We start from the raw sequence: 53,333 nt of genomic DNA, 5'->3' as shown, positions 1-53,333 counted from the left end.
TTAGGACCACCTCGAGACAAGCTAATAGGCTTCCACTCTTTCCCCGCAATCGCCTGATCAATCAAGTGACAAAGACGTTCCATACACAGCACAAACAAATAAGGCGACAATGGATCTCCTTGACGGAGCCCTCTCTCTGGTCTAAAAGCATCTGTCTTCTCCCCATTCCACAATATTTGCATAGAGGTTCCTCCAACACACTGCAAAATCCAGTTGACCCATCTATCATTCAATCCTGCGGACTTCAATGTATCCTCTAGAAAATCCCAACGTATGCGATCATAAGCCATTTCCAGATCAAGCTTTAAAAGCATCCATCCCTTTTTACCTTTCTTTCGCCGCATGGAATGGACAGCTTCTTGAACAACAACAATGTTGTCAGAACTGAGCCGCCTAGGTATGAAGCTTGACTGAGCTGGACCAACTAACTTCGACAGTACAGGTTTCAACCTTCCCACCATTGTCTTTGTAATTGTCTTAAACAAGACATTACACAGGCTTATCGGTCTAAATTGTGTTATCTTCTCAGGTCTCCCCACCTTCGGGATAAGTACAACCAAAACATCATTAAGCTCCGGGGGCAGCTGACCGGTCTGGAAAAACTCCAGGACAAAGCGTAACACTGACTCCCCTACTACCTCCCAGCACTGCTGATAAAAGGTAGGTTGAAACCCATCAGGCCCGGGTGCTTTATAACCGCGCATACCTTTCAGGGCAAGTTCCACCTCTACCTCTGAGATAGGCATCCCAAGAGTATCTTGTTCTGCTTGTGTAAGCGGCATAAACCCCTCACATGGTAACTTGTCTCCCGTCAGATCCACATCCTCCAAGGAATACAGCTTTCGAAAGTACTCAACAGCAAGTACCTCTAATTCAGCTCCATCAGTCACCCATCTCCCCAAATTGTTTTTCAACATTTCTACCTGATTCCTCCTCCTGCGGATGATAGTGGATGTGTGAAAAAATTTTGTGTTCCTATCCCCATGGAGAACCCATTTCTCCCTTGACTTCTGATACCACAACATCTCCTCCTGCTCTAGAACCAGTTCAAACTCCTGTAACAACCTTTCCTCCTTGGACAACAACTCGTCAGTTTGGACTCGGTCGATCTCACCCTGCACTACCTGAATCTCCCTCATCAACTGTTCCTTACGGTTCTGCACATTACCAAACACCTCCTTATTCCACACTCTCAAGTCCCCCTGCAACTTCTTAAGTGCTGCACTAGTACTGATACTCTGGTCCCATGAGGAAAGAAGCAACTCTTTAAAACCCGAGTGACTAAGCCATGCAGCCTCAAACCTGAACGGACGTCTCCCAGCATTCCCAACAATACCCGGAGAAGTATTCCTATATTGTTATGTACTGATACTATGGTTTGTTTATAATAACTTCATTATTTTTACAGTGTAGAATTATATTAAATGTTCCTTCCCAGATTTCTCCATGGTCCTGAAATGGAAAAAGTATTCCTATATTGTTATGTAAAAGGAAACAAATCTTAGATATGCAAAATAAAAATAATAGGAATCATAACTGATGTGAGCACGAGATCGGACACACGTCCAGGAACGCTCGAGCCGGACCCGGACACCTCTCGTCATATCACCCGCGAGACAACTTGGAGTAAGCATGGCTATAATCATTCCCGGTGCAACCACTCGGACCAAGAGCTCATCCAGAACTTCAAGACACAAGATCAACCACTTCGTCCAAGCATTCGTCCAAGAAGACCAAGATATCGACTCGGCCAAGGCAACCATCGGCGAGATCTTCCGTACGGCCTTCGTCCTTACCCAAGGATGAGGGCGCCAAAGACGTCAGGATCATGACTCGTACTCTTTTTCCTTATTTCAGATTTTTCCCATGAGGTTTACCGGAGAAGGTTTTAACGAGGCGACGAGTCCTGACGCATAACACCACGTTTTGAAGCCAATGACGTGGTTCCCGCGTTCAGCCTAAGGACGTGGCCTATTTTGTCTTTTTATTTAAGCTTTGCATTTTGAACCTTTTCTAACTCCTTCCCTTGTGAACGTTGGAATAGTGTGACGTGTGTGGCCTTGTTTAAACCACATTGAAGGCGACGTGTTCACCGTCTGTGGAAACGCGTCAAGGGAAAACGTGTGCGGACCATAGCGAGTCCGCGTGTCCCTAGTTCCCTCTAAACCCTTACACTATTTAAGCTTCCAACGCCACTTGCTTAGACTCTTTTAATAGAAAAAGTATATGAAATCGATAATACTATTTGGCTCTATATCAGAAAGTTGTCAATATAGAGAAATATCAGTGAATGCATTTATATGAGTTGAATGTTGTAGTATGCCACGCTGGAGTCGTTTAGACACAGTCAAGATCAATAGCTCCAAATGTTACATAAAGTAGCTGACGAACAAAAACAACATAAGCCACGTTGAGCCCACAATCCTATATTCCCTCTGTCCCTAATAGTCTGATGTTTAGGATCTTTCATATATATTAAGACAAACACTATATAATTAATTTATTATTTACTTCTTTTGATAATTTTTTTATGGTCATCTCATGTATATGTGATGATTATTTTTTTCTGACATTTTCTCTACTTTTCCACTTTCCCATTTTTCTAATATTAAAAATATTTACAAAATCAATCTTTCAGAGACAAATAAAATTCTCCAAAACATCTATCTATTAGAGACAATGGAGTATATGATAAAATATGTCATAAAAATAATTCTTTTCTACATAAAGGATGTTCTATAAGTTTTAACTATTTTAATCTCATAAAAGAGTTTTTTTTTCAGTCGCAGTCGCTAGGAGTGGGCATTTTAACAGAACCAAACTGAATAAAACCAGCCCAACCAAACTCAATACGACCCAAACCAAACATAATCCTACATTCAAACCATTTGGTTAAGTTTCTTCTTAACCCAAACAGTTCGGTTTAAACCCAAACCGAATCGGTAACTCAATGTGCTTTTATTAATTAAATAATTAATAATATTCATAATTATTGTATGATACGTAATCAAAATCTTATATTCTTTATGAATTCATTTATGTTAGATTTTATTTAATTATCTCTAAAACTTTAACCATAGGTTTTAAAGAGTATAATTGTAAAGACCTCAAAAGTTCTTTACAAGAAATTATACTTTTCTATCTTCTTACATTGTTTAGTTTGTTTCATTTTTCTTTCTTCTAATTATTAAACATTTAATATTAATATTATTTTTTAGTTTTAGGTATTTTTTCATGAATTCTTTGAATTATTTAACTTACAAGTTGTAGTTTACTTTATATATATAATTATCAATGGACAAAGAATTTTGATTTGTTACATTAATTGAATTTAAAACCGAATAAAATTAAACCAAATTAAAACTAAACCAAACCAAACCAAACTGAATTAACCACACCAAACCTAACCTAAACCAAACCCAAACGTAAACCGAAATACCCACGACTACCAGTTACTGGTTGAGTGCTTGTTAATAGAACAAAGTCAATATCTTTTTTTTTGTACAAAATGTACTCTGATATCTTTGTGATCAATACTGTTCAGTACAAAGTCAGCTGTGAACAAATTTTAAATTAATGTTCTTACAATTAATTTATATGACACCTTTCTCCAATTTCTGTTTCTTATTTTTGATAGTTTTTTTTCCTGTTATATATATATATATATATATATATATATATATTATATGGAACTTTTTTGCTAAAAGTTCAAAAAGGAATAGAAAGATAACCAATATTTTATTTCTTCTTCAGAAGCAATATATATTCTCAGCTAAATGCCTCTCAACTTGACTTGCTATGAGAAATATGTTATGAATTTTGTGATGTGGTATCTTCTTACAAAAATAAAAAATACTTCAATGACTCAAAAAAAAAATGGTCAAGAAACAAAGAAATAAAAAAGGTAGTGTAAAACTTTTTTATTGGGATTGTAGTGAATAGTGTAAAAATAAGAGATTTAAGTTTGCTCTGCTTTTGTTATATTAATTTATGTATGGGAATCCAAATGATAAAAAAAAAAAGAGAATTGGGTGGTCCCAATAAACTTATTAATTCTCATTGTACTTTGTTCAGCCAGTTTTGGTGTTTCTGCAGTCTCTATATGTTTTATATGTACTCATTGTACTTTGTTACTTGTTTGGTGCGTCTCACTCCCTTTTGGGAGTTATCCTATCGAAACTCCACACAAAAAGAATTTAATTATCATTACAAGTATTGTATGTTCGACTAGTACTAGCAGGTAAAGTAAAATAATTATTTTGTAGACTGAAATTTTATAAGAATACAAATAGTACTAGCAGTGCAATGTCAATTAACTTTTAAAAAAATACAAATATGTATGGTAAATTGTGTAAAATAATATGAGAAACCAACATTTTATCTATCTTTACACGATTAACTTCTCCTGAAATGCATGAATCATGTATCTATGGCAATTCTTGCAGAGCAAACGCAGGGAGATACGCTATAGTGATCGTAGTAACATAATTTAGTATTGTCTGAGATACACCATTGAGTGACTTGTGGTGTAATTATGATAACATCAAGTTTGTTATTTCAACAACTATAGCATATCTCAACAACGTTTTAATCAGCATTTAAGAAAGTGGCAGCTTTGGCTCTAGGAAAATCTGAGATAACATATATTTCTTGCCAACAGCTTGTATCTATTTATAATATTTTTCTATGGTTCTTTCCATATATTCATAGTTACCTAGAAATAAATAAATTAGTAAACTAGTCACTTTTTTTTTTCTTTCTCAAAAAGCAAGTTTTTTTGTATTACAAACAGAAATTCATTAAATTGTTGACCAAAGAAACTCATTCATTTTCACCCAAATAAGACTATAAATATTATATTTAAAGGCAATATATTTCAATTAATTTCTAAGTTTTACATCATTATTGATTGGTCATAACAGATATGTAGGCTCACTTTATTTAGATTATCTATCTACTTTATTATTTAACAATTACTAAATTGACATTTTAGGAATTTGTTTTAAACTTAATAATTGATTTTGACCAAATAATTATAATATAATAAATGTATATTTTATAATTATTAATTCATATTTCTCTTTATTAACTATCTATTATTGCAATAAATATATAATCATTTATGTCAAACATATAATATTTAGTAAAAAGAACCCCAATTTCAATCAAACCATTTAACAAAAAAGTAATTTATAGATTAATATAAAAATAAATTTGGTAAAAAGAAAGTTACTTAAGTGTTCAAGAAATTAAGTATCAAGTGCCATTGATGAGGACTGAGGTTAACTTAGATTGTCTAAGTCTCTATTGATTACATAACGATTTATGTTGGACATAATTTGTTTCCGCTCCAATCATGTTTTAAAATACCTAATTATAACCATATAACATAACCAAGAAAGATATATGCAGATTGCAAAACAATGAAACGAACTGGGGATTACTAGAAGGAAAAATAGATAATTAATATTATTTTACAAAGGAAAATACAAAAGATTCGAGAAGCAATTTATTTCTGAAATGCAAACTTTAAAATAAAATACAAAAACCAATAGAAAATATAAAAGAGAAACATTTGACTTTTATTTTATTATAAATAGAAAACAATTAATATGGTTAAGAGTCTTAAGGACCATGCTTCTCTAGATGACAAGGATGCTTAATCACACTGTTGTATCTGATATTGTTTTTGTTGTCGTTGTACATCATGGTCATGTCAGATCCTCTGCTTCCACTTGTGCTGGCGTCATGATTCATGGTCAGAGTGTTGTTGAAGCTCTGGTTCCACTTGTACTGCTCCATGCCATAACCGTTGTAATTATCAACATAACCACCACCAATTGATTGGTTTATGAAAGGATTAGTACTGGATCCAACATTGTAACAATCATGTTCAAATGATCCATCTTGGAAATCCAAGCGATGATTTGGTTGGAAACTTTGAGATGGAGGAGGCACATTTGGTACCATGTTACCACGAATATCAGACAAAGAACCAAAATGGTTTCCAACAGTAGCAACAGCAACAGAAGAAGAAGAAGCACCAAAAGATCCAACAAACTCATTGCTTTCTTGAACATACGAGAAAGGTTGATGATTAACCTGTTGGATGTCAGGGATAACCTGTTGGATATCCGGAGAAACCATACGAGAAACATGAGACTTATCTTTTCTAGCCTGCTTGGCTTTACGACAGCCTCCACCAATTGGTATGTTCCTTAAAGCCCCACCATGAGTCCAGTATCTACGACAGTTCCTGCAAAAGTTGCGTGGCTGGGACATACGATAGTTGTTGAAGTAGCAGAACTTGGTGTTGTTGGAGCTACACCTTGCACAAGCTCGTGGTGGGGGCTTCACTCCATTCAGTTGTTGGTTGTTGTCTTCATCTGCAAAAACACTCAAGTTATCCATTTCTCTCAAGAAGCACTTGATTTTTTGGGTTTAGACTATAAGACTTTGTTCTTGCTATGATTTTTGGTGTTGGAATGGTGTCCCTTCTTATATAAGAAGAGATAAAGGTTGAGAGTTTAAGAAAGTGAGATTGAGAGTGCAACGTGTCAAAGATTTTGTATTAATAAAATCTAAAGGTCTATCTATACACCATAAACCTTAGGCTAAGCTTAGTCAAAAATTAAGGATTTATTAATGTCTAACTCTTGTTTGTGTATGAAAAATGGAGAATCAAGATATCTATAATTAAATGATTCAGTCATATAAACATATACAAAATCTATTGAGAGTGTAATGACAATTTAAGGCAAATCAAACATAGATTGCATACATTTACTATAAGAGATAGAGTAATTGTAATCGCCGCCGCGTGTACTCTGGCTCTATCTAGATAATTTTTTTACAGAGAAATATGTAAAATAGTTTACACATGGTAGAAAGAGTTCTTAATTGCCTAATTTTCTAAATGACAAAGCATCTAAGTAATTACCTTTAGTAGAGATTTAATAGTGATTTGTTTATAGAGAAAATATAACACGTGTGAGCGAGTGCGCGATTCACGCATGATCTTATTGGTGCATCAAAAAAAATTATTGTAAAAGTTTGTTCTAAAGATTGACAAATTTATTATAAAAGTTATTAATAGAAACTTATATATGTTGAGTTAAATACAATTGGTGAAAATAGAAAGAGTTAAAGTTGTATATTGTGTATTAAATTGAAGAGATGGAACTAACAACAAAGTTTTGTCTTAACGTCACTAGTTGTATAAAGTTACTTGTTTTAATTGCTTGCTCTAAAAGTAATTCAACGGTCCTACAGTGGCCCAACTGACTACAGTGGCCCAATTGAGGTTAAATGGTCAACATGATCAAAGCGCTTTCGAATTTCTGATCACGTGTATTGATCTGTTCATCTGTACCTTTAGCTTTGTCAAAAATCTAAATCAAACTCAAGAAACAATAAGACAATGCTGCAATTGAAATCTCACCGTCTGAAATACATTTGTATAACTCCCTAAGGGTAATTTTATGTAATGAGTTTTTTTACGGATAGTAAACCAGTTTAGTATCCGTAAACCAGTTTGGAACAAACCCATCAACAACAAAATTTCTGGTAGCTGAAGGAATGGCTAAGCGTACTCCATCAATGACTTGACATCCCAATCGCGACCTATAAAACATTTTCAATGGAACATTTGTCAATATTTGTCAATATAAGAGAGAGAGTTCACGTTTCTGTTAACCCAAAAGCAAGATCTAGCATATCATTCTCTTCATCTGTTGGTTCTTCGAGTTTGTTGTAGTATTCGGTTTCCTATCACAATTACAGTTTCAACTAATTGGTAAAACACAATTCATAATCATCTATATAGATGAGTGATTGTACGGGAGAGATGGTTTTACCATAACAATGACATGGCACGTCGAACATGCTAGAGAACCTTCACACGCCCCTGAAAATTTAGAAAAAAGCAACCCGTAAATTTCCAATGAAAGGACCAATCTGAGACATTAGTTACTATCTATCTTGGTTTAAGCAAAAAAGCATCATCGAACAAATTTAAAAAAAAAAAAAAAAAAAAAAGAAATAGAAGAAATGGAAGAAGATTGTGCCTTCGAGTTCAATATCATTTTCATGAGCAGCTTCAAGGATGTTCATTCCAATGGGGACCTTAACATGAATTTCCTCTCCATCTTTATCAACAAAGATAACGTTTATCCTGAAAAGAACATGAATATGCATGTATATCATTACATTCAGGCAAACAATACTTGTGCATAAATGACGGTGTCTACATTTGTTGTTGTACAAGAGTTGAATGTGGTTCTGAGATATATACGAACTTACTTTTCTGTTTCTTCGCCACCTTTTTCAGAGGCTGTGCTATATGATGCAGAAAACATATGATTAATCGAGAAAAATGCTTCATGGAAACTTCTAGTTTGCCTTTGTGGCATTGCCTGTCGAAAAGAAAAAGAGCATCACATACTAAATCAAGTTAAGAGAACATGCCACTCTCCCAAAAACCCAAGCTTCATAGCTAATTCACTTACACAAGTCACCACATTAGTTTGAGCTAAAGCCAAATCGTTATTTCTCTCTCTCTCTATTGATTATTGAACTTATATAATCATTAAGCATCACATATCCTATAACCATTTCATGATACTGCTGACAAGGATGGTGTTCAGTTCAGATTCCTAACAAAAATCCACAAGCTTATTACCTAATCCAAAATCCACTCATCGCAAAATGGGAGTGCTATGTCCAATAAATGAACAGAATAAGATTCATATGAAAAATGCTCAACCTAGACCAATGCAACAAACAATTTTCACAATAGAGAAGAAAGCTCTCAGACTAACCGAAGATTGCAGATATTCGCCATATGACCTTTGTAGAATCCTCATTCCACGCATTGAGAAATGCCTCTCTGCCCAAAAGCATGATACATGAGCTCTGCTTTCACCAGACCACCAAAAGCAAAACAGCAAATTCAATTTTAAAAAATTTGCAAAATTTACCTCTTGGAAGCTCTTTAACAATGCGAGAACCTAATCTTGATAGCCTAATCTTGGAAGCTCTACGCAATTCAAAATTTCACCTAATTCGATGCCAAAAACAAAAAAAAACGCCAAGAGAATCTAAACATCTGGAAACTGATTCAAGGAACGATAAGACCAATCCACAGTAGAAAGAAGAAAAAGGTGATTACTTTGAGAAAGATTCGATGAAAGCTGAGATTTTTGGGAGAGCTTGAAGATGGTGTGCAGCAGAGCTAAAAGAGGATTTAGGGTTCGTACTACGTCGCACAAAGACAAACCTCCTCCGTCGCAAAATCTCAGCTCATTTCTTCCACCAGAATTCTAAACTAAACCCTTTTGGTTTATTCTTTGACGTCCCGACAATTTTTCAAACCCTTTCGATTGAAACCATCTAAAACGTAAGAGAGAGAGAGAGAGAACTCAGGTGGAGTACGTCGATCTTGGGTTCACGAGCAAACCACAGAGAAGGATCATGATCTCGTACCACCACCACTCCAAGCACACGGAGACGCAACTCGGACCCACGAGACGAAGCAACGGAGCCCACCCGCGGAAACAATCACGGGTCGGGTCAGTCCATGTTGGCGCGTGGAGACCACTCGCCCAGACGTAGCAAACGAGGAAAGCTACGACGAAGAGGTTTGTGAGGGAGGAGGCGACGGCTACGCCGGTAAGACCAAGACGGAGGTAACAGACTAAGAAAAGATTAGCCGGGATGTGAAAAAGAGCGCCGGAGAGAGAAGCTAGGGTTACGGGGTGAATGATGCCTTGAGCACGAAGGTAGATTCTGATTGGATGAAGAAGAGTGGTTGTGAGGAGATCAGGGAGGGAGAAGATGAGATACGTCTGAGCTAATTTAGCCATGTCGGAGTCTTGGTGAAGGAGGTAAACCGAGATTTTGCCGACGTTGAACCAGAGAACCGAGATCGGAACGCAACAAAGCAAGAGGAAAGCGACGGTTCGATGAAGGGTTAGGGGAAGGAGTCTGAAGCGGTGAGCACCGAAGGCTTGAGAACAGAGTGGTTCCATACCAAGGGCTAAACCGGATAAAACAGAGTAACCGGTTATGTCAGCGAAGGCGATGGCGAGTGAACCGGCGGCTAATTCGAGGTCACCAAGTCGACCCAAGAAAAACGTTGATACGGCTGAGCGTACGTAGAGCACTAGAGCCGTCACGGCGATCGGAAAAGCTAGCGTGAAGAGAGATTTAGCTTCTGTTACAGTTTCTGCCATTAGCGACCCAACAATGCCGGGGATTTCTCATTGTGGGTTCGAAGCTATTGATCGACAAGAGATCGAGGAAGATTCCGGTTCGAGATTCTTGGTTCTCTCAATCGGTGGTGGTTGTTGTTGATGGGTGGTTACTCATGACTGTGAATGAAGAAGATCTTTAATGGGAAAAGAGAAAGAGTTCTCTCGTGAAGAGCTCTCTGATGATGATGAGGTTACATAACGATCGATCTAAAGGGCACCCCAAACAAATAGGCCCACCTAACTGATCTACCCTGAAGATATACCATATGAACAGGGACTTTACAAAAAGAATTACTCCTTTAAAGAGCGGATATCACTTGCAGAATCAAAAACTTCAAAAAGAGGAAAAACTTTCTCATCAGAAAAGAGATCTTCTAGCCAAACCAAAAACCCCGTCGCCACATAGGATTGTACCAGACCTTGACTTAAAGCACTTTGAGCAATGAGATTAGCTCTACTATTTGCTGCAACCCCTTCAAACACCAACATCCAGTCGACCATAAGTGCCAAAACCCCCAGAACTTCTGATGATTGAAATCTGAAAGAAGGCCAAGCTTGCGGCCTGTTGATAATTCCAACCATAAAGATATCATCCACTGCAAACACAACTTTGTTCAAATTGTGACTTCTCATACTCTCAACCGCCCACACAATAGAAACCGCCTGAGCTTCCAAACTGCTTTTGATATTAGAGAAGGATCTCCTACTATGGAACAGGACCAACCCTTTCTCATCTCTTAACACCCAAGCTGCTCCAACCAGAGGCTTCTTTTTTGAACAAGAAAAGCCAATATTACATTTAACCCAGTCTTTTTGCGGAGGTTTCCACGTAGCAGTTGCAGAGACCATCGGGGAACGAGAGTTTGATCCCCCTACTGCAGGTGTAGGTATCATTTCTCCTTCAACCACCTGAGCTGACACAAATCCTCCACATCTTTCTTTACTTTCTGCATAGTTTCCAAAGGAGAGAACCTCTTAGTAATTCAAAAAAAAAGAATAGGTTCCTGTTCTTCCAGATTCTCCAAATAATCCAAGGAAAGCTTCTTCTAACTTCAAACGGCCAACGTCTATTGTCTCTATTAATCAAGAGGTAATAGATATTAGAGAAAATCAAACCTTGATCCATACCAAACTCAGGCGCAGGAAAGTCCGACAAGGCCCAAATTTGTCTCGAAAGAGAACAACCAAATAGAACATGGTGAATGGACTCCCCTTCAAAACCACACGTTTGGCAACGAATATCCACCTTCATTCCTCTACAAGATAGTAGCTCCATAACCGGAATCGCCCCACTCAGGATTTTCCACAAAAAAAACTTTGATTTTGGGTTCAGTTTTAAGTTTCCAAACCTGAATCTTAAGCTCATTTGACGACGGTTGGATTGAAGCTTCTACTAATAGTGGTCTCATATTAATCTGAGTTGCTAGCCAATACCCTGACTTCACTGAGTAAGCCCCACTCTGGTTATGCTTCCAAACCCAGAACTCCTCCATGGCCACCACCGGTTTATGTTCTTTTATCAGCACCACATCCTCCGGATAAAACTGATCCTCTAATTTATCGATATCCCAATCCTTTCTAGTTGGAACAATGAGATCACTAACCAACAAATCAATGTTTATTATGGGGTTTTTAGCACTCGCATACCATTATCATCCAACCAAGGATCCATCCACACTCTAATGCTTTTGCCATTACCCACTCTCTTCACTAACCCCTGTTTCAACAGATCTCTGCCATGAGGAATGCTCCTCCAACCGAAGGATGGTCTTGAACCCAGCACCGCATTAAGAAAGTCAGTTTCAGGATAATATCTACTCTTGATAACTCTGGAGAAAAAACAGTTTGGGAATTGAATCAACCTCCTAGCCTGTTTTGCTAAAAGAGCTTGATTAAAAATTCCTATATCCCTGAAACCAAGACCACCATGATCCTTTGGTAAGCACATCTTCTCCCAACTCACCCAATGAATCTTTCTTATGTGTTCAGTAGAATTCCACCAAAAATCAGCCATTGCACTTGCCAAATTACTACAAGTAGTTTTAGGAAGTTTGAAACATGACATGGCAAAAACCGGCATTGCCAAAACCACCGCTTTGAGCATGATTTCTTTTCCTCCTTGCGAGAGCGATCTTGAGAACCACGATGATGTTTTGCTCTTGAGGCTGCTTTTGATATAATCCAACATCTCTACCTTAGATCCACTGAAACATTCAGGTAAACCTAAATAGACCCCTGCCCCTCCTTCATTCACAATTTCAAGTGTTGCTTTAACCTCCAGCTTATCAGACTCTCTCACTTTAGAACCAAAGGAGATTGAAGACTTGTTTAGGTTTATTGTCTGACCCGTGGCCTTCCCATAGACTTTAAGGATATTATACAGAACCAGAGCTTGCTCCTTATTAGCCTTACAAATGAATAAGCTATCATCTGCGAATAGGAGGTGGTGAATGTTTGGTCCCCGATCTGAAAACTGCATTCCATCAAGAAAATCCAAGGATTGTGCTTTATTCAGTAAGTGCGTCAAACCTTCAGTACACATGACAAAGAGAAAAAGAGACAAAGGATCTCCTTGATGCAAACCTCTTTGTGGAATGATCATGCCAAAAGGATTATCGTTGATGAGAACCGCATAAGTAACAGAGGAGACACACATCATCATCCATTCAATCCATTTATGATGAAAACCTAAAGCCAAAAGAAGAGTTTGAAGATAACTCCATTCTACACGATCATACGCTTTGGACATATCCGTTTTCACCGCCATGAATTCCTTTGCGAACTTGTCTTTAGTATGAAGGCTATGAAAAACTTCATGCGCAACCAGTATTTGTTAGAAATTAGCCTACCAGGAACAAAGGCTGTTTGATTTTCTGAAACAATCTGATCCAAAAAAGGCTTCAATCTCTTAACCAGCACCTTTGACACTATCTTATATAAGACCGAACAAAGGCTGATCGGTCGTAAGTCAGACATCACAACCGGATGGATAACCTTTGGCAGAAGACACAAGTGTGTGTAATTCCACTCCACCGGCATAACACCTGAATCAAAAACCTTTTTCACCTCTAGAATCACCTGATCACCCACAATTTCCCAGTAATGTTGGAAATATAAACCCGACATTCCACCTGGTCCTGGAGCACTGCCCGGTTTAATAGAGAACACATCTTCTCTAATTTCTTCAGATGAAACCTCTCTTATCAAGCAATCATTCATATGCGCAGATTTTTTGATGGAAAGTCCTCAAACCATTGGTCGAAACTGGTTGGATTGGAAGATTTGAAAAGCTCATTAAAATAAGCCAAAGCCACTTCTCCTTTAGCTCCTTCAGAGAACTGTTCATTACCATTGATATCCAGAAGCTTTTTTCAATGCGTTTTTTTGCTCTATTGTTTTTTTACAAAATTCTGAAAAAACTTGGAGTTTCTATCTCCACAATGCATCCACTTCTCCCTACTTCTCTGACTCCAATAGACTTCCTCTTCCCAATACGTCTTAGCCAATTCCTTTTTAAGGAAAAATATTTCATGGAATCTCGGAGATAGCGTTGATTGTTCCACTTCTAGAGCTCTTTCAGTCTTATGAATGTTATCTTTTGCATTCATATTATTCTCCTGTTTCCAACTGCTGAGAGCTCTTCTACACACTCTAAGCCGTTTTGAGACATTCAGATTTCCTTCCACTGCCCCTGAGCTCCATGATTGTAAAATCGTCTCTTCAACTCTTGGCTTATGTAAAAATCCTTTATCAAACCGGAATTGACCTCTATAAGAATCTTGAGACGCCATCAGATTCACCAAAACAAGTCGATGGTCAGACCCTCTCATTTCCATGAAATGTTGATTGGAAGCCGGAAACTTTTAAAACCACTCTTTGTTGCCAAACGCTCTATCCAATCTACTCTGTATCCATAGATCATATTTCCTACCAGCCCAAGTGAAAGTATTTCCGGAACTGGACATTTCAACCATGCATCCCACACACCTCAAGCATTTCCTTGAAAGGTTTAAACAAGGACTCACTTCTTTTAGGCCCTCCAAGCATTTCCGGAACAAGGACTCAAGAAAAAGAATCTAAGTTACTTTTTCATGTATACATTTCTGTATATTTAATATACTAATTTCTGGAATTTTTTGGTTAATACATTAATAGGAAACTAACAAATGTATCCATTTTCTTTTGGATACAATTGATTTGTGACATAAAATGGAAAAAAAAAACCAAAAATCAATTACTTACCCTATGTAGTTACTGGTGGACCATGTATGAAGAAGATGTTGTATCAATCTAGGTTTTTCTATTGTTTCATATTGTTGTTTTAAGGTCTTTTGAATCTTTGAGAAATTTTTATATGATAAACAAAAAAAACAAAAAATCAAGATATGATAGACAATATTGATGGCTGTTTGACTATACACTTTTATAACGACCATTTGGAACAAATTTTGTTTCATTTATATTTACCAACTAGATTAGGACCTGCGGTACACCACGGGACAAAATTATTCATAACTAAAATATTTAAATTATAAGTTGTATTTGTTGGTTAAATATGTTATAATTATATAATAATTTTTAATTTTATGGTTTAAACCATATAATACCTCAATATAATTTATTTTTTACATAATATTTATTTAATCAATTTAATTAGATATGTCTATTCTCTGATACCGACATTGTTAACAAAATAATGTAATGATGTTTTACCCGTATAACACCGAATTAATGATATTTTTTAATTTATATAAATATCAATAAAACTCGTTCTGCTATATAAGCCCGTCCCGAGATATTTTAACTCACACTATATCATCTTAATTTTTAATATTTATTATGTATCTACAGTATAATATTTATCATATTTAACTTTTTAAAAGTTTTAAATATTTATCATATTTAACTTTTAAAAAATTTTAAAATAAATAACCGGAATAAACCAAATAAAAGTTTTTAAAGTTTGAATGCCTGATAAATCAAGTTTTCTACTCATTTGTATTCAGAATCATTTTGGTCTCTTTTATAGTATGACTCTGAACCATTGCCTAATTTTTTTAGACGATGTGGGATATTGTTCCCGTATTTTTTTATTCATCTATTGAGTAATAAATATCCGTTTTTAAATTTTTGTATTACATCATATGTAGGAAAAAATCACAATTTTTATTAACTAAACTAGGTTTTCACCCGCGGTACATCGCAGGGCTAAATTATAAATTATTGTACTTTAAATAATAAATTTAATTTATTTAGATTTTAAATCCCAAATTAATGAAATTTTATCTAATTAATTTATAAGTTTGTTTAGAATGTTTTTTCTTCTTCTTACATTTTATACATTTTAGAACCTAATTACATTAAATTTGTTATTAGATAGAATATAAAATTTTAAAATACTTAGTTTTGTTTTCTATAATTAAACAGAGGTATATGCATATATTGTATGTTAGTGTATATTTTTATGTGTATACAATTTTTTTTTTTTTTTGAAATATTTAGAATGTGTTGTAGTATGTGTAATATTTTGTAATTCATATACTAAATAATCTATAAGTTAATTTTTCAAACTATGACTACAAATCTATAGTATATGAAATAAACTAATAGTTTTAGTGTTGGTTCTATAGTCCAAACCCGTCATGCTAGGCGGATCACGCAACATGTTCAAAGATTTTTTTAATCTACAAAAACTCATCATATGAAACCCATTAAAGTAAAATATAGTATGTAAGGCTAAAAGTCACTTTTTATCAAATCATTCACCTTCTTAAAAAATAAAGAAATAAAATCTGTATACATTTGCAATTATGTTTGTTACCTTTTAAACACTTAGTTTCTATAAAAAAAATCAAATATAGATAAAATTAATTTGTTTATTAAATTAATTATTTAATGACAATGACATGCTTGTAAATAGGTTCTAACTTCAGGATTTATTTGCTAAATATCTCCAAAAATGTATGTATAGATGTATTATAGAATAATTCAAGATAATTTAAATATAAATTCAAATAAAAATGAAAGAGAATCATATATTTATGTTTGAATGAGGTAGAAAGATTTCCTTATTTTTAAAAATCTTACCTATAATTAATTTTGTAATATTTGGTAACTAATATTAAAGTTAATGCATTGAATGCTAATTGTTTCCAAAATGAAATTTTTGTCAAAAGTTGCTGCAAAAATACTAGTATAAATACAATCCTTTATTTTTGAATTTCTTTTCAAATATGTTTTCTGTTATTTTCACAATTAAAAAAGTCAAAATAATTTGATTTCCGTTAAACACAAGTTCTCTATATTCAGTAGATATATAAATATATTAAAACGAATATTTTATTAGAAATATATATTTTTGTTTATAATACATATATATTTATACAGAATTAAAATCCAAACAAAAACTTCGGGACAGGAGGTTAATTTGGATAAGTCATCCATTATGTTTGGCAAAAAAGTACTCCCAGAGCTTAGGGCTCAATTACAATCTGTTATGGGCATTTCCAAGGAAGGTGGTATGGGTTCGTATTAGGGTATTCCTGAAAATCTACAGGGATCGAGAAACAAGGTTTTTAATTACGTTAATGAGCGATTGGATGATCGTGTGAATAGTTGGTCTGCAAAGCATTTATCGAAAGGTGGAAAGGAAGTTATGATTAAATCGGTGGCGTTGGCACTCCCCACCCATGTTATGTCTTGTTACAAATTGCCAACAGACCTAACGTCTAAATTAACTGGTGCCATCTCAAAGTTTTGGTGGAAATCTAATGATAAGGAGAGAAGTTTACATTGGGTCACTTGGGACAAGTTATGTAAGGATAAAGGTGAAGGCGGTTTGGGTTTCCGGGCTCTGGAACAATTCAATGACACAATGTTGGCTAAACAATATTGGCGGTTAATTCATTATCCATCATCCCTGATGGCGCGGGTCATGCGAGGTAGATATTTTCGAAATAAACATCCCCTTCAGGCTAAGAAGCCGTATTCCCCCTCGTTTTCTTGGAGGAGTATTTTCTCAACTAAGGGGTTAGTGGAACAGGGAGCACGATGGGCGATAGGGTCGGGTTGTAACGTATCGGTGTGGCGAGATCCGTGGATACTGGATATCCAGCCGAGACCGGCTAATGGTCGAGGACGCTTTTTACATCCAAACCTTATGGTCAACCATCTGATTAATCCTTTCACGAAGGAGTGGCATCTGCCAATTCTAGAAGAATACATGGATCCCGGGGATATTCAGATCATACTTTCGATGGAAATAAGTAAATCTGGTAAACCAGATAAATTAATTTGGCATTATTCTCGATCAGGACGGTATTCGGTCAAATCTGGCTACCGATTACACGTGAATTAATTAAGGAGGAGGAGTACGGACCGACGTGCACGGCTCTTAAGGCTCAGGCTTGGGAACTTAAGGTTCCCCCGAAGATCCAGCATTTTTTTTGGCAACTGGCCTCCGGCTATGTTCCTGTGATGGAATGTTTGGCCCACCGGGGGTCCGGTGTGCTACTCTCTGTATTAGATGTGGTTTGGAGGCGGAGACTATTAATCATGCACTCTTTGAGTGTTTCCGATCACGTCACATTTGGGACTTGTTCCCCCTAGCCCCGGACAGCGAGGGTTTCCCCTATGGCTCTATTTATTTGAATTTAGATTTCCTGTTTTGGCAGGCGCCGATTGATTCGGATTTAAGATTGAAATTTACATGGGTAGTTTGGTCAATTTAGAAGGATAGAAATAAAAAAGTTTTTCAGGATTGTGAGGCTGAGCCGGTTGAGGTTATTAATCAGGCCCAGGTTGATATGTTGTTATGGGAGGAGGCCAGATCTTTCAATGCGGCCCCTCAGGATTCTTTACCTTTAGAGATCCCGGTTTCGGTACCTCGGTGTCAGGTTGATGGATCTTGGAAGGCATCAGACCCTTTAGAGGGTTTAGGTTGGTGGTTTTGCAATAGTGAGGATAGAACGCTTTTATTAGGAGCACAAAGTCAGCGGCGCGGTCCTTCACCCTTACATTCGGAGTTGCAGGCGTTGTTATGGGCGATGGCCTCCCTTTCGGAGTCAGGTATTGATTGTCAGTCCTTCGAGTCAGATTGTGCCGAATTAGTGTCAATGGTGCAATGCCCGGATGATTGGCCAGCTTTCTCCAATTTATTGGATGAGTTCAACCTGCTTCGCTCTTCCTATCCTTCCTTCCAGCTAACGAAGATCCCGCGCACGACCAATGTTCGGGCAGACTGCCTTGCTCGATCATCAAGATCTTTACATTCCGCAATTACTTTTGTAAACTCGTTTCCTCCAGTTTGGGCAACCAATCTTAGAGTTTTGTTTTAAATTAATGTTTGGTTGACAAAAAAAAAAAAATCCAAATGTACCACATCATGAACCAAACCAAACTTAGCGTCGCTTCAACTAATTTACTTACTGAATAAAAAAAAACTAAATTCATATACTGAAGGAAAGCACAAATTGGCATGGATATCATATGATTCATATCAAAAACGTGAATGCAAACGTGACTACTATAATAATAATACTATTGACTACTATAATTAAAGACCCAACACTAGTATTATGTTTCGTTTGACTCTCTTTAGCAAAAGCATGAAAACCATGGTTTACAATTAGTTTAACCGTTTTTCATGGTTGTCTCCATCCGGTGAACAAAATAAGGTTTAAACAGCAACTTAAGTCCTGGATTTGTATACTTCGTAATCCTACTATATTAATTGAGAAGTACAAATATGAAACTAACTTTAAAATGTGTAAAAAATTACATTCAATTACTATTAGAAAAAATTAATTAAGCTTAATTAACTAATTTAAATAAATATAATTAAATTAAAAATAAAAAAACACTCACATATCAAATATTAAAAAATCTAAAAAATCTAAAAAAATATTTTCTCTCTCTAATAAATTATAGACGAAATTACTAATTATTTAAAAATATATATATATATATATATATATATATAAACCAATCAGAATTTAAAAAACTAAGATTTTATATCCAAGTATACAATACAATTATTTTAAATAACTTAATTCATTCAGATTTTGTTAAGATTTCAAATTATGATTCTCCTATCATCTTTATTTTTATTTTATTTACAAACTGTTTAGAACTTTCATATAATACTTATAATTAATAAAAGGGTGAGTTACTAGAATATTAAATAAAAGCTTCCTTATTACAAAAGTAACATACAATTGTTTGTTATTACTAGACTAACCTATTGTACCTATACTACCCCTGAAACTAGTGTTGGGAAAAAACGTAATTAGGGTTAATGCCATTAGAAAAAAAAAAAAAAATTGGAAGTTGGGATTAAGTCTACCGATCCTTTGATGGTAGATTTATACACGTGGACTGATTAAAGGTGTACGTCAGATATTTTTGGTACACTTAGTTGTAGTGCTGGTACACTTTGCCGTCGACGTAGATGGTACACTTAGTTGTAGTGTTGGTACACTTATCGGTGGACGTATATGTGTATCAAAAACTAAGTGTACCAAAAATATCTGATGTACACCTTCAACAGTCAATATGACCCAAAAGATATTTATGGTAGACTAATGGCCTGTTGCGACAGATTTATTCGACAGCCTTCTCTCGTTTCAGATATTTTTGGTATACTTGTTTGTTTTTTTGAAATAGTTTTCGGAGTGTGATGGTAGGTTTCTTGTCCGTGGTAGATTTAGTAAGCATTTTTGACAGCTGTAAAGTCTTACCAGAATAACACGAATTTGTTTGAGCTGTCAAAGACAGTCTAGCGTTGCGATAGACTTATTGGAGGTAGATCTAAACACGTTTGCTGTTCTTCCGATCTATGGTGTTCATGTAATAACGTTTGTAGCAGATTCATCAATCGTATTCTGTTTGTCGGCCGGAGCAAACGTCTTTTTCCTACTCTGTTTCGTTAATCTTTCCTCTGGGTTCATCCATGGAAGAGCTAGATATCTGTTCGAAAATCTATATAACTCACTTTTTATAGGTTTTTAATTTAGAAATCAGATGTTGAGATGAAAATCTATAATAGTTGAGTAAAAAACCCACAAGTGAAACCAAAAAAATAGACATAAGTCGTGAAAAAATAAAGTGAGGCAGGGAAAATTAGGGTTTTCAGTCGTATGTTAGAGGTAGAAGACGAGGATATTCTGGTAATTTCGGGTTCATTAAACCTAAAATCGAACGTGTACGTACATATAAACGTGTACGTACATATGAACGCATACGTACATAATGTTCTTGAGATTAGAGTACGTACATAACGTTCTTTTGCTTAGTGTAGGTCCATAAATCCGTTTTAATGAACAATATTATTGTAATTTTGTAGTCATCTTCAACATATCTTATTCTATAACCCTAGCTAATATTGTCGTTGTTGTTCACCGGAAATGGAACAAGTAAGAGATGTTACTAGAAAAAGTAAGAGATGTTACTAGAACAACCTATGTAATTCGTAATTGTTTATTTATCATATTTTCGAGAGGTAATGATCAATAACCATACAAAATTACATTTTAACTATAGAGGGTAATATTTAGATAACATAAATATATAATACTCAGTTCAACTAGGTACAACTAAATATATATTTAGATTTGCATTTATATTTAAAATATGGAAATGATAATTAAGGTTTATAAGAATTTCTAAAACATATTGAACTATTAAAGAACTATGTTTAATCAACAATACAAGAATTTATCACTTTCTAATATATACTATCGTTTTCACATAAAACACTCTTTAAAGTATAAGGAAGACTTAGTAAGTGATCACCTCAAATGAAGCAAAAGAGGTTAGACCGAAGTTCTTATGAACATTGTGTTATGAAATTCTTGTATATGCTAATTAATAGTGATAAATCTTGTGGCCAACTGCTAATTAATAATTTATATTATAGTCCAACTGGAATTACGGAAGAAATGCAAAAGTTCAACTATGAATATGAGAGTACAACTGGACAACTATGTATAATTATGTGTATACCAAATAATTTTTTACTAATATCCTGTTGTCTTTGGTTCATTTTACCACACGTGTGATGATTTTAAATGAATATTCGCCGCCAAAAATATATTTTTTCCGTTTTCACATGATCTATATTTAAACTTATTTATTAGCTCTAGTACAGTTGCACCAAGTAGTTCAAGTTATACTGAAATTTTCTCAGTTGTACCTAAGTGGATCTAGTTGTACATAAAACCTCACATTCACCCAAAAATTCTATTAATTACAACCAAACAAATGTCAGTTCCTCCATCTTGTTACAACTCTTTTTTTTTCTAGTAATATTATAGTAACTCTCCCAAAAAGAAAAAGGAAGAAGATGATCGTTACAGACTAATAATAATCTGTGGATGGGTCGGGACAAAGACTGAACGATACCAAACGAGTGTAAGAAGACACAACAATAAACTATTCTTTGATTTGTGTCATTTTCAGATACATATATAAACTGAGAAGCAAAAATCACGAAATCCATATATAGTATCATTAACAAGTCAAAAAAAACGTCACATCATTATCCCAATTATTCAAATTAACGGACGGACACACAACAAAACGTTGCCGCACCTATAAATACACACTCACACACCAATCCTCTTCTTCATCATCTCTTAACAGTAATCTCTCTCAGTTAACTTTTGTATATTTTCTATCTTTACACAAGATGTGCCACTCTTGGAGCACTGCAGCCTGAATTGCCATGTGCTCTGTTTCTTCTGCTGTCAGCTTAGACAGTGTTCCTTTTTCCTTCTCTTTTTTCTTCTTCTCTTCTTTGTCCTTCCCCTCCTCTTTCTCCTTTTTCTCTTGTTCGTCTTCATCATCGTCTTCTTCTTCTTCTTCTTCTTCGTTTTCTGATTCCTCCTCTGTCTTCGGAGTCTTCTTCGGCTGAGCAGCCATCAACAAAGTTATCCTCTCCATGGAGATCTTCAGCTTCTCGGCCGCGGTTGCCTTCACTTTGTCCTCCGGCATGTACTCAACGCCCCCGTCAGTTAGATCATCACACCATCCCTGGAGATCCGACTCTATTTGCTTTGTGATTGATGCTTTTGAGGCTCTAACCACGAACTTGCACATCATGGTGGTTGTCTCGTCACCCAGATCCATGTTTCTGCTCACTTCACTAGCCCCGAAGATCATCATGCCCACAAAACCTCCATGCCACGTTTTTGCAGCGTAACAAAGTTGTAGTGACATCACGTTAGCGTTTATTAGACCATCAATCCAGTTAAGGGACATGAAGGATAATAAGACCATGCTGAAACTAATGAATCACCTGAAAGCCAGCAACTGTGCGTATGGTGTGGGAACAGACTCTGTGAAATGGCATGACAATGATTTGAGTCCGCTTAAAAATGGTGAAGCACCATACTGTTGTGCAGCTGTTGCCATGAAGCCGCTTCCTTCATACATATATGTGCCAGTTTACTCTGCAACAGCTGGCAAGCTAGGCCACAAACGAAAGAACTCGATCGGTGAGATTTTGTGCGGGAGAAGAAGCTCAGTCAGTGGAATCTTGTAAGGCTGACATCTTACGATCACAGGCTCTCCGAGTTCTGCTTTTGAACCTCTCTTCTGCTTCATAATCTGTGGATCCTCCTCTAGGTAGTCACCGTCATAATCTCCTCTAGCACCACAGAATGGATAGTAAAGGACTTGAGCCCAGAAATCACATCTTTCAAATTGGGACACACCAACGGTGACACTGCATTGTACAGGATCCTACAAGAGTAAAGCACAGAGTGGTTGATAAGACAGCTAAACCGATTGATCTGTAAGAACATAAATTGTTTTAAAACTGGCAAAACCTTAGATATTAGAGAACTGTAATGAGATGGAAATATATAAGCAATGAATACTAAAATCCAACCTGTGAGACAAGATTACGCAGCTGCCGCACTGCTTGAGGAGAACCATCCATGAAGTATAGGGCACCAGACAATCCAACCCGTATATCCACACAATTGAGTTCAAGTTCCGTCAAATTAATTATCTGAAAGGTAACATAAAGCATAAGAATATGTTGAAACGCTAAACTCTACTAACTAAACTATAATCAAGTAAAAATGCAGGATGACACACTAGAATAGATACCAACCTTTAAGTGCAAAGTGACCCTTCCATCATTTGTATCTGCTAAATGGTAAGCTTCTATATAGCAAGGATCACTACTTCCAGTCAAAGGATATGCTGTGGGAGGAACCTTAATAGAAGTCGAGTCGACCCCTTTCGTAAGGAAGATAGTTAATTCGGTGGGCTTTGGCCTCCAAAGCTCTAGAATGGCCTTGTGAGCTTTTGCCGTGACTTGTGGCTGAGTAACTACTGCAAGTTTAGCCAGAAAATCAACATTTTTTACAAAATAAAAAAATATCATAATGAATGAAACAAAACATAGAATGCTAATTAACCATTGTCTTCAATATCCACATTTGTTTTTGACGCTTTCTGCTTTTGTAAGTAAAACAGTTAAGACAAATTCTTAGATTAGGAAAAGCAATCCTGAAAAGATCTTAAAAACAAGGAGTCTCACAGATACAACGTTTTCCAGTCCTTCCAACACTGAAAAATCCACACTCTCCATGTCAACTAGAACCAAAAAAAAAAAAAAGATTCAGATTAGTCAATTTCTGATTAAAAATCCAACCTAATTGCAATATCTAATAAGACTATACTGTATTCAACCATCAGAACCTCTTTAATCAGAAATTTTCAAGATGTAACTGGCCACTTACTTGAGCCTTTGAGAAGATCTGAAGTAATTTCATGTCCTTCCTGTGCCAATGAGACGAGCTGAGAGCAACAAAATAGTCAAATAATTAAGAAATTTAGACTTCAAATTGACTCAGTAAGATATATAAATCTCACACAATCATCATACCTTCATCGCAATGATGAACTCCACCAAACCCAGAAATCCCTGTCGCTTCGAATCCAATTCATATTCTCACAAGTGTTTTCGATTCATGAAATCTTAAGAAAACTAATCGAATGAGTAATAATATACCTGTTTGAGTTCCTGGCGAGAAAGCTTTGACATCGCGAAGAACTTAGTAGCATCATTACCGGAAACACGACCGTCTCCATCTGAAATTTCAGAGAAATACACTTTTATCTTAATGGACCAATACAGAAAAACCTAAACAAAGATAGAACCTAAGAAATCAACTCATCACAAACCATGCCACACACCATTTTTGACAAATGACACAAGGAGCAGAGGCAAAAGAGACTTAGAACTGCAGAAGTATATATTTTACTTACTTGAGTACGCAAGATACGTTTATCAAGGTGAGTCCACATTCTAGTTAATCGTGGTAATTGGTATTCCATTTGTGCAAGAGCAACCTATTTTAACAACTTGGTTAACCTGTGCAAGTCTCAGACCTTCTCCTAGTACAAGAGAGTCCAAACCAGCTGAGACTTTGAATATATGTTGTGTGACGTCCTTGTTATATCCGAAACTGGGATCCCACTCGTCTTGCAAAAAACATAACAAACGTCAGCATTTGCTATTGAGATTGTAATATAGTGATGAGAACATATGACAGAGAAATCATCAGATGGGGGTTGTTGTCACAGATAATGAAAAGTGCATTCTTAATGACCGAGTGAGATTTAAGCATTGTAATAAAAGGCAAAGACCTTAGACATCCACTCAGTAACTTCTTTGACACCACGCTGCTGAGAGAGAGCCAAGACATAAATCTCTATGCGGTTGCAAGTACTGAGAACAGCAGCTTCTTCGATATGATTCAAACCGCATAACTCAGCGATAGCTCGTGGCCATTCAGCTTCAGGAATAGCAAGCTTCTCACGCATCTCAACAGGAGCTGTGTGAATACTAAGCCCAATCACCACAATACTACTTCTTTCCTTTGTGTATCCTGAAAACCATGAAAACAATCGGAGTTCAGTAAAAACTGACACTTTTTAGCTTCAAAGAAGTATACAATTCAATCTCCTCCAAAAAAATCAAAATCAAGAGTAATTAAGGAGATCAGCTAGTAGATCAATATATCGTAAAGATGATTGCTTTTACATCAAAGTATACGAGTAAACTATTCGAATCCAAGCGGCAAAATGTTGAATAGCTTATCAAATTCCATCAAAATTTAGAAATTGGCAGCCAAGGAAAAGAAAAAAACTCCAAATTTGGGATTTGAAGAGAGAGATAACGTACGGTCAATAGCAGAAGACTTGAGCAGTTCAAGAACAGAGACGAATCTTGGCCGGAACGGGAATCTGAAAAAGCTTGATGTCTCTTACAACCACCTCACCGGACTTATCCCCATGGATTTATGCAGAGGCTAGAAGCTAGAGATGTTGATACTCTCTAACAACTTCTTCTTCGGTCCAATCCCAGAAGAGCTTGGTAAATACAAGTCCTTAAACAAAATTAGAATCGTCAAGAATCTTCTCAACGGAACTGTACCAGCGGGGCTTTTCAATCTACCGCTAGTTACGATTATCGAACTCACCGATAATTTCTTCTCCGGTGAACTCACCGATTCTCGAACTCACCGATAATATCTTCTCCGATAACTCAGACAAAATAAAAACTAGATCTAAAACTTTGTTCTCGAGAGAGAAAGTGAATCAAATTAGAAGGAATCAATATGATGTTTTTGCCCACCCAAATTTAAGAGAATCCAAAAAAACACAAATCGATCATTCAAGTTTGTTGTGTTTCAGCTCTCAAGATCAAAAGCATAAAATCTCAATTTTTTTTTCAACCAAATTTAATTATAAATGGCATAAAACGTAATAAAACACACAACTCAGGTATAGAAGTAATTTGCAAACTTTTATGTGTTATTTGAGTAAGTCGAAAATCTCAACGTGTTATTCTAGTAATAAACCTACTTTTATGTAATATTCTAGGTAATTTCCCTTAATAAATGCATATTATTTTCTGCATATGTTGTGATTTGAATTTTTTTAAACGAAGATATATTACTCAATGTATGAGAATGTGTGTTTTAATTTTCACATTGGCGGGTTGGTAAAACTAAATTTATATAGATGATAAATTAATAATTTTTATTTACTCATAATTATAATATTAAAATTACTATTTTATATTTCACAAAATATGATGCAAATACAACAAATAAACAATATAAAACTGTAATAATACGTCAAAAATNAAATAGACTAATATATTTACATAACAATAAAAAATAAATATTATCTCAAACAAAATAATTTTTAAAAAATAAAACAATAATTTTTATTATTATATTATAAACTTTTTTAAAATGTTGACTTGTGCTTTAAGCACGGGATATATCCTAGTTGTTTTTAAATTAAGAAACATATGTATTCACAATGTAGTGTAAATCTCCAGCTATTAATGGTTTTTCTTTGACTATAAAATTTTCCAACCAATTTATTGAATGAAATATAAAACTTCCTCATAGACGAATTCTAAATACATCTATAGATTTGTAGTAATGTTGACAATTGCAAAATGTTACTCTTCGTACATGCAGTTGGGGGTTTGCTATTACATAGATTAAAATGATAATGATAATTTATGAAGAGCAAACAGTAATTAAAATATATGAAAAAGGTTTACAGAAATATAAAGGAGATGTCATGTCAACTTGTGCACTTTTTTGGGACAAAGCTGATATGTTAATATAAAAATTAATTAGTATTAATTATTATTTTTACAAAACTGATATATTAATTAAAACTATAATTCATCATTTGTTTTTCCAGTTAACTTGTCAGAGAAACTGAAGAACAGAAACTTACGAAATCTTATATTAAACTCCATTCTTATGCCCTTCTTGATAAGAAATTAGCGTTTTTTTAATTAGTGCCACTTCATTTTAAATTATAATAACAAGAATTCGATTTAAATAAATTATAATATATCTATATGCTAATGCAACAAAACATTTGGTTTTTCTACAGAATTTACAATTTCAGTAATAATAATCTATACTAATAAAAAGTAGAAGCTACAAGCTTCTAAGACTGTCCAACTAGGATTTAAAACCTCCAATTGTAATAAGACATATCACTCATTAACATTTTTTTAAATTTCTAAAATTTTCTATATTAAGCATTACTTTAAAACAACCTATAAAGATTTGACATGTCATTCATTAACATTTTTTTAAATTTCTAGAATTTTTTAGAAAAAGGAAAATTTTAAATTTATGGAAATAAAAGAACTATGCACAATATCCCACATCAGCTAGAAAAGTTTTAGACAATGGTTCAGAACCAGTATAAATAAGATCAATATGTTTCCAATAACGAATGAGCAGGAAAGCTTGATTTATCAAGCGTCCAAGTTTAAAAATTATTCGGTTGGATCCGGTTTTTTATTTGATCAAACTAAAACTTTAAAAAGTTTCAAAAAAATATTATAATTTTTAAAATTTTTAAAAGTTTAAATATTATAAATATTGAAACTTTTAAAAGTTCTTAACTTTTAAAAAGTTTTTAAATATTATAATTTTTAAAAAGTAGGAGCTGTAAGCTCATTAAGGCGTCCACATGGGATTTAAAACAACTAATAGGGATTAGACATGTCGTTAATTAACATTTTTTAAAAAATTTCTAGGATTTTGTATATTCAGATTTTTTTTAAAACCAATCAGGATCAGACATCTTAATATTAAATATTTTTGAAATTATGTAAAATTTTTATATAAACATACTTATAAATAAGTGAATGTACAACGTCCCACATGGCTAGAAATGTTTTAGACAATGGCTGAGAACAATTATAAATAAGACTAATATGCTTTCAACTATGAATGAGCAGGAAACTTGATTTATCATGCTTCCAAATTTTAAAATTTTAAAAGTTTAAAATTATAATTATTCAGAATTTTTTTAATAACCAATCGGGATCAGACATCTCAATATTTAACATTTTTGAAATTATGTAAAATTTTTATATAAAAATTCTTATAAATAAGTGAATGTACAACGTCCCACATGGCTAGAAATGTTTTAGACAATGGCTGAGAACAATTATAAATAAGACTAATATGCTTTCAACTATGAATGAGCAGGAAACTTGATTTATCATGCTTCCAAATTTTAAAATTTTAAAAGTTTAAGATATTTTAATTATCTATACTAATAAAAATTGGAGCTATAAGCTCCTTACGGCGTCCACTTAGGATTTTAAACAACCTATCGGGATTCAATATGTCACTGATTAACATTTTCAAAATCTACAGGATTTTATATATTATAATTTTTAAAACGACCAATCGAAATCAGATATCTCAATATTTAACATTTTTGAAATTATGTAAAATTTTTATATTAAAAAACTTATAAATAAGTGTATGTACAACGTCCCACATTGGCTATCAAATATATAGACGATGGCTGAGAACTACTATAAATAAGACTAATATGCTTCTTACTACGAATGAGCAGCAAGCTTGAAGGATTGACGTTGCAAGACCCTTGATTTGATGTTGTTTGAATTAATTTTTTAGGTTTAAAGAAAAAGGATCGATGACGAACACACTTTTTATTAGCTATACATGTGTTCATATTACTTTCTCTGCAAGTAATTTGTAATTTTATATTATTAAGATTTTGGTTTAAGAAGTTCAATACATGTAGATCTAAAACCGAGTAAGTATACAGATGAAAATATCAATAATTGAGTGCATGTGGTGACTATGCTGTTCAATGAAATTTTATGAGAAAATAGGCAATGATTTTGGTCTTAGAGTTTAATGGGTTAACAAGTTATTAAGTGGAAGAATGTGAGAAAGTAGATGAGGAAGAGGAAGAAGAAGAGTATAACAAAGAATCGGATGGTAAAAGTAATAATGACAATTATCATGAAATTTTGACAATAAAAATGACGAGAAAGAATATGAAAAATAAGAAAACAATGGAAAAAAACACAAAAACATAGATGGTGGTTGTCAATTAAATATGAGAAAACAAGATTAATTCATGATTAAAAAAATGTTTTGTTTGTCTAGCCGTAAAAAAAATGGTTTAGTATATGCAAGGTCACCAGTTCGAATGTACGATCCGCCTCTCTTGGACGTCCAGTTAAATCCATGACTTTTTTGATCAGATTTAATTTTTTAGCACAACTGATTTTTACTTTTTCAAAAATTTTGGTATATCGGAAATAAAAGTTTGGCCTTAATAGTAATTTAAATTTTTCTATAAGATAACATTACATAACTGTTATCAATCATATATAATTTGCACCAAAATATATCAAATAAACCCACGCCTAGCGTGGGTTCAAAATCTAATAAAAAGAATAAAAGATGCAACTTTAAAAGTAAGTAGTAGTAGCCACGTGGAGTGTAGAGCCGCGAGGACAAAGATCTCTCAACTAGGAGTCTAGGACGAACAATTTGCATCGTGAACAATGTAAAGTACACTACTCGTTTTTGCAACGGTACCCATTTTTTTAGGGGATATTTTTTTTTTTTTTTTCTCAAAGAAATATATATTGATTAAACATGATCGTTACATAGAGTTTGGGCTAGCCATGGTAGCTTCAATACAGAATCAGCATAATAAATTTTGTCAATACAGCCATATTTAGCTAGAGCATGAGCTACAGTATTACATTCTCTCTTTGTGAAGGTAAAAAATACATTTTTGAGTTTTGAAGTCCAGAGATGAATATCTTCCAATAGGTTTGTCAATGAAGCATTTGAATGTTGACCATTAACTAATTTAATTAAGTCATTACAATCTCCTTCAAAAATGATATTTTGGTAGCCCTTGCACCAAGCCTGCTGTAGTGCCGCTAATAGTCCTTTGGTTTCAGCTTCTAAGGCAGAACCTGCATTATGTAGTCTAGAAGCTCCCCATGTCAGAGATTCGCCTTGATGGTCTCGGAATATCCAACCACAAATGGTTTGATGTGTTTGATTATTAAAGCCTGCATCAAAGTTACACTTGATAAATGGATGTGTCGGTGGTCGCCATGAGACGTTGATTACTCTTTGGGTTAGACACTGGCTCGGTGATGTAATTACGAAAGTACTAATCCATTCCTTGCATTCAGATTTAGCGAGCAAAACTGTTTTAGATGCACTCTCTCGAAAGTTGTTGAAAACCAAATTGTTCCTAGCTTTCCATATACGCCAAAGTAGATTGAAGGGTAGAAGTGAGTCAAAAATGTTAATGGTTTGTGATGATTGAAATATCATATGGGAAATGATTTCCTCTGCAGTAGATGGTAATTGATTTAGATTCAATAAAGAAGTGTTTGAGAGTCTCCATGCCATATGGGCAAAAGGACATAAGAAAAGTGCATGTTCTATTGTCTCATCAGATTGGTGACATCTTTGACAGATAGAATCAATATTCATACCCCTTGTTCTCAATCTTGTTGTTGTTGGTAAAGCCTTTGAAACTATACGCCATATGAAGTGTTTAATTTTTGGTATAATCCGTAACTTCCAAATCTTATTCTTGAGTTCCACTGAGCCATGAGGTATATCCGGTTGCACACCAGGATCAAACGGATAGTGTGTAATGAACCAATATCCAGATTTAACTGTATATGCACCAGAGCAGGTATATTGCCAGATAAGTTTGTCCTGTTTTTCAGTTTGAGACAGATGGATGTCTCGAATTAGTGTATGTTCTGCCTGCGGAACCTGTGTGGAAAGTTTCTGATTGTCCCACGCTCGTGAGTTTCCCGATTTAATAATAAAATGGTCAAGTGTTGTAGTAGATTGCGGATTCAAACATTGGATCGGACGAGGAGGATTATCAGCAATAGTGTTGTCAACACCTAAACGTATCGATTTTCCATCACCCACAATATAGCGAATGCCTTTTTTTAAAAGGTCTAAGCCTATCAAAATTGAGGACCAGCCATAAGATTGGTTCTTCCTTGGTTGAGCGTCTAGTAGTGTATCGTCCTTGTAGTAACGGCTTTTCATGATACGGGCAAACAAGGAGTTAGGGAACTGAATAAGGCGCCAAGCTTGTTTTGCTAAAAGAGCGTCGTTGAATTTAGCTAAGTCTCGGAATCCCAACCCTCCTTCTGATTTTGGAACTTGAAGTTTTTTCCAAGCAATCCATGGAATACTCCGTTTATTTGAGTTCCTTTCCCACCAATAGTTCATTAACAGTGTTTCAATTTCAGTAGTGATCCCTACCGGTAGCTTGAAACAGGACATGGCGTATACCGGCATAGAAAGGGCTACTGATTTGAGCATGATTTCTTTGCCTGCAGGAGAAAGTTTCTTTGCTGTCCAACTTGAGGTTCGTTTTTTAACTCGGTCAACAATATATTCAAACATTTCTTTTTTCTTCCTACCAAACTGCTCTGGTAAGCCGAGATATTTACCTCCACCACCGTGATTTGGAATGTCTAGGATTGCCTTTAAACGTGTTTGTGTTGCTCCATACACTCGACTACCAAAAGTTATCATCAACTTAGAAGTATTGATTTTTTGGCCAGAGTAGTATTCGTAAATGTCAAAAACATCTTTCAGAGCTTGACAATTTCGCGTATTTGCTTGACAGAAAAAGAGGGAATCATCAGCGAATTGGAGATGAGTGATACTGGGAGCATCATTACCAATTCTTATTCCACGGATATCCCCTTGTTTTTCACTCGATTTTATTAAATGGCTCAAAATGTCCGAACAGAGGATGAATAGGTAGGGTGACAAAGGGTCACCTTGTCTAATACCTCTCATTGGTTTAATGTTACCAAATGGAGCCCCATTGATCAATACAGAATAGTGAACTGAAGATACCGTTGCCATGATCCAATTAATCCACTTATCACAGAAACCAAACAGCTTCAGTGTTGTTTCTAGGAAATTCCATTCCACACGATCATATGCTTTGCTTACATCAGTCTTCACTGCCATATATGTTTGAGAAACCCGTTTCCGGACCTTTAGAGAATGCATAACTTCATGAGCTATCATCACATTATCTTGAATGAGACGTCCAGGAATAAAAGCTGCTTGTGCATCCGAAACAATGTCATTTAGATGAGGTTTAAGTCGTTGTACCAGGCATTTTGAGATAATTTTATACAGAACATTGCATAAAGCTATTGGTCGATAGTCCGAGAGTGTCTGAGGGTTTTCTATCTTTGGAATCATGCAAATGTTTGTATGATTGATGGTTGGTCGCATACAAGAAGTGTTAAAGAAGTTGTTAACTTCATAGATTACATAAGGTCCGACTGTATCCCAACACCTCTTGTAAAATCTAGCTGTTAAACCATCTGGCCCAGGTGCCCTATCATCACCAATAGTGCATAAGGCCTGAAAAATCTCTTGGTCACTGAAAGTGTTTGTTAAAGCATCGTTTATTTCATCAGTGACAATTGGTGTGAAATCAGCAAAAACCGAAGGATCAACATGATGTCCCGTAGTAGAAAAAATATTTGTGAAGAATGATTGAGCATGCTCGCCAATCTCCTTGTCACCTCGATAAGTATTCCCTTGATCATCTAAAACTGAGGTAATCCAATTTTTAGCAAATCTTGTCTTTGTACAAGCGTGAAAAAAACCTGTGTTACGATCCCCTTCATTCATCCACTGGTTACGACTCTTTTGTTGCCAGTGTTTCTCTTCATCACTGTAAGCTAAAATTGCATTGTATAATAGAGGAATTGCATTGTATAACTCAAAAAAAATTTATAATTCACCCACTAAGGGCAAGCCCAATGGGGGGATATATTTTAGGGGCTCTTAAATTGTTTATTCATATATTTTTGTAGTTTGAGATGATTAAGAACTTTGGGTTTGTTAATTAAAAGCTTTCTCCCAATTGTGGGTTCTTATTTTGAGTCTCTTAATTAATTTTTTTTTTTTGAAAAAAAAAAATCAATTAGAATATGAAATTATTGCATTTGAGATATATGTTTATAAAATTATTACATTTCATAAAATTTATAAAATTATTGCATTTCATAAAATATAGACCAAGAACAACACTTACTAAACACAATGTTCTTATTCATAAAGAAGGTACAAATAAAGAAAATTATATGTTGATGCAATATACATATTAATTGTCCTCGTACTACCAAATAGACACCAATGCAATGCATAGACAGCTTCATAATTGGACAGTTTGATTGATTTCAGATAAATCTCAGACTGTGTTTGAGAGACTAGGATCTGGAACGTTTCTGTCGGTAATATCACTCGTACACAAGTTCTGATCATAACCATAAACTTCATGCTGCATCAACCCGGAGTTACCCATACTAGACATGTTCTGATCACAACCATAAAACTGCATCTGCATCAACTGATCCAGCCCATAGTTATTCACAGATTCTTGTACTGCTTCTGTGTTTGAGACGCAAGGATGTTGAAAGCTGCTGCTATTGATGTTACCCATACTACACATGTTCTGATCATACCCATAAAACTCCTTCTGCATCAACTCATTCATCCCAAAGGATTCTTGTACCCCCGAGTAATGTTCTGTTTTTGTGACGCAAGGATGTTGGAAACTGTTGTTGGTGATGTCACTCATGCATATGTTCTGATCATAATCACAGAGCTCCTGCTTCATTAACTGTTTCTTCAACTGAGATTCTTGAAGTAACGCTGAGAAATCCTGATTGAGATTTGATGCAGAGACTGGGATCCGAGAGAGAGTCTTGTCTCCATGGTTATACATAAAGAGCGAGAACTGGCAGCATCAATCATTCTGCATCACCAAGCATCAAGAGACACAGCAAGCGCCTCACCTGTCGGATTAAGACAACACAACAACACAAATCATCAATCACATATATCAAAAAACCGCAGGATCTCAATCATATAGCAAGAACCCTAAACCCTACTTGTTACCGAAAAACACAAGGATCAAACAAAACCGAGGCAATGATGCTAAAGTAAAAATGTTACTTGGTGAACGAAGAGAAGCTGAGGAGGCAAGTCTTGAGGTGTGTTCACTTGCTCCTTGGTCTGTGCTTTGAACTCTGCCTCTTCTTCTTCATCCTTCTCTAAGGATAAATCCCATATCCTGCAAACACAACAGATAGCAAAAATCAATTGAACTGCAAACACAATCCAGCCATCTTGTCCAGCCAGGGACACACTCAAGTTACCACTTTTGGTCACAGTACCATTATTCTCAGAATTCAAGAAAGAACCTGACAGAGAAATGATTTCATATCGGCCCTGCAACAACAAACACATCCAATACAAGATTAAATTCTCAGCTCCCTTAGTTATACCTCAAACTTAACAATTCCACTAGGACTGGTAGATTGACGAAGCATCACATTAGACCATCCAGTAAAGCTCCATATGTAACTACATTCGGCCTCTCGCTATCATCATCATACTGCTTGAAGTACATATCTACATCTGGAACATCTTTGCTGCCACACATCCTTTCAAAAATCTGGCAAGCTTTCTCCACTTCCATCAATGATAGAGCTTCCCCAAACGCTTCCTTATCATCATCTCTAATCTGTTGCAAGAGTTCTTCCGGAATATTTTCGTCATCATCACGTACAATCAGGTCAACCAAAGCGGTATACACAGGAGGAGTATGCTTATAACCAATCTGCCTACCTGCCCAAACGAAGAAGCTGATAACATCAGAAGGTCTTTGTATCAAAAGCAACACTTCAATCACCAAGCTCTCACTCAGTTTCTCTCTAAATTGCCTAAGAAACTTCTGGGATTTGCTCCCAAACACATCATCGCCACAAGAAACAGCCTCTTTGATGGCTCTAGCATCAATAGGTTCAAGCTCCTCCGATTTCAGTCGATTCAATCTCCTCTGATCGATTCGACTCCGAATTCAATCTCCTCAGATACAATCTCGTCCAAGTTCAATCGGGCCAAAAAAAATAATTGAGAGATTCGCGACAGAGAGCGAGAGAGAGAGAAAGCGAAAAAACACAACACAATCGGGCCAAAAAAAAAAATTGCTCTCAATAAAACTTTTCGCCCAACCTTACGCTGACACGTCACCGCCTCTTATCTAAAATTGAGTATACTAATTAAGAGGAGCTCTTCTTCTTTTTCTTCCTTTTTGATTTAAATTTTTTTACTTTTCCACTAAAACTCCTCTCTAAATCCCCCCGTTGGGGATAACCTAACCATACTAACTATATAAACATTATATACTCTATATTTTCTATATTAATTACATATTTTACCTTTACCACTTCAACCACCATCACCACCCTCTACCATCACAACCACCACCCCTGCCACCACAATCACCACCTCCAGCCACCACAATCACCCCCTTTGGCCACCATCTCCGGCAACTTTTTCTGGCGACCAACTCCGGTGACCTTCTCCAGTGACCAACTCCGGTGACCTCTTCCGGTGACCTCCGACGACGACCAACTCCGGCAATCTTCTCCGGCGGACAACTCCGCCGGCCACCTCCGCCGGTCACTTACTCCGGCCACATCCACCGGCCACCTACTCCGACCACCTCCGCCGGCCACCATCACCACCATCAACCACCACCTATCAACACTAAATTGGTAATTTTCACTACCCCTAATTCTAATTTCCTAATTTTTTCAAATATATGGTTATTTTCTTCTATAGTTTTATTAGTTTGGTCAGTGAGCAAATTCACCCATAATAATATATATTTATAGATATTTTTTTAAGAGAAAAAGGATTACACTCATTTTATGTCAGTCAAAAAAAGATTTAGCGTTTTTTTGTAACATCTGATATTATTAATAACTAAGAATAATTAAGAGTTTTTATTCATTCTGTTATGGCAAAGAACAAAATTAGAGTTTTTTCAGTTTAAAAAGAAAACGACAATAAAACTGATCAATAAATAATGTTTGATGGTAAAACCCAAAAATAAAGAAAGAAATGTTATAGATCGTTTAAAGGCAACTGGGGTGAAATTGGCCATGGATCCAGTTGGCAAAACCAAAAAAAAAAAAACAATTGTAAAAATGTGTCGACCAATTTTATAGCATGTGTTTGTTACTTAGTTTTGTGGGTCTCACTTCCTTTTGGTATATATCCCTTCGATCTCCACACAAAAAGAATTTAATCATCATTACAAGCGATGTTTTAAAAATCCCCGCCTAGCACCGATTACGTCTTGCAAAATCGTTAGACCCATCCTCTCTATCTTGATTAATGACTAGTCCCTGCCTAGCATCGATTATCCGATTATGCATGTTTAGTCCGATTATTTTCCGCTTAATTTTGTGTATACCAATTTTCTTTTAGAACCAAATAAAAATTAAACATAAATATTTTTGTTATTTAGGCATTTAAATTAAGAGATTATGATGTTTTACAATAACTAATGTATAACTTTTAACAAAAATCATAAAACTTTCTTTTAAAATGATGTTTTATGTGTTTACCATAATTTTAAAGACAATACTATAGTTTTATATTTTATTTGATATTTTTCTTTTAACATAAACAGAATTATACATATATTTAGTATAATATATTTTTATTTTATTGTTAATTTAATAAAATAACCTTAAAACTAGTTTCCGATTAATCTCCGATTTTCTCGCTAGGTGCTAGACCCACTTCGACCGCCCGACTAACGCCTAACGATTTTTAAAACAGAGTTACAAAGTACATACATGTTTGAATAGTACTAGCAGGTAAAGTAACATAATCCATTTGTAGACTGAATTTTATTATATTTAATGAACTCTCAAATTGGAAGATTGGCCCATTTATATAAATAATATATACGTCGTTGTATTACTTTTTCTTTTTGTGTAAGAGATTTGAACTTCAAACCCATCTGATTCACCCTGCCCCCAGTGATCTGATCAAAGACTTCATAATTAATTGGTCATGGTATTTTTGACGTTTTTTTACTTAAGATAAACCCATCTATTATCACATATTTTTGACGTTTTTTTACTTTAAAAACGGTCATGGTAGAATCCAAATTATACTTAAAATATATATATATATATATATATAGGTATTATTGTACTAAATCTCTTCGGCCACCGCTACTACAATATCTAAAGAAAAAAAGGAGAAAATACAATATTCAATTATTGAAAATAATAACATTAAAAAAGTAACCATGATTGAGTAGGTTTATTAAAGTTTAGGATTTAGAGTATAGGATTTCGAAATACTTAAGATATATAACAAAATTAATACTTCCTTTGTTTCAATGATATTTAAAGTCATTTTTTTGCATAATAATTTTAAACGAAGTCATCATTGTAAACTACTATCTTTCATTAACATTATACTACTTCGCTATGCCTATCTAATTTAATAATGGCTTCGTTTAAAATTTCAGTGTGAAATCACAAACAAAATACATTACAACTAGGATTTCACCCGCAGTAAACCGCGAGACTAAGTTATAAATTATTGTATGTTAAATAATAATTTTTAATTTATTTAGTTTTTAAATTTTTAATTAATTAAATTTTTGTCTAATTAATTTAGAATTTATTTAGAATTTTTTTTCTTCTTACATTTTATAAAGGTTATAACCTAATTACATTAAATTTGTTATTAGATAGAATATAAAATTCTAGATTTGTTTTGTTTTCTATAATTAAACAGAGGTATATGCCTATATAGTATGTTAGTGTATATTTTTATATGTATTTTTTTTAGAATATTAATAATGTGTTATAGTATGTGTAATATTTTGTAGTTCGTATACTAAATAATTTATAAGTTAATTTTTAAAAATTATGATTACAAATCTATAGTATATATGAGATAAACTAATAGTTTTAGTGTTGGTTCTATATTCCAAACCCGCCATGCTAGGCGGGTCAGACAACATATTCAAAGATTTTTAATCCGCAAAAACTCATCATATGAAACCCGTGAAAGTAAAAATTATTTTTAAATACGTAATACAAAATAAAAATAAATCTGTGAGCAAGCAATATCTTTTATATTTTATTATTATTCTTTAAATAAGATATCAAATTGAATGGTAAATATGTTTGATACCTTTAAAAATCATACTGTTAGTTTTTTTTGAATGATATATTTTATATTTGATTTTGAACATTTATTTTAGGGGGAAATCAATGCGTTGAGATCAGAAATCTCGACCACGGATGATCCTCCTCCAAGATCGAAAATCAATTCGTTTCTTGGTTAGACCGATTGTTTAGGAAATTTGTGTATGGAGAAAATATTGTTTTGTAAAATTGGAAATTTAATATTAACTAATACTTAATGTTAAAGGGAGTGGTTCCAATTGTTTTGGAAATTTATTTAGGATGGGAAATCTTGTTTTCAAAAATAGAAACTTAATATTAATTAATTAAATGAAAAACAAATTAATAATTAATGCTAATGGCAGTCTTGTAAATAGGTGGCAACTTTAAGATTTATTTGCTAAAAGTACTTGAAAAATGTATATATAGATAAATTATTTTCTATGATTTGTTTATAATAACTTCATATTTTTACAGTGTGGAATTATAATAAATGCCCCTTTCCAGAACTCTCTAGTCTATAGGGATCCAAAATATTAATTCAGACAGGTCTGAATCTTTGAGACAAGTTTTTGTTTGCCACTTTTTTTCCAAAAGACTAATTTTGAATTAGTTCTCTGTCGCTCCAGCTATATCATCCCAACATCTTTTGTCTCAGATTGGGTGTAATGAAATGTTTTAGTTGTTACATTTTTATAAATCTCATGTGATTATTTTTGCATTCATGTGAACTTATTCAAGTATTTTCCGGCATATGTAGAAGAGAAAAAAACTCATAAAATTACTCCATATAAACGGCCAATCATAAGAGCATCGAAAATAAATAAAGAGAGGATTATATTTATAATTATAATATTTTCTGAAAATTAATATTAACAAAGCACCATATTAACAAATTACTCCATATAAACAACTTTGTGTCAATCTGAAGAAAGAATAATAAACCATGTAAAATCTTTAAGCTAAGGAACTATCAATTCAGACCTTACATTAAGTGACTCCAGACATAGTGACTGAGCAAACCTTGCACCTACATGATCCACAGCATACAGGACATTTTTCCTCAACTTCTTCTCTCGAACCTTGTTCCTGATTTATTCGAAGCCAAATATCAGCAATGGCGGACCCAGAATAAAAATTGAGGGAGGTCAGTTACAGGGGAAAAATATTAATTTGTCAAAATGGGGGTTCAAACTCGGGTATGGGGAGGTCAATAGTGCAAAATTTACCATCTGTGCTACTAAAATTTTACGTAATTAAATGTAAAAACAAACTATTTATCTACTTTACCCAGGTCAGGTGACCCACCTCCTTCCTTAGTAGGTCCACCCCTGAATATCAGTATGATCATAACCAGAAAACTTAAAAGCCAAATTAGAAACAAAGAAATTACAGAAGCAATCTCAAGTGAAAGTACTGAAGCAAGCTCTCCTCAAAAGTGAAAAGAAAATACTCTGAAATGCACATAAAACAGACCAAACATTGCAATTAAGTAGTTAACAGAGGTGAATGAATAAGCCGCAAGATGTCTTAGGTCCACAAAACTATTGATATCGCTACGGAGATTCCTAATTATAACTATCATCTTCATGTAACTATTGAACTTAATAGAAACTAGCTTGACGTAATTAGTTACGTTATGTGAGGGGAAAAATGGTTGTGTGAAAATAGTGGAATATATTATTAATAAGGACGACGGTGATGCTTTATTGCTTTACGAAGCCTTTTTACTTCCACATGTCGTTGACTAAATTCATATTTGTGATAGCGTAGGAAGTTGACTATACTAGCTTAGAGCAAGTTTTTTTTTTTTTTTTTTTGTTAAAAACTTAGAGCAAGTTTATTGGAGGTTCATATAAGAGGAGTTCTTAAATTTTTTATGAATTAATTGTGTACTGTTTGGAATATAAGAACCCATGATTTCTTAGATAAAAATTTTTCTTTTATTGGTAGGTTCTAATTTTGGGTCTCTTATTTTTGAAAATATTGTTTTTTTGAAATTTAAAAATTTTAAATAGAATAGAAGTGGTATAAATGTGTAAACATTTAAGATTTTATAAAAATAGAAAATATTGCATTTAATTAATTTTTAAACATACAAAACATAATAAAAATATTAATACATATTACAATAAATAGAAGTGCAATTCATAAATGGGAAAAATGATTAATTCCTAGATTGTGTGTTCAAAGAACTTCTCTCTGTTTCTTTGTCTGAGGTTTCTTTCTTAAGTGTTAAAATGGCTCAAGTGTATTAATCACTCTTCAATCTACAACAATCAAATCAAAAACAAATAAACAACATACAATTATCAATTATCAATGAACAACATACATTCGATTTCTTATCTTTGTTCTTTTTCTTTTTCTTATCTTTTCTCACATCCGTTTACAGCTGAAGGACTATCGTTAATGGGTGTTATGGCTGTCGTGTGTTCCCTTCCGGTTGCGTTTATACATTTCCCACAGTGGGGAAGCATGTTCTTGAGGCCATCGCAAGACGGAGAGAAATCAAAAGAGGAGCATTACTATGGAGCTGAATGGACAGAGGAAGAGAAGAGCTTAGGTCTACATGAGGGAAGCATTAAGTTTGCTGAAAACAGTCGCTTAGAGAGAGGCCACAAGGCGATGTTGGCTGATGAATCATCAGTGATGATCCAACACCGGAGACTGGATCCCCGGCTCATGTCTAGTGAAGGATATAGTCACATTACATCTTTTCTCCATATATAAATAACCCTCAAAGCTAGCTTTATGTTTTCTTGTTTTATGTTCCTCTTATGAGAGATGTACCGAGTAAGATCCTGACTTGATAAGTGAGGTTCAGTGAGCCCGGTGCTCGTGATGTACAATGTCGTTTTGTTAAAAGGCTTATGCATCAGTTTTTTCTCTCTGTTTCATGGACAAGCTGAGTCTTTTAAAGGTCTTCCAAAATCAAACTTTTAATTTAAAGAATCGATCAAGTATTGAAAAAGAGACTAGTGTTTTAGGCGCAACTAGTCATACCTTAAAGAGTCTTTTCTTCCTTGGAGAGACGTCATAGAGATATAAACAAAGACCAAAGAAGAAGCAATTGACTTTGGTAATCTTTACAACTTAGAAACAGATCGCGTTAAGAGAATCTGGAAAGAGTAAGAAAGAACTAAACAAGTATGACGCTAAAACATTGCAAATGTACAACTTAAGTTTGATGAGAGTTTTCAAACAGTAGAGAATCCGTCATATATTAAACAACACAAGAAAGCTATGCTAAACCTTTCGATGAGACTGAAGGAAACAACAATGAGGAAGTTAATTATTACCCGGCTGTATATCGTGTGGCCATATTTGTTGCGCTGAGTCTTGCTTTCTCAGCAGTTGCATCTGATAGTTTCTTTAGTACAAAGCCTTCACCTTTGCATTCAGGACAGATTCCTGAACCGAGACAAGCTTCACATTCTTTCATAGAAGCCTGCAAATTCAATTAACAGAGATAAACCAAACAATAAGGATCCTCAAGATATTGGGCTTGTTCGTTTGGCTGCCGCAGGTACCTGCGGCTGCGGCAGACGCAGATATGGTTGTTTGTTTGCTTGCCGCAGGTACCTGCGTCATGACGCTGCGGCAAACGCTGCGACGACCTGCGTCTAATATTTTTAAACGTTGTTTCAATTCAGCGGTTAAAAACATAAACACAGCCGCTGCCATATTCAACCCGCATCCATCTCCAACTGTTAGTCGATTCTTTCTTCCGCGATTGGCTTCCAAATCACCGTTGCTACTTATCTCTTTCTCCCCAGTCCTTAAGAATCCATACTCTTCCTCTGATTCCAGGTCATTCGATTCAAAACCTTCAAGCTTCAAGCTTCAAATTCCATATTCATCGATCGTTTCATCTCGCAACCGAGAGAGAGAGAGACGGAAAAAAAATCGAGCAAATGTTTTTATTTTCTCTTTTGATTTATTCTTTCAGTCAATACAAAAACGACACGTATCGCCTTTTAAACAAAGAATCGATCTCTTATATAAAGGGAGATCTTACATTTTTTTCCAATTCTGATTATTTTTTTTTACCCAAAAACCTAAGAACTCTATCATCATCCCCCGATAAACAAGGTCTTAGCTTCTTTACAAGGTTACATTTACTTTGTAGTTTGTTTGTACGGATCATTAGTTACGTTACACCAATTTTCTGACATTCACTCTTTTGTGTTAATAGTGGCACTAACAATTTGTCTTCAGCTCCTCTTATAACTCGCGTTTGGCCATTATTAGGTAATTCGATAAAAGGAAGTCCAAATTGAGATACATAATAGCATGCTTTTGGTGAACCAAATTAGAGTCAAACCAAACCCAACAAAAATTATTCAATCTGGTGGACAGCTTCTTCTTTCTTTTTTTTTTTGGTTTGGTAGGTCTAGTAACTAGTAGTAACTATTTAAAGTTATTTTAAAAAAGAAGAATTTTGCTTTTCAAAGAAGGATCTTCTTTAGCCAGGTTGTTATCACTTTTGATCTGTTTGTCAGACGCGACTCTAGTTTAAAATGCAAGGTCCAACAAACAAAACACCTCCATACGATGTAGCCGTGGCATACTACACACTTAAACTCATAAATGCACACACTAATATTTTTCTCTATATTGACAACTTTCTGGTATAGCAAATACTGTAGTATTATCGATTTTATATACTTATTATATTAAACAATAAAACTAATTCGGTTTAAGAAGCGAGTCAAGCGGTGACTTTATGAGTTTGTGAATTAAGTGTGTAGTATGCCACGCTGTAGCCGTAGAGACACAGAATTTTGCGGTCAAGATGAATAGGTCGAAACAATTTGGAAACTGTTGTCATCAATATAAACTAGCTGACGACCAAAAAAGATATAAACTATGTTGAGTCCACAATCATATATATATGATAGAATATGTGCTAATTCTTTTATACATACAGATGCTCTAATATCCCCTTTTGTGTGTGCAAAAGATACTCTAAGAACATGTCCAGTGGTGTTTTTTTTGGGTACTCATACAATTTCTAGAGCAAAAAGAAAAGAAAAATTAAAAGAATTGGCCCACAAAAACTCAGAACCATTTCTCTGAGAAGTATAGGAAGGAACGGTGAAGACACGGTACGTGTCAATTTCTGGTTGGGTTTGGATAAAATATAAACACAGTTTTTTTTTTGTTTTCTCATTTTTTTTTTTCTCTCTCTCTTTCCTCTCTCTATTTCCTCCTCTCGACGAACCGGCTTCTTTGTCTTCTCCATAGCTGATCGATCTAATACTCAGTTGTTTCTGTAATCAGCGGTGATGATTGATGGCTTCTAACGATCCAAAAAATGGCGGAGGTTTCTTCGCCTCTATTGGTTTATCCATCACCAATTTCGGATCGGTCATGTCCAAATCAGTTTAACGGGTAATGAATTCAAAATCCCCATAAACAATTTCTCGTTTTCAGATCCTCCATTCTTCAGCTGGGATGGATTCACATGCTTCTTATGCTGGAAACTATGGTGGGATGTTATATTAATTCATCTGGTTGGGATTTGAAGGTTTGTGTTCAATTGTTGAGCTAGAATTGGGGGATTTTCGTCTGCTAAATATTTTGTCCCTCACATTCACATAACGACGACTCATTCAGGAGCATATTCTCCACTGACCAGCTCTCCTTTTGATGATGATGCGCAGGAATTGTGTGTGATGTGATTTGATTCAACAAAAACAGGCAAGTTACAACAGAGGAAGGGGATAATAAAGCTCGTGAGTTTGGTGCTTTGTTCATGGAGACTAGTGCCAAAGATGGGTTCAACATTCAGGGTACACACTAGATTCTAATAACAGTTGGTGTGGAGAAACTATGTTTTCTGTGTTCATCATTTCCGTTGCTTTGATGTTAAATGGGAACTAAGAGAGAAATACGCATTGGCAGCTTGCTGTGCTGGTAATATGATGTTAGTACATGTGCCCGTCTCATCCCTGATAATCTTGTTCCTTGTTCTGCCTGTTTTAAGTTTGTTAGCTTGTAATATTTCAGAGGCTTGCTAGTTTTTTAAGTATCTTCATCTGTGTGTTGATAACTGGAATTTCATCACTGCATAAACGCTTACACTTGATATTGGTGTTCTTTGTACTGTTTGTAGTCTCTAGATGTGTTAAGAGAATCACATTTGATGCTAAGCTCCACTAGTGAATGAGTTATTTGCTCATAATTACATTAAAAATGTAGTTGGGTTGGGTAGCCAATGATATAGGTTTGGTTGTTTTCAATTTCTGTAATTTTTTATTAGATTGAGAGGTATAAAGCAGAGATTAAGAAGCTTCAGAAATCAGAAGAGAAGAGAAGAGAAACGGTTTGAAGAGAAGAGAAAGCCAAAGATATAGTGAAGACATATATAAGTGCAAAGGAAAAAGCTGGCAAGTGAAGAAACGCATAGACATTGGCTGATTACAAACGGAGAATATCGTAGGTCTGTTCTCATCTCTTCTTTTGAAGCTCCTGTTGTGCTTTCTCAATAAAACTCAGGTCTGTTCTCATCTCTTCTTTTGTGGTCCAGCGAATTGATGAACGTCTGCTCTTGGAAACTGCATTGCCTGCAGTGATCTCACATTGATCGATACATATGTTTAAATTTGTTTTTGTTTGGATGAGACACACACAACAACATCTCCAAGTGTAAATGTCAAGAGATTTTTATACTCTATTGTTTCAAGAATAGATTGGCAGGCTAGATACTGAATATTGCAGCTTGTTCAAATTCTACATTTCTTGTCAAGATATTATCTTTGCTAAAGGTTTCAGGCTTCTCTTTAGGGGATCTGTTTTTGATTCAATTAAAAGGTTTATATACAATTTGATTCAACTAAAGATTACATATAATTAAGAAACTTGCAATTGTTTTAAAAATTTGAATTATGATGATTAAGCAACTTTGATAGGGTTTCTCTATTGGAAGGATGATTTTGATTGAAGTACTTAGAGAGTTGCTTTGATTAATTTAATATTAATGAAATGATTAGTTTATTTTTGAGCAATCCATATGGGTTGCTCCATTGGACATGGTCTAATATCCTTGTGATCAATACTGTTCATCTTCAGTACAAAGGCAGCTATATCTATGAACAAAGTTAATATTAATGTTCTAACAATTAATTTATATGACAGTATAACACCAACTTCTATTATTATAAAAACTATATTTTCAATCTCAACTGCCTTATATTTCCAATATCATTTAAGAAAGTGGCAGTTTTGGGTTTAGGAAAATCGGAGATAACATTTGTTTTCTAGCCAACAACTTGTACCAAATTATAATAGTTTTTTATAGTTCTTCCTAGAAATACATAAACGTAGTAATTCAGTTACTTTTTTTCTTCAAACAAATCAGTTATTTTTTTTAATTAAATAGAAGTTTGTTAAATTTTTGACAAAAGAAAGTCATTCATTTTCACCTAAATAAGACTACAAATATTATACATTTGAAAGAAGATATATTTCAATTAATTTACAAGTTTTAGATCATTATTGATTGGTCATGACATAGATGTAAACTCATTTTATTTAGATTATCTGTCTACTTTATTATTTAACAATGACTATATATATATATTTTTTTGGTTGAAATGTTAAATGGATTCTTCCGCTTTATCACAATCCCAAGCAGCTGGAAGTGTACAAATGCTTCCGTGGCTTTCAAACTGAATTGGTGGTAGAGCATCAACCAACTCCTTCCCTGTAAATCCTGTTATGACTACTCTCCTCTGCTTAGGAAAAGGAAGATCGCTTTTACCTCCTTCTTCTTCTTTTTCTTCTTGGTACTTCTTCTGGTGCTTCTTTGCTTGCACATGAGAGTGAGTAGAATGATCATAGATGCTTTTGAGATTGTTGAATTTGGCTCCTCCACGTGCGCGAGGTCTGTCCATGCATGCTTTGACATCGTATGTATTTGCACCACAGCTTTAATTAAGAATGAGAATGTTAGAGAGTGGAACCAAGAAAGAATCTATACTAATATTTTTGCAGCAGTTTTTGCTCAAAAATACTTTTTGGAAAGTTTTTACATTTAATGCATCGACGTTAATATTAGTTACCAAAATTTTAAAGTTAATTATAGGTAAGATTTTTAAAAATAAGGAAATCTTTCTACCTCATTTAAACATAAATATATAATTCCCTTTCATTTTTATTTGAATTTATATTTAAATTATTTTGAATTATTCTATAATACATTTAGTTAATAAAATTGTAATTTTTTCTGCATATGATGTAATACAAATTTTTTAAAACGGACATATATTACTCAATAGATGAATAAAAAAATACGGGTACAATATCCCACATAGTCTAAAAAAATTGGGCAATGTTTCAGAGTCAACTATAAAAGATACCAAAATGATTCCAAATATAAATGAGTAGAAAGCTTGATTTATCAGTCATTCAAACTTTAAAAACTTTTATTTGGTATATTCCGATTCTTTATTTTAAAGATTTTTAAAAGGTTAAATATGAAAAATATTTAAAACTTTTAAAAAGTTAAATATGAAAAATATTTTCTAGCCAACAACTTGTACCAAATTATAATATTTTAAAAGTTTTAAATATTTTCATATTTAACCTTTTAAAAATCTTTAAAATAAAGAAAATTACTACGTTTATGTACTTCCTAGAAATACATAAAACGTAGTAATTTAGTTACTATTTTTTTCTTCAAAAATATCAGTTATTTTTTTTAATTAAATAGAAGTTCGTTTAATTTTTTGACAAAAGAAAGTAATTAATTTTCACCTAGATAAGACTACAAATATTATACATTTGAAAGAAGATATATTTCAATTAATTTATAAGTTTTAGATCATTACTGATTGGTCATGACATAGATGTAAACTCATTTTATTTAGATTATCTGTCTACTTTATTATTTAACAATGACTTTTTTTTTTTTTGGTTGAAATGTTAAATTTATTTACCAACAAAAAAAAGAATATAATTACGAAGGTTTGGTAAAGTTTGGAAAGAATAGAAAATGATGGAGGTGAGTCTAAACAAAGACTCAGACAAAGAATTCAAAACAAAAACAGTCACAAGGAGGGCGCACAGAGCGAGGTCCAACGCGTCAAGAGACCGCTATATTTTCTTGGAGGCAAGTAGTTGAGGCTCATTATACGAACCGTGACGTCTTTCTCAATCAACCTTGTCAGTTGCGGAACAGATAGGTAACCCGCACGGTGGTTCCGTCTATTTCTCTCTCGCCAAACATGGTAGATTACAGCTTGGAACAGCAAACGAGCAAGAGCTGCATCAGTCGCTAGTGATGTCTTGCCCAGGAGTGCAGCGAGCGTGGCATTCCAATCCGGAGTTGTACGGCGTCGCAAGAGAGGAGTACACAGATCAGCCCAGATGGAGAAGAAGTACAAACATGCAGAAAATAGGTGATCACGAGTTTCATCTCGTTCACCGCACAGAGGAAACCGCAGAGCTTGACCCCATAACCCATTCGTTGTCCCGCAGAAAGTCGATCCTTGACGGCAAGCCAAGCAATGAAAAAAAAATATAGGGATGGCTTGGGGAAACCATATGAGTGTAGACCAAGAAACCTTCGGTGAGGTATCACGTATGAGATTCCACATGCATTTAGAAGAAAAAGAGGAGCGATACTCACCCTGCTGATACATCCAGAGCACCTTATCTCGTCCAGCGGTAGCAATGGGAGGAGAGATCAGAGATGTGATTGATGATATATGCAACAGCCCGATAGATGGGACCTCTTGCTATGCGGATAGACCAACTTTGATCATGACCAATCTCAGCTCCAATAGCGTGGCGGGAATACCAATGTGTTGAGGGCCAATATCCCCAACAACATCTATTAAATGGCCAGCACCGGTCCAGTTATCCCACCAAAAACTAGTAGAGTGACCATCCTTGACCTCCATACGTATAAGAGAGAAAGCAAAGTGGTCGCAACTTTAAGATTTTTTTCCAAATCCAAAAACCCAACGTTCCAAACACGAACACTCCAAAACGATGCATTAGGTAGAAGATAGCGGTGTGACCAAGCAACCAATAGAGATCCAAAAGCAGTAAATAAACGCCAATTTACGCTGAGAACAAAAACAAGCGAGGAAATCACGCAACAATCTAATACCCAGACCGCCCTCTGCCTTTGGTTTACAAACATCCTCCCATGCGACCTTTGCTTGTGAGTGATTCAGAGGAGAACTGGGCCATAGAAAGGAGTTACACAAGCTACCAATCACATCAAAACAGCCCTTTGGGAGCCACAACACGGAACACCAAAAGTTTGCGATACTTGCTATGACAGACTGAATAAGTTGGAGACTGAATAGCTGTCCCGAATATAAGTTTGCTATGATACTTGCTATGTCTTGGTTGTGAGGGGGAGGCCAAGGCATTTAATTGGTAGACTTTCTTTAGGAATGCCTAACCGCTCTGCTTCACTTACAATACTCTACGAATTTCGGCCTGCAACAAAAATTGCAGATTTGGAAGCATTGATAAACAGACCGGAGAGCTTGCCAAAAGCATCTAGAACAGACATTAAGCCTTGAAGGGAAGAAGCATCACCATCAATGAACTCTTAAGATATTATCCGCAAAACTGAGATGTGTGAGACCCATGTCTTTACAACGAGGATGAAATCCAAACTGACCCTGTAACGTTGCCTTGTTTAACAAACGAGAGAAATCATTGTTCACAATGACATACAGGTAGGGAGATAAGGAACAACCTTGTTGAAGCCCGCGTGAACTCGGAAAGAAACCCTCAAGCTCACCATTCATGGCCACAGAGAACGATGCAGTGCAGAGGCATATATAAACCCAGTGAACAAACTGATCTGGTAGTCTTATTGCTTTTAAAACCGCAGTTATGAAAGGCCACTCAACAGTGTCAAAAGCTTTTCATATGTCCAGCTTGAGAACGCTGCGAGGAGCAATAGTCTTTTGATCGTGGTAGGAGCTGTTGTCTTGGGGATCAAGGAAAGGATGGTGGCATTGACCCCCGAGGGATGAAACCGTAGAGAAAATAAGATTGAACTGCGGTTACAAAGTCCTTCCCAACAATAGGCCATGCAGATCGATAAAACTCCAATAGATAGCCATCGGGTCCAGAAGCCTTATTCGATGGCATAGAGAACAATACATTACGGATTTCCTCTGCGGTAATGTCACGAACTAAAGCACTGGCCGTATGATCATCACAACGGTAATCAATAAGCTCTGTTAAAAAACTCTCTTGGACCTCCTCTATATTATCCGGTCTCGTTTGGAGGAACCTCTGGAAATGGCCTGCTGCTTCTTGTTTAATGGCTGGTAATTCCTTGAGCTCTTCCTCTGTTGCCGTGATTAGCCGACGTATCGCATTTTTTGACGCATGAGCTTGCGTAGTGCGATGAAAGAATGCAGTGCTATGATCACCAAACTTCATCCAGCTCAGTATAGATTTTTGGTAATAAAACTGTTCTTCAATCCCAGCCAGATGGTTCCACGTATCAGTTGCCACAGACACCGCCTCAAATGTTTCGGTGTTTGGCGATGCGAGTGCTATGTTTTGACAAGCACAAAGCTCCTCAAAAGCCTCCTTTGTTTTTTGAGGAATGTCTCCATACTTTTCCTTATTGAGAGCTCGCATACTGAACTTGAGTTTCTTAAGTTTCCGATGAAACAGGAAGAGTGCTGAACGGGAGAAATAAAGGGGCTCAAACGAATCCCAAACCTGCTGGACAGAAGAGAGGAACTGTTGAGAGTGAGTACCAAACATATAGGAGGTTGGCGGGTCTGTTGAGAGTGAGTAGACAGATGCACACTGCAACGACAGTGGTCTGAAACTCCACAAGTCTCGAAGCTAGCATAGGAGGTTGGGAATGAAAGTAAAAGTTGTTTTTAGGTTGAAGCTTTCAATTTCTCATTTCTGCTTAGATTACAAGAGAGAGTTTACAAGCTTATTTATATCTTAGAAACATAAACCCTAGATGCTTTCTCGATGATTCTAGAGTCTTCTGCCAGCTGTCATGTTCTTCTTGAGCAGGACGGATCAAGGGCTGCAAAACGGTTTGACAGCTTGACTGTCTCCGTACTGTCCTCAACGAGTTTTGCTTTGCCTCGTTTCTTGTCTTCTTGTGACATTACCGTTGCAGGAGATATTAAACTCTTGGACTGGCTTTGGTTAACTCGATTGGGCTTTGTTAACTTGTTTAGGCCCATAGCTTCCTTTCCCAGATCGACACCGTTTTGAGCAGAAACCAAAAATTCTGATTTTGGTGTTGTTCTGTTTCACTGTCAACGTCTTCAGGGCCACACGTTGGCGAACGTAGTGATGATCAACATCAAAATGTTTTGTGCGGGAGTGGAACGCGGGATTGGCCATTAAGTAAACCGCCGAGAGATTGTCACAGTAGAGCTCTGGAGTGGTGTGTAGAGGAACATTCAAGTCTCGCAGAACAGAGCTCATCCACTTGATTTCTGAAGCTGTTTCTGACATGCTTCTGTACTCTGCTTCAGTGGAGCTTTTCGAGACAGTAGGCTGTTTCTTAGACGACCAAGAGATAAGATTTGGACCCATAAACGTACAATAGCCACCTACAGATCTTCTTGTGGCTTTACAGTTTGCATAATCACTGTCACTGTAAGTCGTGAGAGCATTGTCATCCTCGTAATCACAATCACTGTAGGCGCTAATTGTATAGTCACCATTCCTCGTGTAGGTTATGCCCATTGTAATTGTTCCCTTGACATATCTCAGTATGCGTTTGAGCAGATGGAAATCGGACATGGTGGGTTTGTGCATCTTCTGACACACATAATTAGCAGCAAATTGAATATCCGGTCGAGTCAATATGAGATATTGAAGTTTACCAGCCAAACTGCGAAAATATGTTGGCTCCATGAACTCTTTATCTTGATCTAGTACTTTATCAAGCTCTAGGGGTAGTGGTTTTGGCATGGGAGCGCAGTTCTCCATCTGAGCAGTGACTAGGAGATCCTCTGCATATTTTTGCTGAGACATGAACATACCATCAGGAAAATATTGAAGCTGTATACCAAGGAAATAATGAGCTCTGCCCAAATCCTTCATTCTGAACTGTTTATTGAGTTCATCTAGCAGATAAGTGAGGGTTTTTGAGTTGCTACCAGTGACTATCATGTCGTCAACATAGAGCAGCAGAAAGATCAGGTCGTTGTTGCGTGAGTAGACAAAGAGTGAAGGATCCCACAAGCTGCATATAAAACCAAATTCCAAGAGAAAGGTACTAAATTTGTCATACCATGCTCTAGGAGACTGCTTCAGGCCATATAAAGACTTGTGAAGGAGACACACATAGTCTGGCTTATCTTGATCAACAAATCCTGCTGGTTGTTTCATATAAACTGTTTCTTCAAGGTCTCCATGGAGAAATGCATTTTTAACATCCATTTGTTTTAATTCCCAGTTATTGCAGACTGCAACATGAAACACCATCCTTACTGTTGGTGTTCTGACCACAGGGCTGTAAGTTTCCAAGTAGTCTATCCCTTCCTCTTGATCAAAGCCCTTTGCCACCAACCGTGCTTTGAGCTTATTGAGAGTTCCATCAGCATTCAGTTTAGTACGAAACACCCACTTGCTTCCTAGAACATGCATTTCTGGCTCCGGAGGCACTAGAGTCCAAGTCATAACCTCTTTGCATGTAGACATCTCCTCTCCCATTGCTCCTGTCGAGCCAGGACCTTTTAAAGCTGCTGAGACAGTCTTTGGTTCTGGATAGGAGACCTTGTGTGTCATAAGTGCATACCGTGGATTGGGCTTACGAATGCCATCCTTTCCCCTCGTGATCATTGGGTGTGAGTTCTGACTGGGAGAAGGTTGGTTGTCATCATCACTAGAAGAAAGTTCATCTGAAGACACCGTTGAGGCGTTTTCCTGTGAATGAAAAACATTGTCGCCAATAGAAGCAGGTTTGGAGCCTGTCATACGCTCAGAACATTCCTCACTCACAGGCGCAGCAACGACATCATGGAATTGAGAGGAGTTTGGCAATGATGAAACAGCTGGAACCGTTGCAGGAGTAGACACCACAGAGTCTACATTGACCGGAATGAAGCTTTTATGCCAGGCAGAGAGTAACAGAGTCACTGTTTCTGGATGCAGGGCTTTATAAATTGTGGAGAAAGGGTAAGTAGCCTCATCGAAGATCACATGTCTGCTTATGTAGACTCTTCCCGTGGGAGGATACAAACATCGATATCCTAGACAGGTTTCTTTCTGTGTAGTTTTTCATATGGAGAGATTGAATCTACCAATGCTGATGTTGGTAGAAGATTAATCAAGAAATTGGCTGTGTAAAAAGCTTCCACCCAGTATTTTAGAGGAAGTTTGCCTTGAAATAACATTGACATGCCTAATTCAGTGACATGTCTATGCTTGCGCTCAGCTAAGTCATTCTGTTGTGGTGTATGAGGACAAGAGAGAAACTGTTGGATCCCATGTTCTTGCAAATGTTTCAGAAACTGTGTACTGATGAACTCTCCACCTCCATCACACTGGAAGCCTTTGATTCTGCACTCAAACTGATTTTCCACCATCTTTTGAAATAGAACAAATATTTGAAAGAAGTCTGATTTCATTTTCAGTGGAAAGAGCCAACTGAACCGTGAAAAGTTGTCCACAAACACTACATAATATCGAAAACCTTGAAAAGAAATTATTGGAGAGGGCCCCCACAGATCACAGTGAACCCTCTCAAGAGGTTTTGTTGCAGTAAAAGAAGAAGCAGAAAATGGAAGCCTTGAGCTTTTTCCCAGCTGACATGCTTCACACACTGACTTGATAAACTTGTTGATAGAAATAGAACCACTTTTCTCGAGCTGCTGAAGGACTTGAGAGTTAGGATGCCCCAGTCTTCTATGCCAGACTTCATCACTGGTTGAGTGCTTCTGCGTGGAGTAGAAGACATGAGGTTTTGGTTCCTCCAGCCGGTACTGATCGTTATGCAGGCTTCCCATTACCAACAGCTTCTTTGAGACCTTATCATTTATACACACCCCATCACAATCAAAAGCAACAAAACATGGATAATCTGTGGTAAGTTTCGAGACAGACAGTAATGACTTAGCAATGTCGGGACAAACAAGGACGTCTTTAAGAGGCATTTTACCTGAAGTTGAAGCAAT

At 35.4% G+C, this 53,333-nt stretch overlaps 4 protein-coding genes, 1 long non-coding RNA gene and 2 pseudogenes across 7 annotated transcripts; 1 reads left to right on the top strand and 6 right to left on the bottom strand.

Moving 5' to 3' along the window:
- Window positions 5,567-6,447, bottom strand: LOC104731448 (dof zinc finger protein DOF4.5-like). The gene has a single exon (XM_010450823.1). The coding sequence runs from the start codon at window positions 6,409-6,411 to the stop codon at window positions 5,626-5,628; it is 786 nt and encodes a 261-aa protein (XP_010449125.1). The 5' UTR covers window positions 6,412-6,447; the 3' UTR covers window positions 5,567-5,625.
- On the bottom strand, window positions 7,407-9,052 carry LOC104731444 (adrenodoxin-like protein 2, mitochondrial). Its single transcript, XM_010450819.2, has 7 exons — window positions 8,979-9,052; window positions 8,820-8,887; window positions 8,302-8,414; window positions 8,067-8,173; window positions 7,857-7,906; window positions 7,685-7,767; window positions 7,407-7,623 (listed from the first exon to the last, which is right to left on the bottom strand). Exons 2-7 carry the CDS (start codon window positions 8,871-8,873, stop codon window positions 7,497-7,499), a joined length of 534 nt encoding a protein of 177 aa, XP_010449121.1. The 5' UTR covers window positions 8,874-8,887; window positions 8,979-9,052; the 3' UTR covers window positions 7,407-7,496.
- On the bottom strand, window positions 9,397-11,155 carry LOC104731446 (annotated as a pseudogene).
- LOC104731447 lies at window positions 10,545-14,083 on the bottom strand. The gene is made up of 7 exons (XM_019233540.1): window positions 13,658-14,083; window positions 13,037-13,331; window positions 12,837-12,941; window positions 11,915-12,782; window positions 11,603-11,852; window positions 11,370-11,499; window positions 10,545-11,200 (listed from the first exon to the last, which is right to left on the bottom strand). The coding sequence occupies exons 1-7, from the start codon at window positions 14,081-14,083 to the stop codon at window positions 10,545-10,547; spliced, it is 2,730 nt and encodes a 909-aa protein (XP_019089085.1).
- LOC104731443 lies at window positions 21,729-25,984 on the bottom strand (annotated as a pseudogene).
- Window positions 33,229-34,308, bottom strand: LOC109127933 (agamous-like MADS-box protein AGL75). The gene is made up of 3 exons (XM_019233539.1): window positions 34,298-34,308; window positions 34,136-34,253; window positions 33,229-33,917 (listed from the first exon to the last, which is right to left on the bottom strand). The coding sequence occupies exons 1-3, from the start codon at window positions 34,306-34,308 to the stop codon at window positions 33,369-33,371; spliced, it is 678 nt and encodes a 225-aa protein (XP_019089084.1). The 3' UTR covers window positions 33,229-33,368.
- On the top strand, window positions 43,370-44,928 carry LOC104731442. Of its 3 annotated transcripts, none has more exons than XR_758612.2 (4): window positions 43,370-43,720; window positions 43,857-43,985; window positions 44,456-44,635; window positions 44,723-44,928. It is a non-coding gene; the product is annotated as an uncharacterized LOC104731442 (long non-coding RNA). The 3 variants fall into 3 exon arrangements; XR_758611.2 differs by having other exon boundaries at window positions 43,857-44,119; XR_758610.2 differs by having other exon boundaries at window positions 43,857-44,635.

This window comes from Camelina sativa, chromosome 12 (genome assembly GCF_000633955.1).
Source record: "Camelina sativa cultivar DH55 chromosome 12, Cs, whole genome shotgun sequence".
Lineage (NCBI taxonomy): Eukaryota > Viridiplantae > Streptophyta > Magnoliopsida > Brassicales > Brassicaceae > Camelina > Camelina sativa.
Note: the sequence above shows the minus strand (reverse complement) of the source record. Positions and strands in the feature narration are given on the sequence as shown.

What these genes read in the sequence shown, in the direction of transcription:
- LOC104731447 (XM_019233540.1), bottom strand. Translation starts at nt 14,083, where the DNA reads ATGAGAGGGTCTGACCATCGACTTGTTTTGGTGAATCTGATGGCGTCT. An exon ending in AGCCTTCATACTAAAGACAA is followed by an intron (nt 12,942 to 13,036) that starts GTTCGCAAAGGA and finishes TTTTGGCTTTAG; the next exon opens with GTTTTCATCATAAATGGATT. An exon ending in AGAGTGTGGATGGATCCTTG is followed by an intron (nt 11,853 to 11,914) that starts GTTGGATGATAA and finishes TTTGTTGGTTAG; the next exon opens with TGATCTCATTGTTCCAACTA.
- LOC104731448 (XM_010450823.1), bottom strand. Translation starts at nt 6,411, where the DNA reads ATGGATAACTTGAGTGTTTTTGCAGATGAAGACAACAACCAACAACTG.
- LOC109127933 (XM_019233539.1), bottom strand. An exon ending in AGCTTCTCTTCGTTCACCAA is followed by an intron (nt 33,918 to 34,135) that starts GTAACATTTTTA and finishes TGATGCTGCCAG; the next exon opens with TTCTCGCTCTTTATGTATAA.
- LOC104731444 (XM_010450819.2), bottom strand. Translation starts at nt 8,873, where the DNA reads ATGCGTGGAATGAGGATTCTACAAAGGTCATATGGCGAATATCTGCAA. An exon ending in GCGAATATCTGCAATCTTCG is followed by an intron (nt 8,415 to 8,819) that starts GTTAGTCTGAGA and finishes TCTTTTCGACAG; the next exon opens with GCAATGCCACAAAGGCAAAC. An exon ending in GCTTTTGGGTTAACAGAAAC is followed by an intron (nt 7,624 to 7,684) that starts GTGAACTCTCTC and finishes AATGTTTTATAG; the next exon opens with GTCGCGATTGGGATGTCAAG.